This window comes from Saimiri boliviensis, chromosome 4 (genome assembly GCF_048565385.1).
Source record: "Saimiri boliviensis isolate mSaiBol1 chromosome 4, mSaiBol1.pri, whole genome shotgun sequence".
In the NCBI taxonomy this organism is placed as follows: Eukaryota; Metazoa; Chordata; class Mammalia; order Primates; family Cebidae; genus Saimiri; species Saimiri boliviensis.
In genome coordinates, this window is record NC_133452.1 from 3704290 (window position 1) to 3775315 (window position 71026).

Sequence of the window (71026 nt, forward strand, 5' to 3'; positions counted from 1 at the left end):
AATAAAATATCTAGGAATACATCTAACCAAGGAGGTGAACAATCTCTATAAGACAAACTATAAAACCCTGCTGAAAGAAATCATAGATGACACAAAGAGAAAAGGATTTAATGTTCATGGTTTGGAAGAATGAATATTGTTAAAATGGCCATACTGCCTGACGTAATCTATAGCTTTAATACTATTCTTATCAAATTATCAACATCATTTTTCACAGAATTAGAAAAAAAACTAACCAAAAATTCATATGAAACCAAAAGAAGCCTGAGTAGCTAAAGCAATCCTAAGCAAAAAGAACAAAGCTAGAGATATCATTCTATCCAACTTCAAACTATACTATAAGCCTACAGTAAAGAAAACAGCATGGTACTGGTACAAAAATAGACACAGAGACCAATGGAATAGAGAACCCAGATATAAAGCCACATACCACATACTTACAGTCATCTGATCTTCCACAAATTTGACGAAAATAAGCAATGGGGAAAGGACTCCCTATTCAAAAAATAGTGCTGGGATAGCTGGCTAACCATATGCAGAAAAATGCAACTCCTATCTTTCACCAAAAGTTAGCATAAGACGGTTTAAAGATCTAAAAGACCTTGTACTTTAAGAATCCTGGAAGAAAACCTAGGAGTCACCATTCTGGACATCGACCTTTGGAAAGAATTTATGACCAAGCCCTCAAAAGCAATTGAAACAAAAATGAAATTGACAAGTGAGACCTAATTAAACTAAATAGCTTCTGCACATCAAATGAAACTATCAACAGAGTGAACAATCTATGGGATGGGAGGAAATATTTCCAAACTATGCCTCTGTCAAAAGTCTAATATCTGGAATCTACAAGAAAATTAAACAATTTAACAAGCAAAAAACCACCTCATTAAAAAGCGGGCAAAAGACATGGATAGACACTTCTCAAAAGAAGAGATACAAGCAGCCAACAAATATGTGAAAAAGTGCTGAACATCAGTGAATATTAGGGAAATGCAAATCAGAACTACAATACCAACCAGAATGGCTATTACTAAAAAGTCAAAAACCCCAGCCTTGGCAACATGGTGAGGCGTCCATTTCTACAAAAAATTTTTAAACGTTAGCCAGGTGCTGTGGTGTGTACCTGTGGTTCCAGCTACACGGGAGGCTGAATTACTTGGGTACAGGAGATTAAGGCTACAGGGAGCCATGTTGATGCCATTGTGCTCCAGCCTGGGCGACAGAGTGAGATAGGAAAAAGTCAAAAAATAACAGATGTTGGCAAGACTGTGGCGAACAGGAAACATTTCTACACTGTTGGTGGGAATGTAAATTAATTCAGCTACCATGGAAAGCAGTTTGGAGATTTCTCAACAAATTTAAAAAAGAACTGCCATTCCCACCCAGAAATCCCATTACTGGCTATCTATCCAAAAGAAAATAAATCATTCTACCAAAAAGGTAGATATCCTCTCACGTCCATCACAGCACTATTCACACTAGCAAAGACACGGGATCAACTTAGGTGCCCCTCCATGGTAGACCAGATAAAGAAAATGTGGGCCGGGCGCAGTGGCTCAAGCCTGTAATCCCAGCACTTTGGGAGGCCGAGGCGGGTGGATCACGAGGTCGAGAGATCAAGACCATCCTGGTCAACATGGTGAAACCCCGTCTCTACTAAAAATACAAAAAACTAGCTGGGCGTGGTGGTGCGTGCCTGTAATCCCAGCTACTCAGGAGGCTGAGGCAGGAGAATTGCCTGAACCCAGGAGGCGGAGGTTGCGGCGAGCCAAGATCGCACCATTGCACTCCAGCCTGGGTAACAAGAGCGAAACTCCGTCTCAAAAAAAAAAAAAAAAAAAAAAATAGAAAATGTGGTGTGTATATACCATGGAATACTATATGGCCATTAAAAAAGAATGAAGTCATGTCCTTTGCAGCAACATGGATGCAGCTGGATGCCATTATTCTAAGCAAATTAACGCAAAAACAGAAAACCAAATACATACCACTTGTTCTCACTTAAAAGTGGGAGCTAGCCTGGGTGTCGTGGCTCACACCTGTAATCCCAGCACTTTGGGAGGCCGAGGCAGGTGGATCACTTGAGGTCAGGAGGTTGAGACCAGCCTGACCAATATGGTGAAACCCAGTCTCCACTAAAAATACAAAAATTAGCCAGGCATGGTGGCCCATGCCTATAATCCCAGCTACTCAGAAAGACGAGATAGGAGAATTGCTTGAACCTGGGACGCGGAGGTTGCAGTGAGCCAAGATTGGACCACTGCACTCAACCTGGCAACGGAGCCAGACTCCATGCCAAAAAAAGAAAAAAAGTGGGAGTTAATATTGGGTAACCATGGACGACAAGATGGCAACAGTAGGCACTGGGGGCTATTACAGAAGTGAGGCAGGGAGTGGAGCAAGAGTCGAAAAACTATAGGGTACTGTGCTCACTACCCAGGTGACAGGATCAAGAAGCCTTAAACCTTGGCGTTGTGCAATATACCCGTGGAAGAACCCTGCACTTGTACCCCCAAATCGGAAATAAAAGTTGGAATTATTTTTATTTTTTATTTTTTGAGACTGAGTTTTGCTCTTCTTGCCCAGGCTGGAGTGCAATGGCACAATCTTGGCTAACTGCAAGCTCTGTCTCCCAGGTACAAGCAATTCTCTTGCCTCAGCCTCCTGACTAACTAAAATGACAGGTGCCTGCCACCATGCCCGGCTAATTTTTGTGCGTTTTTAGTACAGATGTGGGGCTTTCACCATGTTGGCCAGGCTGGTCTCCAACTCCTGACCTCAGGTGATCCACCCGCCTCAGCCTCCCAAAGTGCTGGGATCACAGGCATGAGCCACCATGACCGGCCTTGAAATTATTTTTTTAAAAAATACGTATTAAATATCTATTAAATCAACTGTTTTTTGTTGTTGTTGTTGTTGTTGTTGTTGTTTTGTTGTTGTTGTTGTTGTTTTAAGACAGAGTCTTGCTGTGTTGCCCAGGCTAGAGTGCAGTGGCACCATTTCAGCTTATTGCAACCTCTGCCTCCTGGGTTCTGCCTCAGCCTCCCGAGTAGCACCTGCCACCATGGCCGGCTAATTTTTTTTTTTTTTTGTATTTTTAGTAGAGAAGGGTTTCACCATTTTGGTCAGGCTGGTCTTGATCTCCTGACCTCAGATGCTCTGCCCTCGTCGGCCTCCCAAAGTGCTGGGATTATAGGCATAAGCCACCGATCCCAGCCAAAATTAACTGTTAATATAATATTAAACTATTATTTGTAATGCAGAAGAGCTTATCTAAGGGAAAAGAGCTCAGTTATGTAGTAAAATCTCAGAGGCCCTCAGTGCCTTGCTTATCTTTTTAAGATAAATAATTTTAAAACAGCCCAAGTAAACAGCCTAATATCTACATATATATGAGCATGTTTGTGTGTAAGCTCATGGGTTTTTTTTTTTTTCCTTTTCAGAGTAAATATGCTTTGAAAATTTGACATCCGAGGCCAGGCGTGGTGGGTCATGCCTGGAATCCCAGCACTTTGGGAGGCCAAGGTGGGCAGATCATGAGATCAGGAGTTCAAGACCAACCTGACCAACATGGTGAAACCCCATCTCTCCAACAAAAAAAAAAAAAGAAAGAAAGAAAGAAAGAAGAAAAGAAAATTGAACATCAATGATTAAATGTAATACATTGCTTTGCTTGATATTTCATAATAGCATGCTGTTTGATCTGATTTATTCTCATTGTCAGTTCCAAAGTTTCTTCCCTGTGGTTCCAGTGGGTTAAGTCACAAATGAAGAACAAATTATATTGTGAGAAACACATGACTGGTCTTTTTCTCTTTCTTTCCTGTCCTATTTTTATCATAGCTACAGCTCAGAATAAAAGAGTTCTACAAAATGTGTACCTCTGTGGCCAGGCTGGCATGGCAAGGCAAGAGTGCTGGGATACCCTGGCCAACATGGTGAAATCCTGTCTCTACCAAAAATATAAAAATTAGCCGGTGTGGTGGCACACGCCTGTAATCCCAGCTGTACAGGAGGCTGAGGCAGAATTGCTTGAGCCTGGGAGATGGAGGTTGCAGTGAGCTGAGATTGTGCCACTGCACTCCAGCCTGATCCACAATGCGAGACTCTGTCTCAAAAAAAAAAAAAAAAAAAAAAGAGGAAGAAGAGAAAGGACAGGGAAATACCCAGCACCTGGCCTCACTTTCTCAGCACATAAGTAATTCAAAATGCAAAGGAGTTTTTAAGGTGAGATTCTTCCAAGTGTGACAAAGCTCTTTCCAGTTTGAGAATCCTAAACTGCGTAGTTCTGCCATCGCTCTGCCATTGCAATAGTCAGCCCGGATATAGGCTGTTCCTATAGCCTGGGTTCCAGAGTGAAAGAGATCCTGGACCACAGTGGCATCTGACCCACAGCCAGCATGGAACTCGAGCAAATGAATGATAAACGATCAATCAAGAAGTGAGCCACTGAGACTTGGGGGCGGTGTATTATTGCAGCATAACCCAGCAAAAGCTCACGTGGAAACAATAAACCAGGAGCTAAAGCCAAGAAGAGATTGTGTAGTGAGAGTATCTTGGTCTCTCCAGTGTTAACAAGGATTTCAGGGTGTCCGTTCATAGACATTGCTCGGGGTTCCGTTTAGGATCCTGCTAGAGGGGACAAGCAGTGAACAAGGCAGATGATGTGTCTCGGGTTCACATCCAAGTTCTGGGGGGTTGATGTAGGGCTGTTGGCCCCACAGGGTTGTGGGGTGTCCCTTATGCTGTGCTGAGGTGCAGGATCCAAGAGGTAAAGAGACAGGACACTGAAGAACTGGTGAAGAGCAGCTGGACTCGGGGACCATGCCACAGGAGTGGAGACAGGCGAGGCCGTGAATGCCCAGAAGTGTCTGTATTTATTAGGTACAAGCAGGGGGAAGGGTTGTGAGGTCATCATCTACAGGCTTAGTGATAGGGCATACATAATCACGTGAGTCACAAGCACGGGGGCCACCCCATTATGTCTCCTGGGCAGAGAGGTGGGCCCTGCGCAGTAGGGGACCGTGCTGTACACAGCAGTAAGGGGTTATGTACAGAAAAGGGGTCCACCCCCATTAGGTCACTGAGGCAAGGAGGTGGGCTGTGTGCAACAGGTGTCATGTGTAACACTTCTTATCTGGGGGCTGGAGACTTCAAAGGATTTCTAATAGAAGGCTACTGTAAGCCAATGCAGTGGGAGCTGACAGACTTGTGCTCTTCTCTTAAGATATTTATGGGAGGCTGATTTGAGCTAGCACAGAAGTGAGGAAAGACTGACAGGGTGTCCAGCCGCCGTGACTGGTCACACCAGAGGGGTTCTTCTCCCTCGGTTACTTCCAGGATCTCAGGCCTGAGGCCTATTTTCCACAGGAGCTGGGTGCAAGATACAACAACTCCTTCATCAGGAGGGGACGGTCCTGCTCCAAGCCTGCCATACAGCGTGTGCCCTTTCAGGCAGGGACGCCACCGCCTGGGTCTTTGGTTCTTGTCCTGGTCTGGCTGTTTTCCCATGTACTTGCTTCTCCTGTGTGACTGCTCTAGGCATTCCTCCTGCTACAAACTACTATATGGTTATAGGGAAGGATTATATAAACCAGCACTAAATGTGTCAGTACAGCTCCGACTACATCCGTTATCTGATTATAGAGAAAGATTATATGAAACTAAGTATTATATACATAAGCCAGATATAGTAAGCAGTGAGTTATACTTCAGGCACTGATTGTGCCTGGGGTCTGTGCAGTTCTCCTTCCTTGGTGCCCATGGGGAGTGTTACCCGCAGGTTGAGAGCTTTTCAATTTGGATGTCCTTTAAGAACAAGAAGGAAAAACTGTGAATACGGAATGGGATATGGAGTCTTGGACGCCATCGAGGGGCCTGAAGTTCCTCATTAGCTTCCGGTGCAGAGGGTGGAGCAGAAGGAGTGGGTAATATAGGAGGAGGTGACAGGTACTCTCAGGGGCGGGGAGAGCTATGTTGAAAATTAACAAGGAAATGAAACAGGAAATGATTGTGTGGCTTCTTCAGGCTGGGTAGGATGCTGCTGAATTTATCTGAGCACTGTGATCCAACTAAAACTCCCCTGTGAGTTCTGGAAAATGGCTGCCTGCAAGAGAACCCCTCTTCCCCACATAACTTAGATGCGCGATAAGAGTGATGGCTGCTCCCCTCACTCCCACCCCTGCACCCAGTACCTAGGACAAAGCCAGACATAGACCCTCCAATTCCCATTCTTCTCTCATCAATGAGGAGCCCATCAATAGGAATAAAACACTGGTTAAGCAAACTTGGTGAGGTTTCTCTCTGCCCCCAAGGCTGAGGACCTTTGGTCTCACCTTAGCCTGAGTCAGTCCCTCCTGAGAACAGGCCGGCCAAGGGGTCAACTTTCTCTGATCTATTGTTCTACAAAGGCAGATTCTCATCCCATCTCCCATGCTCCCTCTTCTCTCTCTCTCTCTGACAGAGTCTCACTCTGTCACCCAGGCTGGAGTGCAGTGGCATGATCTTGGCTCACTGCAACCTCCACCTCCCAGGTTCAAGCAGTTCTCCTGCTTCAGCCTCCTGAGTAGCTGGGATTACAGGTGCTTGCCACCATGCCTGGCTAACTTTTTTGTATTTTTAGTAGAGATGTGGTTTCACCATATTGGCCAGGGTGGTCTCGAACTCCTGGCCTCAGGTGATCTGCCGGCATCTGGCCACTCCCTGTTCTTTCTAGCCCTGTTTACTCCTCTCTATAAAGAAAACTCTTTTTGCTGAACCTGAAGACTCTTACAGATCTATGGGCAGAGGCTCTCACGGTTGTCCTCCCCCTCCCACTATTGTGACACCCACCCCCAGGTCGCTGCAATAATGCTCCTCAAAACGCCGCTCCTCCCCCGAGTCCAGATTCGCTTTATATTTGGCAGTGATCACAACGGCCCTCCTTGACAAGATGTTTAAACAGACCGGACTGTGATTTGAGGAAAAATGAGGATTCTCGGAAGTACTTTTAAGAAAATGGATATTTCTAGTTTAAAAGAAAAGAGAAAAAAACCTGTCATGTGCCTATGTTCTTGAGAGGACGGAATGAAAGGAGCCAGAAAGAAACTAAGTAGCTAGGGAAAAGGAGAGAGAGAGTAACACCATGACCTGAGGGAGCTCCTGGGAGAGCGAAGGAGGTGTCCGCCGCGCCCCATCTGTTCCACAGGCAGCATGTCATTGAGCACCGACTGTCCCCCGTCCACTGCGCTCCGTGGCGGGACTCAAGGTGGGCAAAATGAACACGGGCCTGGCCTTGCCGTCTAGAGGGAAAGACAGATATTAACAGAATAATCATTTAAATATGTCGTTTCAAAGAATGGTAATGCATTAGACAGTTACGGGTGCCGGAGGATCCCGAGGAAGCCACAGTTTACGCGACATAAATAGTAATGGCGTTCACCAGCTGTGGGTGTGCGGGCGGAAGGGAAAGAGGAGGAGCATCTGCAGAGACATTGCCCGTGTACAGCCGGCGGGCGGGGGTGTGGGGGAGGGGGCGAGGGGGGAGCCCGCACCTTTGAGGGGCGGGGAAGGCCAGGGTGTTGGGTGGGGAGGCGCCCGGGCCTCTGGGACTGGGCCTGGCTGCGCCAAGCTGGGGCTGCCATGAAGTCCCCTTCATTCCTGGCGAGTGGCCTGTGCCTCCGGCAGGGATCCCTCCTAAGATGACTTCCCACGTTGCGGCCCGAGGCAGCTCTTTGCGGACCCCTCAGAGATGGCTTCTGAGCTCCTGGGGCCCGCGGGGAGGGGCTGGTGAGGGCCGGGCTGCGGAGGGCCTGGCCCTTCTAGGAATGTCGGTGGTCCCGGCACCTAGCTCGGGGAGACCCGAGAGGTTTCCAGGGAGGGGCCCGCGTAGGTCTCCGCCTAATTCCGGGGCTGTCCCTCGGGCTGCGCAGTGGAGCGCTGGGTGGCCGCAGGCTGCGGGGAGCCGGGGAGGCCAAGCTCGTCTGCAGTCAGGAGGTCCCGGGCCGCGTGCAGGGCGCAGCTTCCGAGCGCGGGTGCGGGGTGCGCGGGCTGTCTGGGGGCTGTCCCTGGGGCCCGCGCGCCCACTTGCAGGCGGGGGGTGGTGCAGACACGGGCGGTTCCCCGAGGGCAGTCCGCACGGGTGGTCCAGGCTAGCTCGGACCCGGAGTGAGAGAGTGGCGCAGAGCTGCGTGGAAAGGCGCGGGGCGCCTGCGTGGCGAAGGAACTCCGGCGCGGGACACGCCCGCCAGGCCCGCGGGGCTGCTCCCGCCTCCGCCTCTCCCGGTCTTCCGCGGGGCGGGGGGCGTGTCCGCCGGACGGGGGCGTGGCGGCCTGTGGGGGCGTGCCCATCGGGCGGGGCGTGCTCTCCAGGGGGCGTGGCGTCCGGCGGGGGAGCCTGCCGGCGGGGGCGTGGCGTCCTGGGGTGGGGGAGTGTCCGCTGGGCGGGGTGTGCTCTCCAGGGGGCGTGGCTTTCTGCTCGCGTCCTTGCCCGCTGGGCGCCCTGGGCTGGGAAACGCGGCTGAGCCTGGCCGCGGGCGGACGGTGGCTGCAGCGCGTAGGAGCAGGGGTCGTGCCGGGGTCGCGGCGCCAAGCGCGGGGCGTGCACGCTTGGCGCACGAGCCTGAAGGCGAGCTCCGAGGGGCCCGGGTCGCGGGGCCTGCTGCGGCTGTTCCCGGAGCTCGGCGCGGGGCCCGCGAGGCTCAGGCCGTCCCAGGGCCCCGGGCACCCCGTGGCCGCAGCTGCAGCGGGAGGAGCGCGGCGGCGCGGGGTCCTTGCAGTCGGCGCTTCTCCCGGAAGCCTTCCTCGGGCGGCGGGTGGGAAGCGGGGGCCCGGGCGGCAGCGAGCGGCGTCCTCTCTCCGCAGGTCGGCACCATGAGCCCTGCAGCCCTGCGCGGGGCCCTGCTGAGCTGCCTCGGCCTCGCGTTGCTCTGTCTGGGCGGTGCAGACAAGCGCCCGCGGTGAGTTACCTTGCGAGGTAACGTGGGGCGCCTGGGAGCCCGGCCTTCGAGCTTTCCACGGGGCGCGGGCTGCTGCCCTCTGGGTCCGCGCTCTCTGAGCCTCGGTCCGCGACTGGGAAGGATGGCGGGTAGCCAAGCACGCTCCGGGGTGACCCCTGGGAAGGAGTAAGGGGCGAGAGGGAGTCCTGGACGCACCCAGCAGAGCCCCCCGGGAATGACTGGGTTGTGGGGAGCCCTGAGCACGCCCCGGGGTGACCCCTGAAGGACTGGGGGGTGGGGTGGAGGGTGGGGTCCTGGGTTGGAGCTGAATTGGAAATCCGCAGAGGGCTCCCAGCCTAGGACGCGGCAGGCTTGGTTCCTGCCCTAGAAGTTCTCCCAGAGAAGTCTCGGAGGGGACACTTAATTTTAGCTTCCACTGCATGGAGCGGCGAAACAGCAGTTCTTCCTCTTTTTGAGTATCCTGTTCTGACTCCCTTACCCTGGCTTGCCCTCCCTGTTTTTTTTGTCTGTGAGGCAGCCACCCAAATTAATTAGGGATAAACGGGTGGTGCTGCAAAAATTTCCAACTTTAATTCTGTGGAAGATACGAATATTTGAATTCCATATTTTTTCCTTCTATTTGGGTGATGATCGGGTTAATAGGATTTCATACTTACATAGCAGGTGTGGGAAAGGTGAGTTTTACTTTTTATTTTTACTTATTTTTGTATTTTCGAGACAGGGTCTCACTCTGTCACCCAGGCTGGAGTGCAGTGGCCTGATCTCAGCTCACTGCAACCTCTGCCTCCCGGGTTCAACCAATTCTCCTGCCTCAGCCTCCCGAGTAGCTGGGATTACATGAGCACACCGCCACACCTGGCTAATTTTTGTATTTTTAGTAGCTGTGCAGATCTTGAACTCCTGACCTCAGGTGATCTGCCTACCTCAGCCTCCCAAAGTGCTGAGGTTACAGGCATGAGCCACCATGCCCTGCCAGAGTTTTACTTTTTAAACACCTTTGCTTTTTTTTTTTTTTTTTTATCCTATACATTAAAAGGTAGCATTATATTCTGAAAAAGAGCTACATTTATGTCCTTGTATATTGGCCATGAGGTTCAGAGTCTCACTAGGGAAGTCTGTGGTGTGCTGGCCAGTGCTGGCTGAGTGTCGACTGCTAGTTCACACCCAGGTGTGGGACCTTTGAGCTCTCTGCACTGCAGTTTCCTCTTCTGTAAAGTGGAAATAGTGACAGTCTGCCTCATAGAGTTGGCTGCAGGAGAAATCAGTTAAGGTACAGAATGTACTGGGAATTATGTCTGGCTGGAAGTAAACGTTCACCAAAAACAGGCCGTTATATGTGGATCCCCCACTCCTCCCATAATTCATGCAGCTGATATAATTAGATGGTCTCGAGCAGGCAAGATTTTCGAGAACAGCTGATTCAGAGCACGAGGGCTTCGTAGATCAGTGGGCATTTCCCCAAGTTCTAACTGGGTTTGAGACCTTGGTGATTTTTCGTTTTTCCTCTTAGTCTTTCTTTAGCTTCTCCATTACTTTCTCTGTGAGTAGGGGAGGGTGTGTGTGTAGGGGAGGAGGGGGTCTCCTACACTTACACCACTCTGCCTGGCTGTAGATGGAGAGTTTGTTACAAATGCTCTGAGTCTTGGTATTTTATTGTCAGCGTATTGATAGTCTCATCTTCCTGGGTATTGCTTAGCTTTCCAACTACGCATGTAAAATAAAGTTTTTGCACCGAAAGATAAAGTTTTAATGCTTTTCTCAGCTCTAATTCTCACCCTGCAGCTCATCTTTTTTTTTTTTTTTTTTTTTTTTTGAGACAAGCTCTGGCTCTGTCACCCAGGGTGTAGTGTAGTGATGTAACCTGGGCTCACTGCAACTGCCATCTCCTGGGCTCAGGCTGTCCTCTTGCCTCAGTGCCTTTCAAGTAGCTGGTACTGCGGGTGCATGCCACCACACCTGGCTAATTTTTGTAGAGACAGGGTTTCACCATGTTGCCCAGGCTGGCCTTGAACTCCTGAGCTCAAGCAAACCTCCTGCTTCCGCCTGGTGTGAGCCACCATGCCCGATCGCTTTTTTTTCTTTTATACCGAGAGCTTGCGTAATTAGTTCCAATGTACAACTACGTTTTCACACCGTCTTAATTATGAATTCTATACAAATTTAATGGGACTCAATTATTTGCAAAAGCTAATGTGTAACAACTTGATTTTTTTACTTTGAATCTTCTCTTCTAAAATGTGATTTATCCTGAAGTGTCTGCTTGACTTATATTCCTGTGTGCTGCTGGCTTTTCCCATGTGTGTTTTTTGCAAGCTGCATTTTTTTCTTCAGTCTCTGTTAAGCTTTGCAAATCTGGTTAGAGGCCTCCTTCAGTGAATAAGCTGGGGCTCCGCAGTGGCTTCTCTGAGGTCTTCGAGTCAGGCGAGTTTTGCAGTGCTCAGGTTTGTGATGGAGTGTGGACCCATGTTCTGGGTATCACATGTGATACAGTGCTGTGTACTAGCATGCTCTAGTTAACATTCATGAAGCAGTGCACATACTGTGTTCAAGTTAACAGTCCTGGTGGCACGCCTGAGGTAGCCCCCTAAAATCAAATGACAAATTCTGCAGAGAAGCAAGTGAAATCTAAAAACTGAGTCAGGGTAGTGATGATAAATAGCCTTATGCTAATTCAGGTTATGTTTTGCTGCTGAATGAATTACAGAGAGCTTCCAGGTTTCAGGCCTCTGCGTTTCACAAATGCAGGGGAGGGATCGTGGGCCTGTGTTTCTCTTGAGCATCCTGAGGAGAAAGTTGTTCAGTGGCTTCCCTCCAGTGAGGCCCTCCTGGCTGCACTCCCGGCGTGCCCCGCCCTTCCTCCTCTCCCTCCTCCTCCGCTCAGCACTGCTTGTGCCCCCACATGTGCCTTCTTAGTGTAGGGGTTTATTGCCTTCCTCTCAGGAGTGTGCGCAGCAGCGGGGCCGGCAGTGTTCCTTGTCCCACAGGCCCAATGCTGAATGAATGACTGAAGGGATGGATGGGTGGATGCATTTTTTTCTGTAACTTTAAAAAAGTTCTTGAAAAATACATTTCTTGTGTTTTAACAGTGACAGACATGAGTGGAAAAAACTGATTTTGGTTCAGCATTGGCCTGAGACAGTATGCGAGGTGAGTGTTTCTCTCTTGACCGGCCCTGGGACCCGGGAGCGCTGTGAAGAGGGGTCTGTGTGCCCGTCCAGGGCACCTACGCTGCTGGTGCAGGAGGTGGGCACTGCTGCCCCAGGGGGTGCAGGCTTTGCTCTCTGCGTTTCCCACAGGAAAGGATCCCAGCTTCTGGCTTTGAACTGGGTTCCCTGAGGGATAGAGTTGGGCGTGGCGGAGGTGAAGTTACAGGTTTCATGGTTACCATTTGGTTCATTCATCTACAGAAAATTGCATTCCTTCTAGTGTATTATATTGAACAAACATTCCAATTACTGAACTATACATAATGTTACATACTTTACATTTTATGATAACAAAGCCAATTGCATTTATATGTTGCAATACATTTCAGAAGGAGCATTCGCTCTGCAGGGAATAAGGTACCTCTCCTTTAGCACCTTAGTGCAATTCATTGTGGTGCTATTTGGTTTTACCTGAATGTTTGTTACTAATCTTCCTTTCATAGAACCTCTATTTTTTTATTCTAAACTTGAGTTTGAGTCCTTGTTATGTTCATCGTAAGGTAATGAATGGTTGGCATGTTTAAAGATATTCCTCTTCCAAATCTCAGCACTTTAAAAAAAATTCCAAATTTTTAAACTTGCTTCCTAATAAGTGCGCATCAGTCTGATTATTTTGTTTGTCTTTAATAGAATGCGGATGCATTGGAGTCAGTTTTAAAAAAACAATACACGTATTTTGGACAACCCTACATATTTAATGCTTTCAAAATAAGATAAAAACATTTTATATGCTAACAGAATATACTTGTTACAAGTTAAAGTCCAGATGTATACACAGGATTGATGACTCCTATTGTTTATTTTTTTTTAAATCACAGGAAAATATTTATTGATTTAATTATCTCCAAATGATAAAAGCATGTATTACTCATTTTACATTTAAAAGTTTTCTTATTTATTCCAAGATGGTTTGAAGGTGCAAATGTGAAACTAAATTAGGGGGAATGATGTATAACAGTTATAAAGTATCACGTTGTATTAAAGAGCTTACTGAGAAAAAAAAGAAGTTACAGGTTTTGCCCTCTGGCCTCTTCCTGTAGCACTGAGCAGTAGTGACTTTCTCTTCTACTTCTTCTGTTGACAAATGAAAATGAAGTTTTGCTTATCTGGACCAACTTACGCCCTTGATCCTTTCTCTCTCTCTCTTTCTTTTTTTTTTTTTTTTTTTTTTTTTTTTTTTTGAGATGGAGTTTCGCTCTTGTTACCCAGGCTGGAGTGCAATGGCACGATCTCGGCTCACCGTAACCTCCGCCTCCTGGGTTCAGGCAATTCTCCTGTCTCAGCCTCCTGAGTAGCTGGGATTACAGGCATAAGCCACCATGCCCAGCTAATTTTTTGTATTTTTAGTAGAGACGGGGTTTCACCTTGTTGACCAAGATGGTCTCGATCTCTTGACCTCGTGATCCACCCGCCTCAGCCTCCCAAAGTGCTGGGATTACAGGCTTGAGCCACCGCGCCCGGCTCTTTCTCTTTCTTTCTTTTTTTTCTTTCTTTTGAGATGGAGTCTCTGTCCCCCAGGCTGGAGTGCAGTGGGGAGATCTTGGCTCACTGCAACCTCTGCCTCCCGGGTTCAAGCCATTCTCCTGCCTAAGCCTCCCAGGTAGCTGGGACTACAGGTACCTGCCACCACGCCAGGCTAATTTTTGTATTTTTAGTAGAGATGGGGTTTCACCACGTTGGCCAGGCTGGTCTGGAGCTCCTGACCTTGAGTGATCCACCCACCTTAGCCTTTCGAAGTGTCAGGATTACAGGCATGAGCCACTGTGCCTGGCCCACTCCTGCCCATTTCTAATACTCGAGGTTGCTCCGTTTTCAGGCGTTTTGCAGCTCAGGCATTCAGTGGTTGATACCTCTCAGCTGAATCAGACTCTCCTTTCGAGATCAAACGTGAAATGACGCTGCCTCCTACAAAAGGCAATTTGAGGGAAAACACTGAGCAGGGTGGACCCTGGTGCCCGCGAGGTTCCTCCGGCTCAGACTTGTGCTGTCACTTGCTGTCCCTGCTGTGTGTGGCCAGGCATGGGCTGTACTTCATCCACTCCCATAGCCCATGTATATTTCTGGATGACTATTTTGGATAAACTCAATTTTAGCTAAAAAATTTGAAGCTCTTTGAAAAATGCTGAGACTTTTTTTCTCTATGAATTTTTTATGATGGTGATTAGGGATGCACTCCTATTCTTATCTTTTTATTTTTCTGGCTCCAGATTTTTGATACTTATTATTTCACTAATCTATTTAGACTTGGTACCTGAACAAGCTTCAGTCTAGCAGGGAACTCTCAGCCTTTTGTTCTTAAACATGTATTTTTGGGTGTATGTTAAGCAAATTATCTCTGGGCAAATGAGAGTGTTTCCATCAGACTGGCTTAACAAAAATGGCTTGCTTTTTTCTTGAGAGGAGTTCTTGTCACCCAGGCTGGAGCGCAGTGGTGCAATCTCAGCTCACTGCAACTTCCATCTCCTGGGTTCAAGCAATTCTCCTAACTCAGCCTCTGGAGTAGCTGGGACTACAAGCGCCTGCCACCATGCCCAGTTAATTTTTTTATTTTTAGTAGAGATAGGGATTTACCACGTGGATTCACCACATTGGCCATGCTGGTCTGGAACTCCTGACTTCAGGTGATCCACCTGTCTTGACCTCACAAAGTACTGGGATTATAGACATGAGCCACTGCGCCCAGCGCATAAAAGCACCTGTTTCTGTTAAGTGAAATGTTTGAGGATAGGTTTACATCCAGCCCTTGTGTAGACTCCTCATGGGTGTATTGTGGCAAGCAATTTATTTTGAACTAACACTGGTTTTAGCCTGTGTTATTAGCATGGTACCTGTATTTTGTTGGCGTGTGTTGCAAGAAGTAGGATTGCTAAATGTCTTTTAATAAACAAGGAGCCAATCATTTTCTTGTTATATTTTCTCCCTAGGAAGTTCAAAAGGACTGTAAAAACCCTCCGGATTACTGGACGATACACGGACTGTGGCAAGTGTCTCACACAATTAACACAGGCAGAAGCTGCTCACTGGGAAGGCTAGCTTGAATGTAGTCTTAATGTTAATTCTTGTTATTTTCGTTAGGAGTTCATCCAATAGGCCAGATTCTTATTTAAAAGTATCTTCCGTCTTTCTAGTAGAAACCTGATTTTCTTGTTCTTTAATTCTGCCTTCATAGAGCAATAACACTTTTTTTTTTTTTTTGGGGGGGGATGAAGTCTTGCTCTGTCACCCAGGCTGGAGTCCAGTGGTATAATGTCACCTCACTGCAACCTCTACCTCCCAAGTTAAGTGATTCTCCTGCCCCAGCCTCCCAAGTAGCTGGGGCTTCAGGCATGTGCCACCACACCTGGCTAATTTTTGTATTTTTTGTAGAGATAGGGTTTCACCATGTTGGCCAGGCTGGTCTCAAACCCCTTACCTCAGGTGATCCACCCACCTTGGCCTCCCAGAGTGCTGGGATGACAGGTGTGAGCCACCACACTCAGCCAATAATACTTTTTAAAATATGTGTTTACAGAATGTGGACACCTGTTTGGGTCAGTACATTTTAATTTTCTCATTTTGTTCTCTTGTGGTGCATTATAAATAACTATGAAAATACATAAATGTGTGTAACTATTGTACACACTTCAGAGACACTCAAATTTATTTTTCTGGTTTTGTCTGCCTTTCGTTTAGTAAATTCTTTCCTTTTTTTTCTAAAGGAAACTTTTACTACAACCTGTTCCCCAATAGTAAATTCTTTTCAACATGGACATACTTGTGACGTTGGACTGTGTACATTAATCACCCCATCCAGAGGATCAGTTTTGACCTGATGTCTTGATGCCAGGATTGAAAAGGGCCCTTTTAGCTGAATTGGTGCCTCCTGGCTCCTTAGGAAGAGGGATTGGTGGAAATCAAGTTAAACTGGGAGACGTGGGTACTTGGCTTTGGGTTTCACTTTCTCCTTAGGCTAGTCAGATGACGTTGACCTCCTGTCTCTGGGGCTTCTGGCTTTCCTGGACTTTGTACGGTGTCCTCTCCCCTGCTGTTGTCAAATGCTCTGATTGTGCCTCTGCTCCTTGTAGCTATTTCATTTCTGAGCCTGGAATGAAGCTTTGCAACGCTGTCCGGTCCATTGGGTGAAATCAGGCAAGTTTGAGAAGCTGGTCTAGCTGTTGACCCTGAAGACACTCTCCTCCCTGGCCTCTTTGGGGTTCTGAGGGTTCAGGGTCTTAGGGAGCAGATTGGTGACCCTGTGGACTAGGCAGCACTCACAAATGAGAGTTGATATGTCCAGAATTGGACGTGTGAGGATGGAGTTAAAGTTCTAAAGCAGATGGTGTGAGTGCGTTTGCTACTAAACATGAAATAAATATCCTGCAAGCCGATCTTCTGCATACGTCAGACACTTTCTGACATGGTCTATCTGTCATCTCCTGGAGTCCTCCTCCCCACTGAAAGGACAGACTGTCGCTGTGCTCATGCTTCGGCTGTGGGGTGGAGATTGGCCAGGGGTCAGGTCACTTAGGTCCCAGTGCTAGGGAGCAGCAGAGGCTGCTGTCCACCCAGCCAGGGTGATCCCCAGAGCCCCGGCTCCTAGGTGCTACTAGGTGGTCCACGGTGCTTCCTTTACTAAGCAGCGGTCTGTTTTCATTACTCCTGGATGCTTTTCACAGTTTCTTTTCTAAGAAATTCAAACTCACTGCTTTTATCTGCACCTTCTTTCTTAAGCATCCTCCATGGGATAAGGAATTCCCAATTAGAATTTCTCTTTCTGCTGATCCTGGTGGCTCACACCTGTAATCCCAGCACTTTGGGAGGTGGAGGCAGACAGATCACCTCAGATCGGGAGTTCAAGACCGTCCTGGCCAACGTGAAGAAACCCCGTCTCTACTAAAAATACAAAATTAGCTGGGCATGATGACGCATGCCTGTAATCCTAGCTACTTGGGAGGCCGAGGCAGGAGAATTGCTTGAACCCAGGAGGCGGAGATTTCGGTGAGCCGAGATTGCGCCGTAGGACTCCAGCCTGGGCAACAGGAGGAAAACTCCATCTCAACAAACAAACAAATAAATAAATAAAAATAATTTCTCTTTTTATTTTTTTCAGACTTTAATGAAAGTGTTTTCTAAGGTCACGTAGAAGCTGCCTAACCAAGACTAATATGTGTTATTTTCTCTTTTAAATTTGAATTTCAAGGCCCGACAACAGTGAAAACTGTAATGGATCGTGGAAGTTTAATTTAAAGGAGATTCAGGTATTGACTTCTAATTATATTTCTACTGCAGAATGTTGACCTAGATTCTTCACAAGTGTGCCTTCAAAGTCATGTTTACAATTGTGGGGTCATGAATGTGTTCACCAGGATTGAGCCCGTAGTGCTGTTTTAGTAAATATTGCTATCTCTACCCCATACGTTGTGCACATTGGCCTCTCTCCTCCACCCCCTGCCCTGTGCCCAAGCCACTGTATGAGGGACCTGAGTGAGGGGCTCCCGCCGGAGCAAGCTCTGACACTCCCCCGTGCAGACCCGGTGCAGACCCTGAGGCTTGCCCACCAGTCCCACCTCGTCCCGGGGCCCAGGACTCCTGGGTCAGGTGACTGACGGGAGAATCTGGTTGGTGTGCTGTATTTCGATTCTCAGAGAGCACAGGCCTAGGGCTGTCCTCTCTGACCGTGGGCGGCTGGGTTTCTGAGCCGGGAGGGCCTGCTGGGCCTTTGCAGTATAAGGGCTTGATTAAAGAGAACTCACAGGGCAAGAATTTGTTAGCAGTACTAGCAGAGGCATTCCTTTCAGATACCCGCACCTCATATGGCATACGGAGTCTATGCACTTCACTCTCGTGCACACGCCCTCATCTTTCCTTAGGGGTGCCAGTGCATGTCAGGGTAATGTCCTGGACCCCAGGGAGGGGGGTAACCGGGGCTGTCTTTAAAATGTGGGGTAGAATTGAAGGATTTTTAGGAATTGTGGCTCCTTCCAAGGGATGGTATGTCTCCCAAGGTCATTAGTTCCAAATCCATCACAAATTCGAATCCCTTTGAAATTGTTTTTGTTTTCCTTCCCATGAAGACCGTCTGTGGGATGAGCCAGGAGGCTGGAGAGGTCAGAGGCCACCGTGAGACTTAGAAGGGCGCCCCAGAGCCGGCTGCTGTCTCTGGCTCCTCACGCAGACTCCTCCTCTGAGACTTACTTGGGGAGTGGGCTCTGGGGAGGCAGGATGAAGAGCACGCTTCAGGATACGTTGAGTTCAGAGGGCCCTTGAGACCTCCAGGTGGTGACACTGAGAGACTTCAGGGTCGGAGGAAACGTGGCTTTAGGCATAATTAGCATGAGGATGGAAAATCAAAATGACAGGTGTGGGCATGGACATGGGCATGTGGACATGGTGGGTGAGGGGACAGGGCTGACAGGTGTGGGCGTGAGTGGGTGAGGGGACAGGGCTGACAGGTGTGGGCATGAATGGGTGAGGGGACAGGGCTGACAGGTGTGGGTGTGAGTGGGTGAGGGGACAGGGCTGACAGGTGTGGGTGTGAGTGGGTGAGGGGACAGGGCTGATGGATGTGGGTTGGCTAAGGGGACAAGGCTGACAGGTGTGGGCCTGGTGGGCAGAGGGGACAGTGCTGTTGGAGCCCAGTCTTAACAGCCAGGTGAAGAGGGGCGTGTGACCGTGCAGCTGGAAAGACGAAAGCCCAGGAGAGGAGAGAGTCGTGGAGAGGCACCCCTGGGGCTGCATATCCCCGGGATGTCTGGGACAGGAAGGCTGAAATGCCTTTTGGGTGGGGGTGTGGCAGGTTGTGGCTTGTCGTGGGTCTGTGGTGGCCTGAGTCGCCACTCCTCAGAGCAGCCCGGGCTTCCTTGTTGCTAGTGGTAGCTCCAACTTTGCATTGTCCCAAACAGAAGTAGCCCAGTTTGTGCACTCAATCATATTGTGCCCTAGACCATCCCAGAAGGCTGGTGGGCTGAAGCCAGTGTGGTGAAGCCAGGAAAGGTGGAGTTGGGGGCTGGAGGGGAGGAGCATGGGGACAGCTGCACCCACATGGGCAGGGGCGGCGTTACGAACGGGCAGAGGAAAGGACCCCTTGTGTAGGGCGCTAGAAAACAGGAGAAAGGGAAGGCAAGTGGTTATCTGAAGTTTGTTTAACACCTTTTTACAGACTTTTTTTGGGGTGTTTTGGTATAGAGGGTGTGTAGAAATTGCAAAGTAAACTCCAGCCCTGTCAGATTTAGCATGACCAGTGCAGTGCAGAGCCCGGGGTGCCCAGCTCACACAAGCTCTTCACTGGGAAACAGCTTGTCCTTTGTTTGTTTTAATTGACGTTGTTTTTTAGAGCAGTTTTAGGTTTACAGAAAAATCGAATGGAGATTACGGACAGTTCACTTCCTTCCCCGGCAAGTTTCCCAGTCACTAAGGTCTTCCCTAGTGTGCTGTATTTGTTACAATTAGTGAACTGATACTGACACTTTATTATTAATTAAAGTATAGCATTAACATTAGGTTTACTCCTGTGTTATACAGTGTTGTGGGTTTGGACAAGTGCAGGAGCAGGAGTCACACACACAGCGCAGTATAGACAGACCCGGGCTTGAGTCACACACAGCGTGGTGTAGGCAGACCCGGGCGTAAGTCACACATAGCGTGGTGTAGACAGACCCGGGCGTGAGTCACACACAGCGCTGTGTAGACAGACCCGGGCGTAAGTCACCCAGCGCGGTGTGGAGAGACCTGGGCGCGAGTCACAGCGCGGTGTGGAGAGACCCGGGTGTGAATCACACACAGCGCGGTGTAGACAGACCCGGGCGTGAGTCACACACAGCGCGGTGTGGACAGACCCGGGCGCGAGTCACACACAGCGCGGTGTGGACAGACCCGGGCGCGAGTCACACAGCGCGGTGTGGACAGACCCGGGCGTGAGTCACACAGCGCGGTGTGGAGCAGACCCGGGCGCGAGTCACACACAGCACGATGTAGACAGACCCTGTTCCAGCCCCCTGAGCCACACTTTCCCTTCTTTCCTCCCGCTGAACCCAAGGCAACTGCACATCTCATTCCTGTCTCTTCAGACTTCGTTTTCCAAATTGTCACCTCATTGGAATCACCCGGTGTGTGGCCTCGGCAGGCTGGCTTCTTGCACTTAGCAGTATACATTTTCACTTCTCCAGTGTCTTCTCATGACCTGACAGCTCACTGGCTTTTGTTACTGAAAGTATTCCACTGTCTGGATGTACCACGCTTTACCTCTTCACCTGTAAGAGCTTGTATTTTCATGTGCAGTTTTATGATTCCTCATATTGCACTTGTAGATGTGTCTTAACAATTCATACAAAATAAGTGTTGGATTATTTTATTCACCAAAGTATTGTTAATTAGCAGAGCTCAATTTTTCGAATGTATCAGTTTACCAAATTTAGCTTCTGCGTTTGAGTTTATTAAGATCCCGTGTAGACCTTTTTTGGTTTTTAATTTTTTTTTTTTTTTTTTTTAATGCATAGGATCTTTTGCCGGAAATGAAGGAATATTGGCCTGATCTCATTCACCTTTTCCCCAATCGCAGCAGCTTCTGGTAAGTCCCAGCCTCGGAGTGCTGTCTGAGCGGGTGTGGGGAGTGTAATGAATCGCTCTCAGTGGGAACTGTGGGAAGCAACGTAACAGAATCTGTCTTTCGGGGCTGAGCAGGTTGAACAACCTTTCAGGAGCTATGATTCTGTTATGGCATCTTTGGTGCCTTTCTCCAATGTGTAATCAAATGAAAGCAAGTGGAATTCACCTTATAAGCCTGTTTTTTAAGCTATGTGATATTTATTACTTTGCTTTGAAACTTTTCTCAGCCAGTCACAATGGCTCATATCTTTAATCCTAGCACTTCGGGAGGCTGGGATGGTGGATTGCTTGAGCCCAGGAGTTTGAGACTTGACAAAACCTTGTCTCTACCAAAAATTTTCAAAGTCAGCCGGACATGGTGTTGCACACTATGGTCTCAGGAGATGAAGGTTGCAATGAGCTGTGATCATGCTGCTGCACTCCAGCCTGGGTGCCAGGGTGTTATATGTAAATTTTTGGTGCCACAAAAGAAGTAGCACTTGAATATAAATTTAATTTTCTCAGCAAGGCAACTTTACTTTCTGCAGAAACAGTGCTCCTGTTAGCCGTCTTGCCCCCAGAGGACCCTGAACAAAGGAGGCAGGGACATTTATAGCTAACATGTCTGCCCTGCCTCTGTGTCCTGATTCCATTGGCTGAAACTGGACTTCACAGTCTAGGCTGCACCCAGTTGGCTAACAGTTTAAACCTTTTCTAAAGAGATAAAGGCAGAGGAGAACAAAGAAAAAGAGGAAGTCACTTGAGGAGTGCTTAGAGAAGCAATGACATTTCCAAATAACGAAGGGGAATAAGCTGTGACCTAAGACTCACCTGGGCTTGTCCAGGCATGTCAGGGCAAATATCTAGGTTAAAGTGTACGAACTAAGAACACGGATTCACTTATTTCTTTATCATGACTAACAGCAACTTTATTAGCAAAAGCCTTAAAGTAAATTAACTATTATTTATTCGTAATGAACTAAGAGGAAAACTTTGAAGAGAAACCTTTTATTTATTCTTATTTCCTACACAGGGTGAGATCCTGTCTCAAAAGAAAAAAAAAAAAGAAAAATAGAAATGTTTTCCTCTGAGGCTCACCAAAGTCAAATGCTTGTGTGTCTAACAATTAGTCCATATCAGACAGAAGAGAAAATTTCTTAAGGAAATTGTGCTCCTGTCTTGAAATATATTAAGAACATGCCTTTAGTCACAGCTACTGAGGAGGCTGAGGCAGGAGAATCGCTTGAACTCAGGAGATGGAGGATGCAGTGAGCCGAGATTGCATCACTGTACTCCAGCCTGGGCGACAGAGCGAGACTCCGCCTGGAAGAACAAAACAAAACAAAAGATGTCTTCTAAGATGTTAATCTCATGCCTCTGACCTAGGGAGGAGACAGAGTGAGACTCGGCATGTGAGGCTGAGACCTCAGTCACAGCGAAACACCTTCAAGCTCAGCAGAAGCTCCCCAGGATATAAGTGCCAGGTTGAATTCAAGATAGCTTTTAAAGTCATTGCTTTTTCAAGAAAATAAAGTTGAATTCCTTATATTAACATTATATTAACTGAAGGTAATTATTTTCTATATCCCACTTCAATATTGCAATTTATAATTCAGATTATAACCCATCAAATTCTGGGCAAGAAGATTAATTTAACCTAGAAATATGTTTGTGTATAATTTTCAGGAAAATTAAAAGTTAAGTTTAGAAAAACTTTTAAAAATAAAACTAAATGGAAGTGATGTCCCTCTTCGTCTCTTCTTTGGTTCATCGGTGTGGCAGTGAAGTGGTCTCAGGGTCCAAGGACCCTCAATGTGTGCACTGAATCCCCCTTAAGTACGGAGAACCACTCTTAATGAAAATATGGGTGGTGCGTGGTTCAGGCTCAGTCACTTGTCCTGCACAAACCTGTGTTCTAGAAAATTACTTCAAAATCATGGCCGTAATGAGTTGAAATGGAATAAGTTAGGGAAAAAAAATATCAGTTCACAGTGTACTTCAGAAGATGAGTCTATAGTGAGTGAGTACATGAAAGAGTATTTTTCCAGTTGTTACAATGTTCCGTGATAGAGTCTGTCAGATTTTAGCCAAATGGCTTAAAATAAATCAGCAAGCACACAAAGGCCTCCAGTGAGCTGGGTCTTCAGCATTTAATCAGAACAGTGTGGGCAAAGTATGCGCTTACGTTGTGCTCCAGTAAAGGCAAAATCGCTTACTTTAGGGAGGAGCTCCTTCCTGTCTGGGCTGTGTCACGCAGTCGTGTGCCTTTCGCTCAGGTCACGTGACTTGCTCCACGGGGTGGCCTCTGGATTCTCCACTTCTGCCCCTTTGGCAGAGGAAAGGGAGGCTCTGTCAAAAAACGTTTTTCTTTTTCATCTCAAGTAGAATCAATGTGCAAAATAGGGTGTCTTGTATGCCTTGGTGCTCAGGATAATTCCTTAAGGTTAGCCATATTGAAAACTATTACGTATGCATCCCTCTACAAAGTAGGTATTTTTGTTTTTTATTCTTGTAAGAAAAAACCAGATTTGGGTCATGTGGACTTGGTGCTGCAGCACTGCTGTGGAATGTGTCTTTGGGCATAACCGGCCGGGGGACTGGCTGCCTCTTGTGGCTGAGGTGGGCCAGGCGACACTGGGCGGCTGACCCCAGGACATCTGCTCCTGGCCGCATCTGCGCTTGGTGGATGAGTCAGGGCATTTCTCAGCAGGGAGGGCAATATGCTGAGTCACTTTGCGTTGGTGACTGACCCTTTTGATGGTTAAAAAAAGGTCCAGTTCCAAGTGAAGTGTGAGTGAATGTGGTGAGCTTTGTGAATATCAGTCTTATCTCCAACATCTCTTGAGTTAAGCTTGTTCCAAGAATAATGGTGGCTGACATTTATTGTTTATTGTGAGCAAGGAACTGTTTTCATTCATGTGGAAGGGCTCGGGGCATCTCATCTCACCTGCAGAATTATCCCTGTTTTATAGAAACTAAGTCACCTGGAATTCAGGTTACATTTCAATTAGTTTAAAATAATTTCCTTTTTCTACCCCACAGAATATAGGAAGCTATCAGGTAATTCACTCTGGAATGTATTTGAGATGAAGATAGTTACTCATCCACTTTTATCCTTCCTGTTTTCAAATTTTCATTGTTTTCTGAGATCAAATCCGTAGCAGTCATCTAAAACTATTATTTTGGATGAATTTTGCCAATGAATTAATGCACTTTTAGATTGCATTTTTAAGACTGCATATAAGTGCTTTATAAGTGGTTGCATGAATGTTATTTATTAAAACGTCATGGATTCATCGCTGATAAAGCTGAGGAAAATGGGGATTTTGTCTTTTCATGCTAACAGGGGTAAACATCTGAATGACACACCCGTCATTCTGAAGGCGGCTGTACATTCTCGTCAGCAGCTGACTGGGTGGCAGCCCAGTGCAGTGGGAAGGGTGCTGACCTTGGACTTGAGAGTGGCCTTCAAGGGCAGGCTCTGAGTGACCTTCAGCAAGTCCCCTGGTCCTTCGAGGCTTCTGTTCCCTGTCTCTAACCTAGCAATGATATTTTCACCTTGCAGAGTTTTGAGAACAAGTGAAGAACGTGAAAGATTTTTGTAAACCTTTAATCTGCACGAAAATGTAAGGAATTATCAATAACCATGTTTTTCTGGAATACAAATTGCGGTTCAGTTGCAGCCTTTTGGGTAGGCTGTTATAGTTGTTCTTATTGTCCTCCATGTAGAATGGACATAGAAACTAGAATTTGTAGAAGCTGAAATAGAAAATGGGCCTGAGGCGTTTCCTGGTAATTAGCTCTCCTGCCTTTTTGTGGCTAGCTGCTTAGAAATGACACTTAGTGCCAGTCTGGGAAATTCCCTGGTTGGGAGGAACCAGGAACTCACTGCCAGAGACTGCACGCTGCTTTGTGAGCCGGTGGGGGCTGGAGCGGTATCACGTTCTTTTTCCTCAGCTTTGATTTGCTGTTAATTGAGCAAGCTGTAATTGTAGAGGTGAACTGAAACTGATTGTTTAATCGTGGGGGATTTAAGTAATTGCCAATGTTGTAAATAAGGAATTTTATCCTTCCTACTTTGTAAAAGAAATGACATGCCTACTGCATGGGAGTATTCTGTGCTGAGAGAAAACATGCTTGAGCATTTTAATTGAGAATCAGTTTCACGACCTTTTTTTTTTTTGAGATGGAGTTTCTCTTTTGCCCAAGCTTTAGTGCAATGGCGTGATCTTGGCTCACTGTAGCCTCTACCTCCTGGGTTCAAGCAATTTTCCTGCCTCAGCCTCCAGAGTAGCTGAGATTACAGTTGCTCACCACCACACGCAGCTAATTTTTTTGTAGTTTTAGCAGAGACGAGTTTCACCATGTTGGTCAGGCTGGTTTGGAACCCCTGACTTCAGGTGATCCACCCCCCATCAGCCTCCCAAAGTGCTGAGATTACAGGCATGAGCCACTGCACCTAGTCTGTTTCATTACTTGTAAGTGGAGATGTTTTTCTCATCCTCTCAGGAATCATGAGTGGCGTAAGCATGGGACCTGTGCCGCCCAGGTGGATGCCCTCAACTCCCAGAGGAAGTACTTCGGCAGAACCCTGGAACTGTACAGGGAGCTGGACCTCAACAGGTGGGTGCGCCCTTCCTTCCCCTGGCTGCACTTCCCAGTGGGGACCTCTGCTGTCTCCCAAGCCTGACGGCCTGATCCAGGGGAATGAGTGTAGACTATGCTGCCCTCTTCAGCGGCTTCTGCATGTGCGCTGTTCGGCTAGTGGGATCATTCCTGAGGAACGTTCTGGGCCTACCAAGCCTTTCTGGATCATTCTACGTCATGATCACACAGAGGGGGTGCAGAGTATTGGGCCTCCTGTGAGGGCATCATCTTATCATCAGAGTCAGCCCTAGGGAAAACAAGGACTCAGACCAGCGCATGCGTTTCTCAGCCGTGATTCCCGGTAAAGGATAGAGCATTAACAGGTCATTTCCTTAGAAGGACGCACACTTGGGAAGTCTGTGGGTCTTTGCTGCAGAGCTCCTGGAACAAGCAGGCAGGAAAGAGATGTGGGCCAGCGAGCGTTCTTTAGGCTCCAGAAATGACCCAAGCCTGCCCGAATTGTCCCTGCCTGCCCTCACTTCATTTCTGGAGAAGGGGAATATGTTGTCACTACTCAAGCCAGTAAACATGTAAAACAAAGTGCTTGCTGAGGGCGACGGCCCAGCGCACTCACTGTCCGAATCTGGCTGCTGGGAAGCCGGGACATGCCCTTACCTCTCCATCTGGGTGTTTTGGGGTACCAGTGTCTTAACTGCTCTCACTGGCCTTCATCATGAGAGATCACAATAAAACCAGTGAAGGCGTTGCAAAAAACATGACAGGTGATTACACAGCCTCTCTGTTGCTGTTTGCAATTTACACCGCGTGTTTTAGAGCAGTTCTCTCCTTCAAATCAGAACAATACCAGGAGCCTTTGCTAATCAGCTGTATTTAAGGTTTCTGAATCAAATCTGTTTAAAAGATGAATAAACCTCCATTGCTTCTCTAGACATGTGCTTTGCCTCCTCGGCACACAAAAGCATCTCACACAGATGGTCTCCTGTGTCATCTGATGGAGTGCGGTCTAACAGCTGCGCCTTGGGTGGGATACAGCTCAGGTGCTGGTAGAAGAGGGGCTTGGCATGGTTAGCAGGGACCACGATGACATCAGAATACCCTGTGAATAAGGTTTAAAATCACCTGCTCCCAGAGCTCGTGGCTTTAGGTGTGCCTTTTGATCCTGGTTCTGACACTAACTAGTTGTGTGATTTGTGTGTCTAACCTCTAGATCTTATTTTCATGCTGTAAAATAATTAGATAGGCTGCCCTCAATCCTGAAGTCTCTTCTAGCTCTTAAAATCTGCACTACCAAGTACATACACTAAGACAGTTACACAAACAGGACATGTTACAGACCCTGTGCACTGGGATATGCATATAGTTTGTGTATAGAATTTGGTGGGTAATACCCTCCATGGGCACCGAGGAAGGAGAACTGTCCAGACCCCCGGCACAATTAGTGCCTGAGGAATATCTTAGTTTATAGTGTTATTACTCAGCTATTTCCTTTATATAATCCTTTATATATAATCATATATTCATTTATAGAATTAGTGCTTAAAGTATAACTTACTGCTTACGTATATCTAGCTTATATAATCATACTTAATACTTATACCTAACCTACTTAGTTCTATATAATTTTTCTATATAATCATATAGGTATTGTAGTCGGAGCTGCACCAACACATTTAGTGGTGATTTATAGAATCCTTCTGTATAACCATATTGTAGTTTGTAGTAGAGAATTACCTAGAGCAGTCACAGCACAGAAGCAGTACATGGGAAAACAGCCAGACCAGGACAAGAACCAAAGACCCAGGCGGTGGCGTCCCTGCCTGAAAGGGCATACGCTGTATGGCAGGCTTGGAGCAGGACCGTCCCCTCCTGATAGAGGAGTTGTAGTATCTTGCACCCAGCTCCTGTGGAAAGTCGGCCTCAGGCCTGAGATCCTGGAAGTAACCGAGGGAGAAGAACCTCTCTGGTGTGACCAGTCACGGCGGCTGGACACCCTGTCAGTCTTTCCTCACTTCTGTGCTAGCTCAAATCAGCCTCCCATAAATATCTTAAGAGAAGAGCACAAGTCTGTCAGCTCCCACTGCACTGGCTTAGAGTAGCCTTCTATTAGAAATCCTTTGAAGTCTCCAGCCCCCAGATAAGAAGTGTTACACATGACACCTGTTGCACGCAGCCCACCTCCTTGCCTCAGTGACCTAATGGGGGTGGACCCCTTTTCTGTGCACGGCAGGACCCCCTACTGCGCATGGCCCACCTCTCTGCCCAGCTGACATAATGGGGTGGCTCCCTCACTTGTGACTCACATGATTATTTATGCCCTATCACTAAGCCTGTAGATGATGACCTTACTCACGACCCTTCCCCTTGCTCGTACCTAATAAATACAGACGCTTACTGCGTATTCGGGGCCTCACTGATCTCCGCTCACAGGTGGCATGGTCCCCGAGTCCAGCTGCTCTTCACCAGTTCTTCAGTGTCCTGTCTCTTTACTTCTCGGATCCTGCACCTCAGCACAGCATAAGGGACACCCCACGACCCTGTGGGGCCAACATAATTTCATCTGTATAATTGAATCTTAGGTTTTTCATGGAAGAAGCATTGCTTTCTTGCAGTAAGAGCAATATTTTAGGAAACATTTTCTCACCCCAAAAATGTAGCTGATTAGCAGTTCAAAAGTCATTATGGGCTGGGCGCAGTGGCTCACACCTGTAAATCCAGCACTTTGGGAGGCCAAGCAAAAATAAACAGGTATAATTAATTCAAAATATTGCATTAAACTCAGCATATCAAAAATATCACTGAAACTTAGGATAAATATTTTGAAAAATTGAGATAGTTTACCTTCTTTTTTGCTGCAGAGTCTGAAACCTGTTATTCATACCACACTGACAGCTAGGGCAGGTGAGGGCCCGTGGGTTTGGGCCGTGTCTGGGGCTGAGTGGACCCGGCCTGACATCTTGGTCTTTGTTCCAGGAACTCTGTGGCCAAGACAGTCTGATGACAAGTTGGTGCCAACAGAGGCTGCCTAAGCCTTTGTGTCCACTCTGTGTGATCATGATCTAGAATTTTCTACAAAGGCTTGATGGGGAATTAGAATATTCTTCTGGAATAATTCCGAATTTGTATCATGTACCTTCATAATTTAGTGAGTAAATTCTGTATATGGTAGGTTGGTAGGATTCTCTCTAGCAGTGCTTTAGGTCATGAAAGCTATAGGGACTTAACATACATTATGTATTGCTTAGCGTTGGGGTGTAAAACTGTCGTTAGTGAACACCTTGGAGTGTATGTACTTAGTGGACACACCTATGCTTTGTGGTATAGCCATACAGGTATGGTGTGTAACTGTACTGAATGCTGTAGGCACCCGTAACACGATGGTAAGGATTTGTGCATCTAAACGTATCTCCACATAGAAAAGGCGCAGTAGAGATGTGGTCATGTGGGACCGTCCTCGTACGCGCACGCCCTCACTGACGGAATGTCATAATGTGGCACACGACTGTGTTTAATATTTGACCAAATGCAGTTTTCCAGGATAAGCCTGGAATCCAATTTCAATGGCTAACTATATTTCAAGGGCGGTGGCAAACAGGTGGCTCTGTGCGTGCCTGTTCTGCTTGGTGTGGCCCCTGCACTTGCACGCTTAGAAGGGTTCAGGAACTGGAAAGGGCGCCTGGAGCAGTTAGTGTGTGTGCTGAGGGGAGGGGAAGGCAGGGGGCCAGGAACCATTCATTTGCTGTCCATGTTAACACATTTGTTGCATAAAGTAATAGATAAAAAAGCACTTCCCTTTAAGAGTGTCTTAATTTTTACTGTGAAATGTGATATCTGAGAGAAACAAGAAAGGAAAATTGACCTTCATTGTACAGCTAACTTTTTTAAATTTAAATTTTAGTGTGCTCCTAAAATTGGGGATAAAACCATCCATCAATTACTACCAAGTAAGTGTTGCTTTTCTTCTTGTGTGTCTCCCAGGGACCGCCAGCAGGGCCATTTCAGCCCGTGAGCCAGCTGGGCGGCAAAGTGACCCAGTGCAAACCCCACTCCTATTTCACTTTTATCATTAAACGGATTTTATTTGCATTTTATTTTCTGTGCATGTTGAGTAGGAGCTGAAGGCTTCCTAGACCAGTGATTTTGAAGCACAGATTCGCGGCCTCTTTTGTGAGAAGCATGTGCTCCAGGGTCTGTCTGGCAGGGCGGTTGAAATCTGCAGTTTGAAGAGTCACATTCACTTTTATAACAGTCTTATGCTTGTTCGTGGTTTGTTTTCATGATAAAATTGTGATTTGTTTTATGATAAAACTAGAGACATTTAAGCACGACAAGATATTATAAGCTGGTAAGCATATACAAAAGGTTGTTTTTGGCCAGGCGTGGTGACTCTCGCCTGTAAATCCCAGGGTCCTGAGAGGCTGAGGCTGGAGGATTGCTTGAGGCTGGAAGTTTGAGAACAGCCTGGGCAACAGAGTGAAAGCTCTACCAAGAAGTAAAAGTAGCTGAGCCTGAGAGTATGTGTCTGTGGTCTCAGTTATTCAGGAGGCTGAGGTCAGAGGATTGCTTGAGCCCAGCAACGTGAGGCTGCAGTGAGCCAGGGTTGCCCCACTGCACTCCAGCCTGGGCAACAGCCAGATTGCCAGATTACATCTCTTAAAAAAAAAAAAAAGGAGTTGTTTTCAAGTCATGGTTGCCTGTTTTGGAAACAAGGGTATACTCCTTTCTTACCCGGGGATGCTCGTGCCACCACGGTGTAGCTGCAGCAGAGGCTGATGCGACAGCCACAAAGCCCGGGCCGTTTACTATCTGGGACTTTGCAGAAAATGTTTGCAGACCCTCGCCTTACAGAAATGTATCAGAGTCTTCGAGATAGTTTTCATATTTATCTCAGGTTGTGGATTTAGAAAAAGGTCGCAAGTCACTAACTCCAGCAGTTCTGGGTGATGGCTGGATGCTGAACAATTATTTTGGTTATCTTGACAGTCTGTGAAATAAATGGGCGGCAGTGTCGTTGCTCTCAGTGGCGTCTGCTCACTTGTGCAGCCGTTTTGCCGGGGTGGGGGAGCAGTGGACTCAAGGAAGGAGTCTGTCAGCCCTTTCCAGAACCATCCCCCTCACAACCCCAGGAAGCCGTGAGATGAGCGCAGCAGGGCCCTCACCGTCCTCACCTGGACTCCTGTGCGGATAGATAGGGGGATGTGCTTGCCGAGTTTGCCCTGATCTTGGTGCTCGGGAACTGATTGCAGTGGCGGTCAGAGCCACAGCGACCGCCTGTTTGCCAGGCTGCTTCCGTGTGCTAATGGTGCTTGGTGTCCCTTGAATACTCAGACTGGTGTCCCTTGAAAGGAGTTTGATTTATCGTCAGGAGAGATTTTCTGCTTTTGCATGCAGCATCCAGACACTTGTCTACTCACCTGTTTTATGGGAAAATCGGGGCTGCGGGAGTGCCCAGGAGAGCTGCCGACCCAGACATCTCCTGGGAAATACGTTGCTGAGATGGAGACCTGCAGCCTGTCCAGGCCCTAGTGGGGTTGTCTTAGTAGAGCGGAGCTGGGGCTGGGAGATGGGGGAGCAGTTGACTCTTGAGGGGGCTCAGAGGCAGAGCAGGAGGGCTGGGAAAGGGCTGGGTGCGAGCCGTAAGCATGAGGACCTCATCCTCCAGCAGCGCTGAGCTCTGAGCAGGCTGGGGTCTTTGCCTGTTGCTGTGGTTGCCTGGTGCTGGGGAGAGAGAGGGACAGAGCCCCTCCAAGCAGGCCACATGGTGGAGAAATCTGGGCCTATGGCCATGCAGCTGGAGAGGAAGGGACAGTGTGGGGAGCTTGGACTTGGCCGTTTGGGACAAGGGGATGGGAGAGACAGGTCCTGCCTGGAGCCTCCATAGGAGTGACATTTGCTGGGGTCAGCAACTTGGCAAGAGGAGGGTGATTCAGACCCTGTCGGGACAGCTCTCTGCGAAGTCCAGGAAGAGAGGTATGGATGGGAGGGAAGCCATGGGTGGAAAAGAAGGCTTCCAATAGAAGGCAGTGAAAACTTACCGTGCGAAAGAGGAGGCGGCGGCCGCGGAACTGGGGCAGGAATGGCAGCCAGCAGCAGGGCATCAGGGGAGCGGGCACTCAGGTGGCCCACGGGAGAGCTTCCCGGAAGCAGTGAATGATCTGGGCAGGCAGGCAAGGGTTCTGAAAGGCTCCTGCTGGAGCAACCCCAGCTCAGTGCCCCCCAAAGCCAGAGCAAGAGGCTGAGAGGATGCAAGTGCCCTCCTAGGTTTGACTCAGAGGCTGGAGGCAGAAGCAGCAGGGGAGCACTCCCTCAGTAGAGTGGGGAGGAGCCCTCATCCGTGAGGAGGTTGCAGCACAGAGGTCTAGGTTGGCAGTTCAGGACCACTAGGTGAGGGGTCCCAGGGTCTCTCTTCTGTGAAGGAGAACGTGTTCACCACGGGGAGGAGGCCAGGGGAGAGAGAGGCTTGAGAGTGAGGGCGAGAAAGCTTTGCGGGCCGTGAAAGGCAGAGTAGGAGTCTGTGGTTGAGGGTGGCTGTGGCAGGTGGCGTTTCAGGTGAGACAGCCCGGGAAGGAGTGGATGGGGCCCAGAGAGACCCTGGGAGGAGGCGAGCTCTGCCCTCCAGAGAAACAGGAGCAGAGAGGAAACAGCCTCGCAAACAGCCTGTGGTCTGGGAAGACTCCCAGGCTGCCAGCATCCCCTGCTTCGCTGGTGGGGGGTGGGGAGCTTCATTCTCACACCCGCGATGGCTCTGTCCGTGCCAGCCAGGGGAGAGCAGGACACTGCGACGGCTGCACTCGGGTTAGCTCAGAACTCTCAGGTCTTTCTGTTGAAGTTTAATTTCTAATGCACTTTTATTTAATATCAGGTTGCAGATTTTAAAGATGCCCTTGCCAGAGTATATAGAGTGATACCCAAAATCCACTGCCTTCCGCCAAGCCAGGTAGACAGTTACGTTTTCTCTTCCTTTTCTCAAGAAGACAAGTTCTCCTTTCCTGACTGCCTTGTCTTCACCATGCAGTTCCCAGGGGCAGATTTGTATTTGTACATCTGTGTCTGTATATGTGTGCATGTGCTGTGTGGGGATGTGTGTATGTACATGGCCTGCGCATCTGTGTTCATGTGCAGTGTGTGTGGGTGTGTGAATGTGTACAGGGCCTATGCATCTGTGTGCATGTGCAGTGTGTGTGGGCATCTGTATGTACATGGGCTTGTACATCTGTGTGCATGTGCAGTGTGTGTGGACGTGTGTGTGTGCATGGCCTGTGCATCCGTGTGCATGTGCAGTGTATGTGGACATGGGTCTGTGCATCTCTGTGCATGTGCAGTGTGTAGAAGTGTGTGTGTGTACATAGCCTGTGCATCTGTGTGCATATGCAGTGTGTGTGGACATATGTGTGTACACGGCCTGTGCAGCTGTGTGCATGTGCAGTGTGTGGGTATGTGGGTGTGTACATGGGCCTGTACATCTGTGTGCATATACAGTGCGTGTGGGCGTCTGTGTACACGGCCTGTGCATCTGTGTGCATGTGCAGTATGTGTGGGCGTGTGTGTATGTGTACATGGACCTGTGCAGCTGTGTGCATGTGCAGTGTGTGTGGGCGTGTGTGTGTGTGTGTGTGTGTGTGTGTACACATGGGCCTGTGCATCTGTGTGCATGTGCTTTGTGTGTGTACATGGCCTGTGCATCTGTGTGCATGTGCAGTGTGTGTGGGCGTGTGTGTGTATGTGGTCTGTGCATCTGTGTTCATGTGCAGTGTGTGTGGGCATGTGTGTGTACATGGGCCTTTGCATCTGTGTGCATGTGCAGCATATGCAGGCATGTGTGTGTGTGTGTACATGGCCTGTGCATCTGTGTGCATTTGCAGTGTGGGTGGGCATGTGTGAGTGTGTACATGGGGCTATGCATCTGAGTGCATGTGCAGTGTGGGTGGGGGTGTGTGTGTGTACATGGGGCTATGCATCTCTGTGCATGTGCATGTGAACATGTACACGTGGGTATGTGCTATATGTGTGATGTGTGGTTGTATGGGCCTGTTCTGTATTTACACAGGCCTGTGTCTGTGCATATGGGCTGTGGGCACACATGTGTGTCTATGTGAGCAGGCATGGTTCCTTGACACCATGCTAGGACAGGGTTTGTCTTCTTGCTCATCTTTATCAAGAGTGTGCCTGTTCTTTTAGCAACAGGGTACTGTTGCCTTTTTGGCCTATAAAACCCATTTCTTCTCCTAATATCTTGATAGGTATATTGTGTGCTGTTGTATCTCTGTGTGTCTTTGTAGATATGAAAATTGCTTATTAATTTTTCTCTAAGATAAAAGCAGAGGCTTTTTAACAGGGCTGCCAGGCTGGCCTCTGGTGGTGACCAGGAGCCCCAAGCCCCAAGCCCAGCTCCACTGCCACAAGCAAGTCACCTGGGGCTGCCTGCTCCAATTTAGCGTGCACCGGCCTCCTGCTAAATGGAGAGGTCTGTTCTTCGAACCTGGAGCCTGAGCTGTGGAGCCTCTGCTTTTGTTATCTTCAAGTTCTGAAAGTTCGTGATCATAAGACCTTGATGATAACCCAAGATCTGAATTCTAAAGTGTCTTTCATTGTTTATTTTTAGGATGAGGAAGTACAGACAATTGGTCAGATAGAACTGTGCCTCACTAAGCAAGACCAGAAACTGGAGAACTGCACTGAGCCGGGGCAGGAGCCGCCCCCCAGGAAGGAAGTCTGGCTGGCGGGTGGGGGCACCGAGAGCCGGGGTCTGCGGGTCTGTGAAGATGGCCCAGTCTTTTATCCCCCACCTAAAAAGGCCAAGCATTGATGCCCATGTTTGGGAACTTTTCTGTGTTTTAAAAAGCAAGAAAAATTCACAAACTGCAGCTTTCTATAAAACAACTCCAGAGTGAAGTCTCGCGTTTGCTTTTGAACAGCAAGCCTTTGTGTTTGCTCTGCTGTTTTCCTTCGATGCCTGCGAACTGGATTTTGTAGTCCATGTAGAGACGGCGTGTGTGTGAAGTTCATGGGAGAAAGGAGCTCTCCCACGCCTGAGTGGCTGCTTTGTGCTTGGGATAATAAAGCTCACAGATCGTTTTTTTCTTCTCCATTAAGCTCTTCAGTGCCCTGGTAGATCAGGCAGGCATGCTTGGAGTTTGGGCAGATGGCACCGATTCAGGGGACTCTCTTGCCCAGTTTTCCCCTCGGAGTTTGTTGCCTTCTTGGTGTGGGGACCCTGTCGGGACAAAGAGCGCTGCACATGGCAGGAGCCAGTGCCTGGTGGGCCTTGGGGGTGTCCCTAGTGCAAAGTGTGCCTGTATCAGGTGGCCAGAGCCCCGGGACATCATTCCCTAGCCAGCCGCTCCCTTGTCGGAGGCCTGGTGGGGTCATAGGCGTGTCCTGGAATGGTGACTTGCCGCTCCTGCCCAAGGAGATTTGGGTGTGTTCACAGAGCAGCCAGCCCCCGTCTCCATCAGTCTCTTCTGGGTTACTGGAAGGTTAGTTTCTGTCAGGCCCACTTCCTTCTTATCGGAGGGCAGCCAGATCCATGCACTGGTAAGTATTTAGAAATGTAAATGGAGTCCCCAGTGATATGTGCCAGGCTTTCATCGTGTGTTCCAGAAATGGGAGGCGCCCTTTACTTCTAGATCCGTGATGACGTGGCTATCGTGGCTATTGAGTCAAGCAGACTGCTGCCCCCACGGTCTCGGCCTGCCGTGCAGGGATTCCGCTCGCGTGCTGAGGCATCGGGGCTGTGCAGGGCGGTGCTTTCCATGCGTTGAGACCATCTGTTGGCGTTGTCTCCAGGTCGCCTGGCCTCTGCTCTCTTTAAATTCTTTTCTCTGTTTGTCTTAATCATGTTAACATCCTATTTATTTAATATTCTATTTATGTTTCATTCAACATACATTTAAAATCGAACTTACTCTGTGGCAGGCATTGTGTTCAACACATGGCATATTTAATCCCCAGAATAACCGTGTTGTCAACGTAATTTACAAAAAAGAAATTTAAAAAACAGCTGTATCAATGCCTGTGAAGGGCTTTACTCGCCCTTTTAAAGAAGAGATTTTCAAATTGGCTCAAACCAAAACCTCACTTCATAGTGTCTACCAGACGATCTGAAATGCAGAATGTTCAGAGAGAGACAAAGGTTCACCAAGCAGATAGGACAGTGAGAAAGCAGGTGTCGCAGCCCTGATCCCAGACTGGGTGGCCTCTGCCTCCCCCGCCAGCATTAAAGGAGACGCAGGAGGTCCTTGGCCCCTGGGAACGAGCTCAGGGAGCACCTGGCCAGGCCCGACAGCTCCTTCAGACAGACAGATGAGACCATCAGGGATTTGATGGAAGCTGTTCCTTTATTTTGTCTCTTCTGTAGTAGAGGGAGGCGCTCAGCCCTCTTCTGCAGCTGTGGGGAAGGCCAGTGGAGCCCGAGCATCCAGGGTCCCCATGCTGTCATTGTCCCTCCGCCCTCCTCTGAGCTCCTTTCTGTCCCCAGTGTTTTTCCATCAGCTTGGCAAGGCAGGACTGGTGGTTTGTGTCTGGATGCCTGGGAAAGGGTTTGATTTCCTGCATTTGCTTCGTGCGCTCAGGCAGTGGGTGTACTCCAGGGTGTGGGCCCTTAAGCCTCGGTGTCCTTTAAAAGATGGCATTTTTTTTTTTTTTTTTTTTGAGTCACTTTGCAAACACAGGGCTCAAGGCTAGGGTTTTATCTTCATTATTCCCAGATGAGCTGGTGGATTTGAACAGACTTCCTATTCAAATGGCATTGATTCTGTAGCCTTGGGGGATCCAGGAAAGCAGCCTCTCAGAGGCTGTCTTCGGTTGGCTGCCTTTGTGGTTTTTAAACAAGCCCTTCTTGTTTTTTAAGTAGCATGTATTTATTATGTGAATCTGAGCATTCGAGAGTGGACTGGGTCGCTAGCAGGGGCACATCCTGGTGGGAGGAGTGGGCTGTGGAGTCAACATGGAACATGTCACCTCTGCTAAGTGGAAGAAAGCACTGGAGAGGGGCTAGCACAGGCAGATGCTTGGATCCCTCAATATTTCTATTTTGACCTAGAGTTCATGAGCATAAGCGTTTGATAACCTGCATCAGGTCACGTAGTACAAGGCACTCATGAGCCTCAGGAGACAGGAGAAGGGGAAGAGTCAGCATTCAGGGTTCAGGGACGGAGATCAGGTCCAAGCACGTGTTTTCACATCATTGAACAAGGTGGTCATGTGCGTTTTCCAGATTCAACTCGGGAAGATGCAACTCTGCCACGTGGTTCTCACTGTAACACTTGGCAGAGGCGGTAGAGAAAGGCCTCCCACGTGAGTGGGGTCTGAGGCTTGTATGTGTGGAAGGAGGAGCAGGCCGGGCTCTGGGATCAGAGCTGGGGGTACGAGTGTCTCCCTCGGGGACAGAGGAGCAGGCACATCTCAGGATGCAGAACAGCCAGGAGGGGCAGCTGGCCCGGGTCTCGGCCAGGACAGGCCTCTGCCGGGAGCGTCTCTGCAGCACCGTGGAAAAGAGCACCCTGGAACGAGGCCACAGGGATGAGAGGAACAGCGAGACCAGAAGACGAAGTGCCCGTGAAACTCCTCCAGGTCAGCCGCTTATCGGCGCTGCTGCTGTGCCTGAGAGCATTTCTCCTGCCCAGGAGGGGGCAGTGCGTTGTCACTGGAAAGCAGTGCCTCCCTCTAAGCTAGTAGTGCAGGGTTATTCTGTGTTTGAATTACTCACCTAGCAATTGTATCATATTCAGAACTAGGAATCTAGTTCTAAGTACTAAGTACTTTTTTTTTTTTTTTTTTTTTTTTTTGAGACAGAGTCTCACTCTGTTGCCCAAGGTGGAGTGCAGTGGTGTGACCTCGGCTCACTGCAACCTCTGCCTCCTGGGTTCAAGTGATTCTGTTGCCTAAGCCTCCTGAGTAGCTGAAACCACAGGCACATACCACCACACATGGCTAATTTTTGTATTTTGAGGAGAGATGGCATTTCACTGTGTTGGTCAGGCTGGTCTAGAACCCCTGACCTCAGGTGCTCTGCCTGCCTCAGCCTCCCAGAATACTAGGATTACAGGTGTGAGCCACCATGCCCGGCCTAGGTATCTTATCTTTCCATTGAAACTTTCGCCTCTATCTCAGCAAATGACATCACCATCCACTTCTTCCAGGTAGAAACCTCAAAGTGAACTCCAAAACCTTTTTTTTCAGTTTTGCCTAAATTATGAAAGTATTCTTCATTATATTCCGTCTCTCCTTCTCCTTATTGACTTAGTTCAGAGCCTCAGTTTCCTGTCTGGGCCATGACTGACGGCCACCCCACCTGACTCAGTGCTGGATGCTGGCACTGTGTTTGTACCACTCTCCTTAACCCTAGCTCTCTGCTCCCCAATCACGCCTCCAGCCCAGCATGGTGGCTCATGGATCTTCCCTCAACTCCACCCGGCCTGTTGGCAGTGACTTCACCCACTCCCCTGTGGCCATGAGGGCTCTGCTGAGCACTTCTCCGGGCCTGGATTCTCCTCCGCACAGTTCGGGTGGCCTGGACTGCTCTGCTCATCTAGTTGAGCAAGTTCCATTGGATGTCAACACCCAGCTCCACGGCTGGCCCTTAAGGGTTCTCTGCAGTCTTAGGCGGCTCTGGGCCTCCATGCCTGGGGACCAGGGCCTCCACTCTTCCAGACCTTGCTGCGTTACGATGAAGGTGCCAGCTGGACGGCACAGGGGAGGGCTGTACAGGGTAGACACGGGTGTTGTGGCAGAGGTGAGGACAGGACAGCAGAGGCGGTGGGTGGGTGGTGGAGGTGAGGGCTGGGCAGTGTAGGTGAGGACTGGTTGGAGGAGGTGAGTGCTGGGCAGTGTGAGTGAGGGCTAGATGGCATGGGTGAGGGCTAGGTGGCATGGGTGAGGGCTAGGTGGCATGGGTGAGGGCTAGGTGGCATGGGTGAGGGCTAGGTGGCTTAGATGAGGCCTGAGCAGCGGAGGTGTGAACTGCACATTGTAGGTGTGGGCTGGGCGGCGGAGGTGAGGGCTGGGCGGCGGAGGTGAGGGCTGGATGGCGGAGGTGAGGGCTGGGTGGTGGAGGTGAGGGCTGGGTGGTGGAGGTGAGGGCTGGGTGGTAGAGGTGAGGGCGGGGCAGTGTAGGTGTGGGCTAGAAGGCAGGGAAAATGCCTGGATGACCGGGTAGAGGCCTGGTGGGAGAAGTGAGGTCTGGACAGTGGGGTGAGGCCTGGCTGGTATAGATGAGGCCTACACAGTGGGGTGAGGCCTGCATGTCTCCTACCGTTAAACCAAGAGCTGTCCATTGATTCATTCCACACTTTTTCAACACTTCCCATGAGCTGCCTCTCTCCTAGGCACTGGGCCATGGCCATGAGGGATCTCTTTCCTCTGGGAGCTCACTCTGGCGCCGGGCGACGGACAGTAAGGGAAAAGATAGCGTAGCTGCTGCATTTGATGGTGGTGGGTTCGAGGGAGGGAGAGAGGAGGTCAGGGTTATGAAGGCAGCCAGGGAAACCTTCCTCAGAACCTGAAGAAAGGGAGACAGCAGCCACGGGGAAGGACCTGAGGATTGCCCAGCTTCCTTCTGCCCCACGAGTGCACCCCGTGTCTCAGGCACGTAGGCTCGAAGCCGGCGTTCCCCAGTGATGGAGTGAATAAATGAATAAAATAGAAAAGAGAGGCCAGGCATGGTGGCTCACACCTGTAATCCCAGCACTTTGGGAGGCCAAGGCGGGTGGATTCCAAGCTCAGGAATTCAAGACCAGCCTGGCCAACACAGTGAAACCCCTGTCTCTACTAAAAATACAAAAATTAGCTGGGCATGGTGGCAGGCGCCTGTAGTCCCAACTACTTGGGAGGCTGAGGCAGGAGAATAGCTTGAACCCAGGAGGTGGAGGCGCAGTGAGCTGAGATCACACCACTGCATTCCAGCCTCAGCCACAACACAAGCGAGCATGTGACGCGGTGGTCCTGGTGGAAGATGCCTGCTGTTGGCTTCTCACTACGCCCAGATGAAGAAAACACAATGGCCTGGTTTTACTTTTTGTGTCTGTGAACTTTGGATCAGGAATAAAAATAATTTAATCCAGGTCCTAAGACAACTAAGAATTGTAAAATATTTTCAAAATTCAACTATATTGGCTAGATGTATCACTGCAGAAGGCTGGAAAAGACTCAGAAGTTAAAATGCTGGTTTTCCTCACAAGCTCTAGCTCATGAATTTACCAGGACAGAATCACAGATACTAGGTCAATTATCTGTGCGTCTATAGAACATAAGTTGTTCATTAGATGAGCTACGTTTCCCATGGAAGGGGTGGTAGTGAGGGCTTTCTTATCTGAAGCAAAATCTCTGACACATGATGAGAAATGCTGCAGTTTTATGTAATTTTTCTTGATAATTCTATTTTTTTCTGAGTGACTGTAATGAGCTTTCCATTTATTTTAGACCAAAAAGGACAGAATTAGCATTTCAGGCTCAGATGATAGTAAGTTATTACAAAGTTTGAGATGGATAAAGTTAAGATCCATTAAATGCTGTATTGACTTTATGCTGATGTACTTTTCACATTTCAGACCTGTGCATTCTTAGGCATTTACATTCCCTTTGTTTGAGGGAGCAAGGATTACGCAGTAACTTTTTCCTACCCGCTTTTAAGACTGAAAAAGTCTGCAGAGTGGCAGTGGTCCATTTTTACCAGCAAAGACATCGGACCTGGTGTGTACCGCTTTGGTGGGTGGTGCCTGTCAGCACTGTCTTGACGACTGTGTCTCGGGCTGCACCCTGAGGCGTGGGCTTCCATGCTGCCCTGCACTCGGCACAGCTACCTGGGCATGGCAGGTGTTTTGAAAATGTTTAACCTGAATTGAGGAAAGACGGTCCGCAATGGCCCAAAGACAACAATATACATCAAAAGCCATGCACTGGTTAAATTTAGAAGATTCAGCCAGTCACCAAGATGCTCCCAGTATTCAGGGGCTTGGTACCTTATTAATCAAAACTGGAATGTCGCCCGGTTGGTTTTTCTCTGAGTGTTTTAGATCAGAACAGACCCAGCTGTGGGAAGAGCTATTGGAGTGGCCTCTGCTCGGGGTGACTGGAGTCACCCCCAAGTTAATCATTCTCCTTAAGTCAGTGAGTAACATTTGGTTACAACGGAGAATCTAACCTGTGACAACGACAGGAAATCAAGTGGTTTTTATGATGTGGGGTCAGTGGGATGCAACTTGCTAATGATGAGAGATGAGGTGGAAGATAGCAGGCCAACACTAACAAAACAGGATCACTATAACTCGGAGCACTGCGCCTTTCAAGCGTGTGAGTAAGTAATTCATAATCCCATTTATAGAAACTTTTCACATTTATAATGTCCCCAACATAAACATGTAAACATGATCAAATATACAATTAGCAGTTAGGATACTTCTAGTTATAAATAAAAAAATGGAAGCTGCCTTTAAAAATAGAAGGAATTACGACTGGTGCTCACACCTGTAATCCCACCACTTTGGGAGGCCGAGGTGGGTGGATCATGAGGTCAGGAGTTTAAGACCAGCCTGGCCAAGATGGTGAAACCCCATCTCTACTAAAAATACAAAAATTAGCTGGCTATGGTGGCAGGTGCCTGTAATCCCAGCTACTCAGGAAGCTGAGGCAGAGAATTGCTTCAACCCAGGAGGCAGAGGTTGCAGTGAGCTGAGATTGCACCACTGCACTCCAGCTTGGGTGACAGAGTGAGACTCCATCTCAAAAAAAAAAAGAGGGCGTTAATTGACTGAAGTAATTGAAAATTTCAGCTTGTCCACCTAAATGTCAGACAGGCTCTATAAAAGAAAATGGTATTTTTTGGGCACAGGGCATTGCAATGGATATGTGTGCCATAGTAAACTCTGCATATTTGGGAGGGGGGTAAAGGAAGACAAAGGCCTGTAAGGGGACTATACAAGAGGATTACTTCACTGTTTGAGATGATTGTCTTTGGTTACAGGATGAATAACGAGGGTGAGGCCAGGCCAGGGTGGGACGGGCAGTGGCTGGTCAAATGCACTTGCAGAAGCATGTTTTTGTGTCACATTGTGATGCCTTTGTGTAAAGTTGTGTTTTTGTAGTCTTTTTTGTTACCAGGCATCTAGGTGTGAGAACCCACTCTCCGTGGCCTCCCTGGTGCCTTGTGAAGGTTCTTTGTTTAGCGACAGTTAACAAAGGACAGTTATGTACACACCACACACACACACACATACACACACATACACACACGGATGATGATTTTTCTAAGGTGATCTCTAGGAGGCAGATGGCAGCTTGTTTTCACTGAGGTGATAGGACTTTTTCAATAAAAAATTAGGAGCTCTTTCCTCCTCTTCTAAATGCTGTCGCTGGCAATGCTGTCACTTCTCTTTGTCCCTAGTGTGGGTGTGGTGATCAAAATCAGATGTGCAGAGGAGTCGAAAGTGTGGATAGCGGAACCGAGGTGTGTTACAAAGTTTGCCTTGCCTTCTTTTTTTTTTTTTTTTTGAGACGGAGTCTCACTCTGTCGCCCAGGCTGGAGTGCAGTGGCACAATCTCAACTTATTGCAACCTCCGCCTACCAGGTTCAAGCGATTCTCCTGCCTCAGCCTCCTGAGTAGCTGGGATTACAGGTGCGCACCATCACCCCTGGCTAATTTTTATATTTTTAGTAGAAACGGGATTTCATCATATTGGCCAGGCTGGTCTCCAAGTTCTGACCTGTGATCTGCCCGCCTCGGCCTCCCAAAGTGCTGGGATTACAGGCGTGAGCCACGGTGCCTGGCCTGGCCTTGCTCTTTCATGAAAATATTTGCTCTTTTCCTGTCTGATGGGATGCCGTTTCCTTTTATAAGTGATTTTTCTGTAGTTAGCAATCTCCCTACGAAAGGGTTGGTCCATTGCTTTAGAATGTGGTATGTCTTCTAGTACTCATTTTAATTCCAACAGACTGGTAGCTAATTTTTACACTGGGCCAGGCGAGTTGCTTCTTTTGTGTTATCTTTTCTGCTGCTGTGAGTCACTGGACCATTTCTGACACATGGTAATACAGGGAAGCAGGGGCATGGATGCTGGGAACATCTCACTGCATTTACACTTGGCCATAACTGTGAAGTTCAGGCAGTTTGTTAACACATTTGTATTAAAATAATGGAATGATAACATAAAAATATAGCCCAGAAAAATTGTGCTTTCCTTTTAGATTTTCTGTTCAACATGGTGTCTAATTTTCTGCATCAACTTGGCTGGGTTTGGAATGCCCAGATATTTGGTTGAACATTATTCTGGAAGGTTCTGTGAGGGTGCTCTTGAATGAGATGAGCACTCGAGTAAGTGGATCTGAGTGGAGCAGAGAGCCCACCCTCACGTGGATGGGCCTAATCCTGTCAGTGGAGACCTGAATAAAACAAGACTCAGCCCCCCCTGAGCAAGAGAGAATTCTCCAGCACGCGGCCTTTGGGCTTAACTACAGATTTTGGACTTGCCAGCCTTCGTAATCACATGAGCCAATTCCTTAAAATAGATTGATGTCCCTGTACACACACGTCCTATCGGTTCTGTTTCCCTGGAGAACCTGACTAACACATCCACTGTGAGTCAACGTCGCCTGCTCGGTGCACACAGGCTCCCCCGCACCTGACCTCCCTGGGCGCTCGCTGAGCTGCTCCTGGTGTTCTCCTTTTTGGGGGCAGATGAAGGGATCACATATGGTTTCATGCAGGGCTTCCTGGACGGCTTCCATTCCCAAGAAAAAACAAGTATGCACAGACACCGATTTTACTACCAACATGAACAGAATACGTGGAAATAGCCAAAATCTGGAACCAAAGAGTGTGGCGACAAGCCCCCTACCAGCCCCATCCCTTAGTTAGGTGAGGCCTCTCCCTGGATGCCTGGACACCTGATTCCGTGTTTCTTTTTCTTTTAAAAAGATTTAAGTTTCCAGGAAATTTGCAAGAATGGTGCAAAGAATCGTTTTCCCCTAAAACATTTGAGTCTAAGTTGCTGCCACAACGCACATCACCTTAGATACTTAGGACACGTTTTCTGCGACGGATATTCTCTTACACCTCACGGCATAACCACCTGGATCAAGAAATGGGCCTGGTGCATCCCTGTCACCCATCCACAGACCTCATTTCACTGTCACTCGTTGTCTCAACAATTTCTTCTGATGCAAAAGCCTCCACCCAGGACCCGCAGGGTATTTGGTTCTTGTGCCCCACGGTCTCCTGCTGTCCGGAACGCTGCTCGGGACTTCTTGGCTTTTGTGGCCCTGGCACTTGTGAAGATTGCAGGCGGTTGTTCTGTAGACTGTCCCTCAGCTTCGCTTCGCCTGGCATTTCCTCGGGGCACACTTCTAGGGTAAGCCCTGGGGGTTCTCCCTGTGACACCTTGTTAGATGGCGTGCAGTCCTCACCGGGTCCAGGTCTGTCAGCGCCAGCGTTAGGTTTTCATTTCTTCTTTGTGATTAATAGGACTCGGAAGTTGTGTAAATATTCCATTCCTCATTTAGGAATTTAAGTCAATATGGAGCTGTTTCCTATTCCGTTCTGTGAGTTAAAATCCGTTGCTTTCATTATGGCTTAAATAGCCCCCCTTTGGCCAGTGAGCCCCCCAGCCTGGTGTCTGGTTTGTCTTATCGCCTCTGGGCCAGTGTTTGAGCCCTTCTTACTCTTGGGCATTATAGTGCGTTCTAGCTCGTGGCTTCCCAAAGCTGGAGCCGGCCAGACCTTCCCGGAGAGAAGTGCCGCCCTGCACACACATGGACGTCTGCATGCACTTCCCCAGTGACCCACATATACTGCAAGCTGCGGGTTCACACCAATGCTTTTAATTCTCATCTAATACTGCAGAGCCTGTTCTAGTTTTCTTTCTGTCCATATTTATAACTTTCCCTAATATTGATAAACCTGACTCCCACTGTCTTTACTTATTTTATCAATCTATGTGTACGCTACTGGGCTGTGCTGCTGTCTACCCAGCAGATGGGGGTGCCACCTCCCCGAGGACTGACGTGCCCTGCCAGGCCTCTGCCATCCTCCACTGTCACAGTTCTTCATTGCACTGGGGCCTGCAGTGAAGTAGGGAGGGAGGGGACAGGGAAGGAAATCTTACCATGCTTCCCAGCATTACAACGTTTTCACTTTTAGAATTTGTCATGTCCGTTCATGTGCACACTTACGTATTCACACGGAAGCAGTAAAACACAGGCACAAGACGAAAGCGAGGAGGATGTGTGTTTGTTGTGTTCAACAGCCAATGCACAGGCATGTGCTGTGTGAGTCCCTGCGGGGGACTGGAACGAGCCTCTGTCCGCAGAGTTAGGAAAGGAGGCTGCCCTGGCTGTCCCGCCGAAGGCCAGCCTCTGAGGCTGTAGAGTTCATCCGGAGAAGCTTCATTGCCCGCATGCGGGGGGACTGACGGGTTCCCTCCTCCGCTGAGTTACAGTGGTGTTTCTAGTTCCCTATAGCATGTATTTTTGTAATGCTGTGATAACATGTTTTCACAACAATTTGTTTTCTTCTCTCTCCTGCTTCCCAGGCTGGCGGTGGCAGGGAGAACAGGGGCGCTTCTGTGGACCATGTCTGCCTGGCAGGAGGGAAGCTGTCTTCTGGGAGCCTCCAGAAGGTGCACTTGCAGGCTGCTGAGCTGAGCTGAGCTGAGCAGAGCTGAGCAGAGCAGAGCAGAGCTTGTCACCCAGAGGGAGGTTCAAGGGAAAGGCTAAGTGAGCAGGCTGTGTTCCGTCTTGAACAGCCAAGGATGAGAGCATGTCCTTGAGCGTGGGAGAGACAAGTCACATTGCTGCACTATTGTTTATGCTTCAGAGAGCTCATGGGATGCTGCACAAATCTACAGCTGTTTGCCTAGGTCCTAATAAGGTTCTGTGCCCATGAATGAGGGCAGAACCTTGTATTCGGCATCCTGCCTGCCCGGTGTGGTCTGACGGAGCAGTCTCCTCTCAGAGTTTCCATGGCGGATGCAATGTAGCAGGGAGTGTTTGCTTTTCTCCCGCCAGGCTTACCACAGAAAGCCCCTCAAATAGGAGACCAGGAAGCAGAACTGTGACATAATGGATGTTTAATACACGGCTCTGCCGCTGTGTGTGTGCCACCTTATGTTGGTTTCGCCCCAAATGAGATGCCAGTGGAGACACTGATTCCTTTGTGAGTCACTGGAGAATCTGCCACGTGCCATGGTCCTGCATGTCCGTGGCCAGGCAGACACTGAGACGCAGGCCCCCCGGCCCTAGCCAGCTCTCCCTGAGTGTCGTGTCCTCCATAAACTGCGTGGTGCACCAAGGACAGACACAAAAGGCAGGCACCAACACTGCCCAGTGCTCACTCTCTTGGCTACATTATCTTACAAGACTTTCTCGTGTGCTTTGCGTGGGGGATTTGCTGGGCAGTGGGCCAAAATGAAACAGGAAATCCCAGACAAGTACAATGCAACTGAGCTTTGAGTTTCATAGAAAAACCACACGAATCAATAATATTATGCAAGGGCTATTTTAAAATTAATAATAGCCCATTACTGATGAGCAGTTGAGAAAGCTGCTTATGTCGCATCCCACAGCTAGGAAAGCTGTGAAGACGGTGGGGGGGCAGGACCTGCATCTTGCCCTGGAGTGTGGGTTCTGGGACAGAGTGGGGGTCCTCAGCGGAGAGGAACATTCAGAAACCTCCTGAATCAAAGTGGCTTTTATTCCACATGTTCTAGCTTAATGAAGATATCTACCTTGATTTGGAGGTTGACCGGGAGAAAACACTGGCAAAACGCCAGCTGGACGAAAGTAAGATACACTCAGAACGCCAATGCATCAGGACTCACTAGCCGGTAATAAAGACGTTCGGGCAGATTCTCACCCAATCCAGGTAGAGCAAGAGAAGCACCAACAGGCCCCCGTTCATGAACTCACACTGCCAGGAAGTCAGCCATGCGTCCGCTGGAGCCTGCTGCTCGGGTAGGTGAGCTGGCATCGAGGAGTTGGTGGGGAGAGCAGGACCGGGCAGGGAGGTGAGCTGGCATCAGGAGCCGGTGGGGAGAGGGGAGCCGGGCAGGGAGGTGAGCTGGCATTGAGGACTTGGTGGGGAGAGCGGGGCTGGGCAGGGAGGTGAGCTGGCATCAGGAGTTGATGGGGAGAGAGAGTTGGGCCTTCAGGTGGGGTGGATGGTGACAGTGACATCAGCAGGTAATGACCTGGGCATGCAGCAGCGGTGGGTGGAGACAGTGGGGCAGCATGCAGCTTGTGAACAGGAGTGGGCAGCGTGAGAAAGGGGTTCAAGGCCTCAAGGACCATACCGAGGTGCTGGAGGTGGAGAAAGAAGAAGCATTGGCAAAACCTGCAGCAATTGCACCGGGGAGGGCACTGGCGGTCAGAGGGGACCAGGCTGCCGGGGAGGGCACTGGCGGTCAGAGGGGACCAAGCGACCAACCGCAGAGGAGAGAGTGGGGAGAGAAGCCAGAGGACTCAGTTTGAAAGCATGCACGGCACAGGAAAGGCGGGAACAAAGGCCCGCCACAGAAATTTAGGATTTGTCGGGCTCGCTGCTGAAGGGGAGGACAGCGTGACTGCAGGCTGCGGGGCTGCGGGGCCGCGGGTGCTCTGTGGGGGATGATGGAAAGGCAGAGGCAGACCCTGGGAGTCCTAGCTGGTTCCTGGATGGAAATGCTTTGACCAGTGTCCTGTACGTCCTAAAGGGAAAAGTACAGGCGCTCTGGAGGGGTGCGTGCTCCACACCCAGAGGTGTGCTCCAGAGGGACGTGTGCTCCACACTGGGAGTTGTGCTGTGCTTCCACCGTGCAGGCGGCACGCATGTGGGCATCACGGTGTGGGAGACCTCCCGGCAGGAGTGTGGTCACCCTGCTGTTCCTGGCAACTCTTGCACTTCCCAGTGGGTCTCACCTTGATTTATTTCATTCATTGGTTCACTTGTTTATTCAGCAACTATGTGCGGAGTTCCTGCTCTGGGGGAGGAACAGTGAGCCGGCGGTTGGGAGTACCTGGGTAATGGGAGGAACGTGGTTCCTGCTGCTTCCTGCTTCTCAGAGAGGACAGACGCCTCCCATGGCTCTCAAAGGGGATGCACACAGTGCTGTGAGCACCGGGGCTGTGGAGCACAGGTAGACTGGGCATCACTCAGCCCCCACCCCTCTTCAGGTAGACCCGGTACCACCCAGCCCCTCATCTGTCTTCAGATAGACCCGGTACCACCCAGCTTCCCCATTCTTCTTCAGGTAGACCTGGCACCACACAGCTTCCCCATCCTCTTCAAGTAGACCCAGTGCCACCCAGCCCCCAGCCCTCTTCAGTAGACCTGGTACCACTGAGCTTCCCCATCCTTTCCAGGTAGACCCAGTGCCACCCAACTTCCCCATTCCTCTTCTCTCGGCCTCTCTATTTCATTTCCTGAACAGAGAATCTCCCCCTCCCACTGCCTCTGTGGTTTCCAGAATGGAAAAAACTCAAATATCTCTACACAACCCTCACCAGAGAATCTCAGGAGGTCAAGACCCCCAGATCTCCTAGCACGTCTGCTGTGGATTCCACACAAGGCTGCGTACACATGCTTCTATGTGCCTGTCCGGCAGCAGAAGCCATGTGAGTGGCAGGAGGATGGGGCCCTTTCGCGCCTCCATGGAAACTCAGCTCACTTGGGCTGTGCTGGAGGCAGTGCCTGTCTCTGCTGGCTGCAGTCAAGGCTGAGCAGAAGGAGGGAGACCGCAGGCTGGTAAAACAGTGGTGTCTGCAGCGTTTGAAAGCCACCTGCCACACTTGCTACTCAGTGCTGGGAATCACAGCATACACCCAGGTAGGCTGGAATTGGGGTGTTTGGCTCCCCAGATTTTAACTCACATTTCTTCAATGGGGTCACAGTCCTGCACTCGCTGTCACTGTTTGCCAGCTGCATGGTCCCCTCTGAGCTGCAGAATCAGGCAGAGCAGAAGGCTCAGGTGATGCTGGTGTTCACCTTCCTGCTGGGAATTAGTTGGCAGCGGCTGCATGGCTCTGACATTCATTTAAAATATAACCTGCAAGGGGCAAGGAACAGCCTGCAAGCAGCACACCTTTTTCACCCTCAGATCGATTTCCTCAGCGTCCTTCCTGCCCCTCAGTGGACACGCTGAGCTGTTCTGAGCCAGTTTCACCTGTGCCGGGAGCCGCAGGTCCGGTGGAGCGGCGTCTTGCCCTTGCTTGCCTCTCAGCGGCCCCTGCTGCCTCTTCCCTCGTGGCCAGCGGCCAGTCAGCCCCTGCTGTCAGCGCTTTTGAGCTACGATCTCTCTGGCTCCACAGGAACTGGCAGTGGGAATCCAGAAGTCCCCATGGTGACGAATCACTTAGGAGTGTGCTATGCTTCCTGTGCTTCGCTTGGTCCTGCAGCAGCCGTGGGCGCAGGAGTGCTCCCACCCACTTTAAAGGTCACCCAAAGCTGCCCACTGGCCAGCATTCTGCCAGCATGGGCCTCGGGCCTGCAGCACTGGCGACCCTGGGAGCTGTTTAGAAATGCAGATGGCGGGCCCTGTGCAGTCCTGCTGCTCAGTCCTGCTGCTCAGTCTGCACTTTCACGGGGCCCAGGTGACTGCTGCATGCTGGGAAGTGTGAAGAGCCAGGTCGGGGTGGCCTACCCCGTGCACAGAGCCAGGAGGTGCCATGGCCGGCACTGCCCAACCCGACCTTCCGACAGAAAGTCCAGGCTTTCCCTGCTCTACGCCGACTCCCACCACAGTCTTATCGAGATCTGATATGAGGAACCAACTCCATTCACAGCTGAGGGGCTGGATCAAAGCAGCAGGGGCAACAGTGGGGGTGGGGGAGACCCTTTCTGGAAAATGGGACAGCGTTAGGGGGAGCGAGTCCACGCAACAGCGTTAGGAGGAGTTAGTCCACGCAACAGCGTTAGGGGGAGCGAGTCCAAGCAAGGACACCTTAGAAACGCACCTGCACATGTTGGGTGTCGGGGTCTCAAAGGCTCAGCAGTTGTCACTCCCTGAGAAGCCCCAGCCAGGTGAGAGGTGCCAGGGTGGAGGTCAGGAAGCTGCTCACCCCCCGCCTGCTAGCCAAGCTCCAGCCTTCACCCGCTGTGCCTTGGTTACACCCTCCTAGCCGACTCCACTGGAGTTCGCATTCCTGAGAAGTGGCGGAGTTGCAGGATCTGGCTGCACCAGGAGAGAACTGCCGAACAGCATGCAGAACACCTCTGCACGAGGGCGCTGCTGCACTGCCGCAGTGAGGCCTGCACAGCAGGAGGAGACAAGTGGCAGGGTGAGAATGCCCCTCGGAGGGTAAGCTGTGGGTGGACCCAGGAAGGGGCCAGGGCAGAGCTTGAGGAACTGCTGGAGGAACGGCCTATTCAGGCGGACTCAGGTCCTGGCCCAGAACTCCCTTCACCACCCCAGGTGCCGTAGGATATTGAGGAGGGAAACGAGAGAGCAGCTTGGCAGCCTGCAAGGGTCTCCTCACCAGCCTCGTGCAATTTGCAGATCTAGGCTCCTGTTCAGAGCCCTGTGTGTGTCCATGCTGATTAGGATGATGCTACCCCTGTGATAAACACCTCCCATCACTGCAGTAGCTTAACGCACAGGAAGTCTGTCTTACTCATGTCACTGTGCAGTGCTGTCGCTGCTGGTATTGGGCAGCACTCCACACAGTGACTCAGGATCCGAGGCTCAGCAGTGCTCCATGGGGTGACTCAGGGTGTAAGTCTCCTTGTGTTCAGTGGCTCTGTCGTCTCCCTTTCACCTTATTGCTGGGCTTCATCTTTTTTGTGCCATGAACCCTTCCAGTGGCCTGATGAATGCCCGTCTCAGAATGAGATTTTTTTTTAACACATAAAAGAAAGAACATAGGATGACAAGAAATAGGATATGACAATGTGCCTTGTGCTGCCAGCAAAACAGTCCTGCTGAAGCTACTGTACTTTTTTGCCTACACTCATAATTGAATGAAATAATACGAGGTTGAGGTTAGTAAAAATAAAGATGTAATTTTTCTCCCATTGGAGATCACAGACATCTAACCCTGGGTTTAGAGTTCCAGCCAGGAGTCAAGGAGAAGAGGGTGGAGAAGGCACAGCTTCTTCCTAGTGCCTGTGCTGGGAAGAGCACTGGTCCCTCCACGCCCCTCTGGCCAGCACCAGTGACAGAGCCACATCTAGCAGGTGGGCTGTGAGAAAAGAAAAACTTCAGCTGAATTAAATTTAAAAGTGTGTAATTGAACAACGAACAATGTGTGAATCAGCCTTCTGAGCCAGAGTAGGCTCAGAGACTCCAGCGTGGCCACATGGTGGAAGATTTATGGACAGAAAAAAATGAAAGTGACACACAGGAAACAGAAGTGAAGTACAGAAACAGCAGGATTGCCTACCGCTCGGCATTTGCTTTATTTGAACATGGTTTGAACAGTTGGCTACATTTGATTGGCCAAAACTTGGTAATTGGCACAACTGTAGACTGCAGTCTGTTTATGCCTCCTTGTTATAGTTCACGAAGTACAGAAACGACTTTAGGCCAGACTTAAAATATGTAAGGCGGCAGCTTTAGGCTACACCTGATGTAACAGCTGAGAAGTGTTCCCTACCTGACAGTGCATGTCCGTATGTCAAGTCTGTTGTGTCCTGAAGCACTAACTTTTTTCTCCCTTCCACCCGTGCGTTCGCCAGGCATTCTCCCGTGGCGCGTTGGCTGGCTTTCTCCGTCTGTGCATTCCTGCGGCATTCTCTCCTCTGTGCGTTCACCCGGGGTTCTCCCCCGTGTGTGTTCACCTGGCGTTCACTTTTCTGTGTGTTCATGTGAGTTCATCCCCTTGTGTGTGTTCACTCTGCGTTCTCCCCACTGTGTTCACAGGCCATTATTTCCCGTATGTGTTTCGGGGCGTTCTCCACCCTGTGCGGTTGAAGCGACGTTCTCCCCTCTGTGAGTCTGCGCAGCGTGATTTCCCATGTGTTAGCGGGGTGTTCTCTCTTCCGTGCGTTCGCCAGGCGTCCACCCTCCAGCGCGTTCACCAGGCGTTCTCCCGCATGTGTTCACGTGGTGTTCATTCTCCTGTGAGTTCACACCGAGTTCTCTTAACTGCGTGCGATCTCCTCCCCACCGCCATATGTGCCTTCGGGCGGTTTTCTCCTTTGTTTGTGCGTCCGCCAGGCGTTCGCCCCTCTGTGTGTTCCCGCGGCGTCCATCGCCCTGTGCGCTCACCCGGCGTTCTCCCATCGGTGTGTTGACACGGCGTTCCTCCCGGGGCCTTCACACAACGTTCTCACCACCTGCGTTCACGCGGTGCTTCCCCCTCCGTGCGTTCACGCCGCGTTCTCTGTACTGTGTGCGTTGCCCCGGCGTTCTCCTTCCTTTGTGTGTTCACGTGGCCTTCTCACCACTATGCGACCTCGTGGCGTGTGTCCTCTTCCCTCGTGGGCTCACTTGGTGTTTCCTGCCGTCACCCAGCGTTCTCCCCTCTGCGTTCGCGCGGCGCTCTCCCGTCGGTGCGTTCGCGCGGCGTTATTTCCCTGTGTGTTCATGTGGCAGTGTGCCCTCTGTGTATTCTTCTGGCATCCTCCATCCCCGTGAGTTCCTGTGGCGCTCGCTGTCCTGTGCGTTCCCGCAGGGTTCTCTTTACTGTGGCCGTTCTCCGCCCTGTACGCGTTCACGCTGCGCTCTTCTTTCTTCCTGCGTTCACAGGGCCTTCTTCCCCCGGGGGCTCGTGGGACGTTCTCCTCTCTGGGTGTCCACTAGGCGTCCTCCCCCCGCGTTCTCCTTTCCTTGTGCGGTCACGGGGCATTCCCCCCACCCCGTGCTGTCACTGGCATTCTCCCCTCGGTGTGCTGACCTGGCCTTATGCTCCTGCTGGTTCCCGCGGCGTTCTCCCCACTGTGTGTTCTTTCGCTGCCCTCCCCACCCCCACCCCACCCCACCCCACCCCACCCCCACCCCACCCCACCCCACCCCACCCCACCCCACCCCACCCCCACCCCCACCCCCGTGAGTTCCCGCGGCGTTCTCTTCCCTGCGTGCGTTCCCTGGCTTTCTCGGCCCTGTGTGCGTTCACGCGGCGGTCTCTTTTCTTTGTGCGTTCACACGTCCTTCTCCCTCCTGAGCAGCGATGTCCCTTCTGTGCCTTCACTTGGGTTCTCTGCCCTGTGCGTTCACCCAGCGTTTCGTTGTGCGTTCACTTAGCGTTCTGTGTGTTTTCTTGGCGTTCCCCAGCCCGCGTGTTCACGTGACCATCTTTCTCCTGTGCCTTCACCTGGGTTCTCTTTACTCTGGGCGCCCTTCCGGCATTCTCCCCCGCGCGCCGTGGGTTCAGGCGGAGTTCCTCCCTCTGTGTGCACGCTTTGGGGTCTCTCCGCTGTGCGTTCCCGCGGCGTTCCCCCGCTTTCCTGCGCCTTCGGGCGCGTTCTCCTTCCCCCGAGTGCCCTCGCGTGCACTTCTCCCCCCGTGTGTCCACGCGGCGTTCTCCCCTCCCCTCCCCTCCGTGTGTGTGACGTGTGGCTCTCCTGTGTGTGTTCACATAACGTGCCCTCTTTGTTCACATGGCGTTCTCACCTCTGTGTTGACATGGTGTTTTCTTCGCTGTGTGTGTTCACGTGGCATTCTCCTTCCGGTGTGTGTTCACACAGCGTTCTCCCTCATGTGTGTTCAACTGTTGTCATTAGGACACCTATCATTGGCTTAGGCCCACCCATTCCAGCATCACTTGATCTTGCAACATCTGAAAGACCCTGTTTCCAGTCAGGGTAACATGTCAGGTTCTGCACGGGGCTGAGTTAAGGTGTGAGACCACTTACTCAACGCCAGTGTCCGGTGGTTTCTGTGGGGGGGGGCATCTGAGTGCTCACACCACGTTTTATCTCCTTCCAGTGAGTCTCACAGGCCCGAGACTTAAAAAAGACAGAGGCATATTGCCCCAGTGATGCTTCAACTCTGCTTCAGTTGCCAGTTTTCCCTCCAAGCAGAGACCATCCTTTTAGAAGTAAATAAGCAATAATGATGCAAATGGAAGAAGATTGTCGATACTGTGTTTTCTTCTCCTTATATGGCAGATATGCCTTCAGCTGACACTTTTATTTGTTTATTTATTTATTTTGACTAATTCTTATCCTGGAGGGTGTTTGTTGGCAAGTAGAACACAGGGATCTCAGTTAATTTCATCCTTATTTTCTTTCTTCAGAAAAAGAGCAGAGGATTTGTTTCTTTTCTTCTTCTTCTTCTTTTTTTTTTTTTTTTTTTTTTTTTTTTTTTTTTTTTTTTGACACTCCTGGTCAAGTTATTTAACAATTTGAATCTGAAAGTTAACATTTGTGAAGCAGGGCTCTGCCTTGGTCAGTTGGGGCTGCTATAACAAATTTACCTCAGGCTGGGTGGCTTCTAAACAGCAGACATTTACTTCCCGCAGTTCCAAAGGCTGAAAGTCTGAGGTCCAGGCGTGGCGGGGCTGGGCTTTGGGGAGGGCTGTTTTCTGGGCTTCCAGAGGGAGGCTTCTGTTTGCATCTTCATGTGGCAGAGAGAAAAGGAGAGGCAGCAGCACAATCCTGGTCCTTCCTATAAATAGGATGCTAATCCCATTCATAAGGGCTCCACCCTCATGACCTATGCACCTCCCAAGACCCACCTCCTAAAACCAGCACCTTGGGGTTAGAATTTCAGCATGGGAATTGAGGAGTGAGGGACAAAATGTTCATTCCTTATCAGGGTACAGCCCTGACTGGGAGCGTAGGTCATGGTCACTGTGGGACTCAATGCTGGATGTGTTTTATAAGGTCCGGAGTGTGAAGTATAGCTTCAGATGGCCAGGCTGGTTGAGGTGGTTGAGGCAGGTGCCCTCAGCCCTCTGTTCAATGTGTGAGAACCTACTAGGTGTCCTCCCTAGGCCCTGGGGGTACCGAAATGAGGAGTCACAGTTTCCACCCTCTCTGATAATAAAATCCCTGTACTCGTTTTATTGTATATCTACTCACTTAGCCATTCCTCTGTCCATCATTTCAGAATAAGTTGTAGATATCAGTACAGTTTCTCATAAATTTACCATATATATCATGAACTAGATTAATATTTCTTTTTTTTTTTTTTTTTTTTTTTTTTTGAGGCGGAGTTTCACTCTTGTTACCCAGGCTGGAGTGCAATGGCGCTATCTCAGCTCACCGCAACCTCCGCCTCCTGGGTTCAGGCAATTCTCCTGCCTCAGCCTCCTGAGTAGCTGGGATTACAGGCACGCGCCATCATGCCCAGCTAATTTTTTGTATTTTTAGTAGAGACGGGGTTTCACCATGTTGACCAGGATGATCTCGATCTCTTGACCTCGTGATCCACCCGCCTCAGCCTCCCAAAGTGCTGGGATTACAGGCTTGAGCCACCGCGCCCGGCCCGATTAATATTTCTTTACAGTTTTTTGCATTGGATGTAATGTTTACATTCAGTGAAATGCACAAATCTGAACTGTACATTAACTGAGCGTTGACCAATTCAGATACTTTTGTAACCCTGACCTATCAATACATGGAACATTATCACCAACCTGGAAGTTCCGTCATGCCATTTCAGTTAATTCCCACTCCCATTCCCAGACTAAATCACCGTTCGCACATTTTTCCCATCGTGGATGACATTGGCTTATTCTCAGACTTTATAAAATTGGAATCATGCAGTGTTTGCAATTTCATGTCACAATTCTTTTACTTAGCTGTATTCGATTTTCATGGCTGCCGTGACAAATTACCATAAATTTAGCAGCCTACACAACATAAATTTATCTTTTAACAGTTCCCTAAGATTGAAATCTGAAGTGAGTCTCACTGTATTAAAATCAAGATGTCTGCAGGGCTGTGCTCCTCTCAGGAGACTCTAGGGGAGAAGCAGTTCCCCTGCGTCTTCCAGCTTCTGGAGACCCTGGTAATTCCCGGTTCTTGGTCTCCCTCCATCTTCAAAGCCAATGCAAAGTGGCAATTGTGCACTTGAATCCTGTCACTCTGATCTTTTCCTGCTTTCCTCTTCGACTACAACTTTTTTTTTTTTATATTTGAGTTGGAATTTTACTCTTGTCCAGGCTGGAGTGCAATGGTGTGATCTTGGCTCACTGCAACCTCCGTCTCCCAGGTTCAAGCGATTCTCCTGCCTCAGCCTCCCGAGTAGCTGGAATTACAGACATGAGCCACCACTCCCAGCCAATTTTGTATTTTTAGTAGAGACGGGGTTTCTTCATGTTAGCCAGGCAGGTCTCAAACTCCTGACCTCAGGTGATCCGCCCGCCTCAGCCTCCCAAAGTGCTGGGATTACAGGCATGAGTCACCGCAGCCGGCCCCCTCTTCAACTACTAAGGAGTCTCATGATTATGCCAGGTACCCCTGTTAATTCAGGATACTCCCCCTATTGTACGAACAGATGACCCACAGCTTTAATTCCACCTGCAATTGTATTCTCCTTTGCCAGGTGCTCCACCATATTCCAGTTTCCAGGGTTCAGTGTGTGGTCATCTTTGAAGGCCTTTTCTTTTTTTTTTTTTTTTTTTTTTTTGAGACAGAGTTTCGCTCCTGTTACCCAGGCTGGAGTGCAATGGCGCGATCTCGGCTCACCGCAACCTCCGCCTCCTGGGTTCAGGCAATTCTCCTGCCTCAGCCTCCCGAGTAGCTGGGATTACAGGCACGTGCCACCATGCCCAGCTAATTTTTTGTATTTTTAGCAGAGACGGGGTTTCACTATGTTGACCGGGATGGTCTCGATCTCTCGACCTCGTGATCCACCCACCTCGGCCTCCCAAAGTGCTGGGATTACAGGCTTGAGCCACCGCGCCCGGCCTTTTCTGTCTCCTCATAGCAGCAAGATTCTCTTGGAGTTCATCCATGGTGTGCATGTGTTTGTATTTCATTCCTTTCCAATGCCATATAGTATTTCATTGTGTGAAATTATCAGTTTGTTCATCCTTCTCCTTTTGATGGACAGCTAGGAATTTTTCCAGTTTGGCACTATTATGAATAAAGCTGCTTTGATCACTGTTGTTCAAATCTTTTTACAGGAGTAAAAAGATTTCTCTGTTATTTCTGTTGGGTAAATAGCTAGGATTGGAACTGCTGGTCATAGACTAAGTGGATATATGTATATATGTATATATATATATACATATTGCACTTTAGGTTCTAGGGTGCATGTGCAAAACATGCAGGATTGTTGCATAGGTGCAGTTGTTGCATAGGTACATATGTGGCCATGTGGTTTCCTCCCCATCACCTATATCTGGCGTTCCTCCCCACGTTATCCCTCCCCAACTTCCCACCCCCCTGCTGTCCCTCCCCAATCCCTTGCAACAGACCCCAGTGTGTAGTGCTCCCCTCCCTGTGTCCATGTCATTGTTCAACACCTGCCTATGAGCGAGAACATGTGTTGTTTGTTTCTCTGCTCTTGTGTCCATTTGCTGAGAATGATGGTTTCCAGATGCATCCATGTCCCTACAAAGGACACGAACTCATTGTTTTTTATGGCTGTATAGTATTCCATGGTGTATATGTGCCACATTTTCCTTGTCCAGTGTATCATTGATGGGCATTTGAGTTGGTTCCAGGTCTTTGGTATTGTAAACAGTGCCGCAGTGAACATACATGTGCATGTGTCTTTATAACAGAATGATTTATAATCCTTCGGCTATATACCCAGTAATGATTGCTGGGTCAGATAGAATTTCTATTTTTAGGTCCTTGAGGAATTGCCACACTGTCTTCCACAATGGTTGATGTAGGGCCGTAGGGGCCCCACAGGGTCGTGGGGTGTCCCTTATGCTGTGTTGAGGTGCAGGATCTGAGAAGTAGAGAGACAGGACACTGAAGAACTGGTGAAGAGCATGTGGACTCAGGGGGGCCACACCACCTGTGAGTGGAGAACAGTGGCGGCCCCAAATGCCCCAGAGCATCTGTATTTATTAGGTACAAGCAGGGGGAAGGGTTGAGAGTGAGGTCATCATCTACAGGCTTAGTGATAGGGCACATATAATCATGTGAGTCACAAGTGAGGGGACCACCCCATTATGTCACCTGGGCAGAGAGGTGGGCCATGTGCAGCAGGGGGCCGTGCCATACACAGCAGTAGAGGGTCGTGTACAGAAAAGGGATCCACCCCCATTAGGTCACCAAGGCAAGGAGGTGGGCTGTGTGCAGCAGGTGTCGTATGCGACACTTCTTACCTGGGGGCTGGAGACTTCAAAGGATTTCTAATAGAAGGATACTGTAAGCCAGTGCAGTGGGAGCTGACAGACTTGTGCTCTTAAGATATTTATGGGAGGCTGATTTGAGCTAGCGCAGAAGTGAGAAAAGACTGACAGGGTGTCCAGCCGCCATGACTGGTCACACCAGAGGGGTTCTTCTCCCTTGGTTACTTCCAGGATCTCAGGCCTGAGGCTGACTTTCCACAGGAGCTGGGTGCAAGATACTACAACTCCTTCATCAGGAGGAGAGGCACTTGCTCCAAGCCTGTCATACAGCGTATGCCCTTTCAGGCAGGGACGCCATCGCCTGGGTATTTGGTTCTCGTCCTGGTCTGGCTGTTTCCCCGTGTGCTGCTTCTATTCTGTGACTGCTTTAGGCATTCCTCTTACTGCAAACTACTATATGGTTATATAGAAGGATTCTATAAATCAGCACTAAATGTGTCAGTACAGCTCTGACTACAATATCTATATGATTATATAGAAAGATTATATAGAACTAAGGAGATATAAGTATTAAGTATGATTATATAAACTAGATATATGTAAGCAGTAAGTCATACTTTAAGCACTAATTCTATAAACTAATATATGATTATATATGCAGGATTATATAAAGGAAACAGCTGAGCAATAACACTATAAACTAAGATATTCTTCAGGCACTGGTTGTGCCTGGGGTCTGGACAGTTCTCCTTCCTCGGTGCCCGTGGCGGGGGTGTTACCCACAGTTGAACTAATTTACACTCCCACCAACAGTGTAAAAGTGTTCCGATTTCTCCACATCCTCTCCAGCATCTGTTGTCTCCAGGTTTTTTAATGCTTGCCGTTCTAGATGGCATGAGATTGTATCTCAATATGGTTTTGATTTGCATTTCTCTAATGACCAGTGATGATGAGCATTTTTTCATATGTTTGTTGGCCTCATAAATGTCTTCTTTTGAAAAGTGTCTGTTCATGTCCTTTGTCCGCTTTTGAATGGATTTTTTTTTTCTTGTAAATCTGTTTTAGTTCTTTGTAAATTCTGGATATCAGTCCTTTGTCAGATGGGTAGATTGCAAAAAATTTTTTCCCATTCTCTTGGTTGCCAGTTCACTCTAATAATTGTTTCTTTAGCTGTACAGAAGCTCTGGAGTTTAATTAGATCCCTTTGTCTATTTTGGCTTTTGTTGCCAATGCTTTTGGTGTTTTAGTCATGAAGTCCTTGCCTACGCCTATGTCCTGAATGGTTTTGCCTGGGTTTTCTTCTAGGGTTTTTATGGTGTCAGGTTTTATATTTAAGTTTTTAATCCATGTGGAGTTAATTTTAGTGTAAGGTGTCAGGAAGGGGTCCAGTTTCTGCTTTCTGCACATGGCTAGCCTGTTTTCCCAACACCATTTATTTAACAGGGAGTCCTTTCCCCATTGCTTGTTTTTGTCAGGTTTGTCAAAGATCAGATGGTTGTAGGTGTGTGACGTTGCCTCTGAGGCCTCTATTCTGTTCCATTGGTCTATATCTTTGTTTTGGTACCAGTACCATGCTGTCTTGATTACTGCAGCCTTGTAGCATAGTTTGAAGTCAGGTACTGTGCTGCCTCCAGCTTTGTTCTTTTTGCTTAGAATTGTCTTTGCTGTGCAGGCTCTGTTCTATATGAAGTTTAAGGTGTTTTTTTCCAGTTCTGTGAAGACGGTTATAGGTGACTTGATGGGGATAGCGTTGTATCTATAAATTACTTTGGGCAGTATAGCTATTTTCATAATATTGATTCTTTCTAACCATGAGCATGGAATGTTTTTCTATCTGTTTGTGTTCCTCTCTTATTTCCTTGAGCAGTGGTTTGTTGTTCTGCTTGAAGAGGTCCTTTACATCCATTGTTAGTTGTATTCCTAGGTATTTTATTCTTTGTAGCAATTGTGAATGGCAGTTTGTTCTTGATTTGGCGCTCTTTAGGTCTGTTACTGGTGTGTAAGAATGCTGGTGATTTCTGCACATTGATTTTGTATCCTGAGACTTTGCTGAAGCTGCTTATCAGTTTCAGGAGATTTTGGGCTGAGATGATGGGGTCTTCTAAATATACAATCATGTCATCTGCAAACAGAGTCAATTTGACTTCCTTCTTTCCTATTTGAATATGAGAAAGGTGGAGCCTTTAAGATGTGATTAGGTTATAAGAGGGCCACTCTAATAAATGGAATTAGTGCCCTGATGCAAGAGGCATGAGAAATTGTCTGCTATGTAAAGATACAGCAAGGAGGTGCCATATGTGAAGCAGTGTGAGATCTCCCCAGACACCAAATCTCCTGGCACCTTGACCTTAGACTTCTCAGCCTCCAGAACTGCAAGTGATACATTTCTGTTGTTTTAAGTTACCCTGTCTTTGAATGAACTAAGGAATACCATTGAAATTTAATGTTATCATTGTCAGCACTGGGTTTAAATCTAATTTTTCTATTATTTCCTATTTGTTCTTTGTTCCTTTCATCCCTCTTTTCCTTCCTTATTTTTTCAGAATAGTTATTTTATAACTCAGTTTTAATTTCACTGTTGGCTTAGTAGTTGTACACCCTATTTTTATAATCATTGCTCTAGGAATATTACATTATACCTTCTAAGATTATAATAACATTACATATTTATTGAAATGTTTGGTCCTTTCATATTTATTGAAATGTAAGATTCTTACAACAAATACTTTCCTTTCTTCCTTCCCATCCTGTTTGATATTATTGTCTATATTTGCTTCTATGTGTTATAGATGACACAATACATTGTTACTTGTTTTTCCTTTAATTAGCCAATTATTTAAGATATTTTAAAAATTAAACAATCTTTTTTATTAATTTACATATTTATTTGAAATTCTCTTCATTTCTTTTCTAGGTTCAAGTTACTGTCTGATATCTTATTTTTTCTTTTTGAAGAACTTTCTTTAGATTCTTTTTTTTTCTTTTTTTTTGGGGGAGGAGATACTTATTTACTAACTTTTATTTTAGTATCAGGGTACATGTGAAGGTTTCTTATATAGGTGAATTACATATCATGAGTGTTTGGTGTACAGATTATTCAGTCCAGGTAATAAGCATAGTACCCATTAGGTGGTTTTTTGATCCTCTCACTCCTCCCACCCCCCACTCTCCAGTAGGGCCCAGTGTCTGTTGTTCCCTTCTTTGATTCCATATGTACTCAGTGTTTACCTCCCACTTATGAGTGAGAACATGCAGTATTTGGTTTTCTATTCCTGCTTTAGTTCACTTAGGATTATGGCCTCCAGCTTTATCCTTGTTGCTGCAAAGGACATGATCTCAATTTTTTTTTATAGCTATGTAGTATTCCATGGTGTATGTGTGCCAAATTTTCTTTATCCAGTCTATCATTGGTGAGCGTTAGGTTGATTCCACATGTTTGCTATTACATGCACATGTCTTTATGGTAGAATGATGTGTATTTCTTTGGGTACATACCCAGTAATGAGGTTGCTGGGTAGAATGGTACTTCTGTTTTAAGTTCTTTGAGAAGCTGCCACACTGCTTTCCACAATGGCTGAACTAATTTACATACCGACCAGCAATGTATGTGTTCCTTTTTCTCTGCAGCTTTGCCATGTATAGTATGTGTGCTATATGCTATAAATGGTTTCTTCAAGGTATATGTGCTTTGGCAAGTTTTGTTTGTCTGGAAACAGTCATTTTACCTTCATTTTTTGAAAAATATTTTTCTGCATATAGGATTCTAGGCTGATGTTTTCCCAGTATTTTAATAATGCCATACCACTGTCTTTGGGCTTACATAATTTCAGGCAAAAAGTCTGCTGTAATTATCTTTGCTTCTATATATACTTTTTTTTTCTTCTGATTGTTTTTAACATTTTTTTTTTCATGATAGTTTATGGAGATTTGGCTGTGATGTGCTAATTTTTTTTTTTTTTTAATTTCTGGTACTTTGGACTTCTTAGATCTGTGAATTTACAACTTTTTATCAACTTGAAAAACATTTAACCATATTTTATTATTTTCTTGTACCACCTCCCCTTTACTCCTTCTGAGTCTCCAGTTATTCCTGCTTTATACCACTTGATATTGTCCCAGAGATCATTGTTGCTTTGTTCTTTTTCTTTTTCAGTCTTTTCCTCTCCTTCTTTTATTTTGAATAGTTTCTATTGTTATGTCTTCACACTTTATATTTTCTTCTTCAGTGTCTTATCAGCTCTTAGTCTCATTCAGTGTGTTTGTCTTTTCAAATATTTTATTTTCGTATATACACATTTCTTTTTTTTATATTTTTGGTTTTTCTGCTTATCATGTTTAAGCTTTTTAAACTTGATTGATAAATATATATTTATATTTATAATAGCTATTTTAATGTATTTCCTATTACTTCTGTTATCTCTGTCATTTCTGAGTCTGTTTCTTTGAGTAATTTTTCTCCTGGTTACAGATCATATCTTCTTGTTTCTTTCGATGTCTAGTAATTTTTGACTGGATGCTGAACATTTTAGGTTGAACATTTTTGGGTGCTTAATTTTGTTGTATTATTGTATTATTGTAAATATTGCTGAACTTTGGGATGCAGTTTAGTTACTTGTAATTATTTTAACCTCTTCAAAGCTTGCTGTAAAGCTCTGTAGCATGGGTTCATGGTATCTTAGTCTAGGGCGAATTTATTTTTATTACTAAGGCAATGTTGTTTTGAAGATTCTACTGATGCCTTATGTATTAGGCGGCTTTTAACTCTAGCTGGTTAAAACAGAAACTGTTGTCATCCCTTTATAAGCTCCAGGAATTGTACCACCTATTCCTTTACAATGAGTCTTTCTCTTGCCTTTGTACTTTCTTCATATACATGCTCTGATCATTATTAGTCACATTTTCAAGGGCACCTCTCTTCATATTTCTGGAGCTCTACCCTCCTTTGTTTTTATCCTACAGATTCTAGCTGTCTTGGACTTTTCAAACCCCAAACTCTGTCACCTCAATTCAGGGGGACCACCAGGCTCTGTTTGGGCTCTGCTTCTTGCTCTGTCACCTAGAAATTCTATCCAGACATTGATATGAGAGAAGTTGCCACACTGCTTTCTACAATGGCTGTACTAATTTACACATCTACTAGCAATGTATGTATTCCCTTTTCTCTGCAGCTTTGCCATTTATAGACCATTAGGGCTTACATTGTCTGTTCTCTTTTTCTCAGATGCAATTTCTGTCCAGTGTTGAAATTTTAAATGTCTAGCATTCAATAAAAAATTATCAACTATGCAAAGAAACAGAAAAATATGACTCATACCAATTGTTTTATATATTTTGGAAAATATATTTGTTTTATATGTCTTTTTGTTTAAGGCAGGAGGGTAATCTAGCACTCTTCCTTCATCATGGCCAGAGTCTCTGAGTATGGGTTTTCAACTTGTGTTTTAGTTGTGCCACACTGTGACTATGACTAAAAATTACATAATGAAAAACTCACAATGTGATATTCCTTTCTTTTAAATTTTATCTCCCTTACAAATCTGTCTGCTTTAGTATACTCTCACAGCTTTCAGGTAGTTGTTTTGTATTTTGTACTTAGTCAATGAGTATTACTTTCAGGAGGTTTGGTCTGTTAGGGATGAAACCAAACCTTATTATTGTTTTTGTATGTAGTTTAATCTTTAACATAATCCCTACTTGTTATTTTCAACCAATTTAAAAATATCTTCTCATCTCTCTTGTTAATGTCTGGTTCTTTCTAGGCTGGTCTCCAGGCTGGGTCAATCCTGAAAGTTCTCCTAGTTATCCATCTTACCATCTTCCCCACCATTTGGTCCAGTTACATATCCGTTGCCTGACCTATTCTATCCAGCCCTGTTGTCAAAGGTGTTTGAGTCAGGGCAACTCCACCTTGAAGAGGGGCTGGGAAAAATTAGATTACTAAGACCTATTGGGGTGCTTTCCTAGGAGGTTAGGCATTCTTACTCATAAGATGTTTATGGTTAAGGGAACAGACATTGCGACCACTTGGCATACAATCCCACCTTAAAGGGCATTTGATCTGTAAACCAAAAATAAAATTCTAAGCCCCTGAACCAACTGATGCCCCCCCCCCACCCCCCGTTAGCCAAGGGCATTCCAAAGTTAACCTGAAAAACTAGTTCAGGTCATGAGGGTAAGTACAGGTTAGATATGCCTCATTATATACACCTTCTATTGGAATTCAGGCACAGATGACCAGCATTAACATTAAAACAGAGACCTTAAGACTGTTAGAACAGGCTTCTTACGTCTTATAAGAAACATTCTCTTCTATTGATTCTGTTTGCATAATGTGGATCGTGGTCTCTACAACCACTTATCTTAATCCAGACATTCCCTTCTATTGATTCTAGGTCTTTAGACAGTAACTTAACTCTTTCAATCAATTGCCAATTAGAAAATTCTTGAATCCACCTATGACCTAGAGGCCCCTGCTTCAAGTTGTCCCGCCTTTCCAGACTAAACCAATGTGCATGTATTGATTGATGTCTTATGTCTCCATAAAATGTATAAAACCAAGCTGTATCCTCACCACCTTGTGCACATGTTCTCAGTATCTCCTGGGGCTGTGTCACAGAACACTGATGAGTCATATTTGGCCCAGAATAAATCTCTCCAAATGTTTTACAGAGTTTCACTCTTTGTTGACAATTATTCTGTAATAAAAGCAGCCCTCAAGTTATAATGTAATAATAATTCGTATTAATTCATTAAGCAAATTTCCAGGTACTCTGCAAATGCTAGAGATACACATTTTAAAAACCTAAGTCTCTATTCTCAAACCCTGTAATTTTAGGCCAGAAGAGTGAACAGGTGGGAGTAAAGCATCAGAGAACAAATGTGACATTAACTGTATGTAGGCAATTGTTACAGAGGCCCTCATAAAGTGCAGTGTGGATTTAAGAGAAGTGTTGCATAAATCTCTGCCTGGGGGTCAGGGCTCTGCATACAACTGTGTAGTCTGTGTACAGGGCAGTGCTGGGTGTTGCTGACATTGTAGCCCTCTAGAGTTGTGCACTGTAATACCTGCACAGCTGTACATGGTGGCCCTGTAAAAATACTGGAAAGCCTCCAGAAGAAGCAAATCTTGAGATAAGACTTGAGGGCTGAGTAATCGTTTGCCAACAATGATAGAACAATAACAATAATAGAATTATTAGTATTTGTACAGTCAATTGTGATATTCAGAAACCCCACACTCTCACAAGCATATTTGATCCCTGCAACAACATGGTGAGATTGACAGAGGTGAAGGACTTCTGCCACTCCAAATCCACCTAGTGTTCTCACTTATGACGTGGCAGCAAGCCATGAAGACCAGCAACTGGGAACAATGCTCTTTCGATCCAGTAGAGCCCACTCCTCCCCACTCACACCAGGTGTTCCATGCACTTAGCTCCCTGCCCTTTGGAGCCACGGAGCAGCTTTCAGGAGGCATTTGGCATGCCCTTCCTTTCTGGGTTCTGGGTCATTTCTCAATTTCTGTACTGCTTGTAGCTTAAGAGGGAAACACTCCTGCCAGCCCTGGTGGTAGGGAAATTCATTGATCATGCTGGGGCTATGGTATTAGACAGATGTGGTTGATGTTGTTGTTGATTATAATGCTAATATTCTTATTTTTGTGGAGAAAATAGCAGCTCATAGAAAGGAAGCCACCCACCCAGATCACATGATAATGAAATAATGGAGCCAGGGTGTGGAGTTTTCAGTCATTTTACTCCAAGCCCTCTGTTCTTCCCCATACCTGGACTTAACACCTTCCCTTTATTCTTGTGGTTACATTTGTCTGCCAACTCATCTGCTCAAATGCTGGTCACTGGTTTCTCCACCCTTCTGGCTCTCTATTTTGTGGGTATCTTGTTCTAGTCTGCTCTTGTTTTGATCTGGCTCAGTTGAATCTAGTTCTCTGTGTGTGTGTGTTCTATACTTTTGAAAATTTCCTCCAAGGCTACAAAATAATGCACACTTCTGGCTTCTCAAAAGCACCATGGATTTCAGGATTGCTCATACATTTCACCTGATTGTCTTGAGCTGCTTGTTGGGAACACAATTTGCTAGCCTGCAATTGTCTCATTTCTCACAGCCCTTAGCTCAGATGGCAGCAGTTAAATCACAACCAATAATGCAATTAAAAAATGAGTCTATAATTCACCTAATTACTGATTTCTCGATTTTGAAAATAAATTTTGGACAGATGGTTCATTAAAAAGTAGTAGAAAACATCAAAAGGATACAGACACATAATGAAATATATGGATAATGCTTAGATTTTATGCTTTTTAAAAAGTCTACCTCCTCCTAAATCAATAGAAAGGTAAGTTTTTGTTTCTAAGCAAAAGGGAAAGGGAGGCTTTCATGAATGTGTTCACATTGATAAAGATGTTCATTTGTTCACTTAATTCAAATCTTATATTACATAAGTTATCAAAAAGTGATTATTGCAAACCTTTATGTTACTTTGGAATATTAATTACACTCTATATTTTATGTAGGCATATCAATTAGTCAGTTTTTTGAAATTTATTTCATTTTTTATGCTTAACATGTTATTTTCCAACCAAGTCAGATAAATATTCACCTTTTTTACTTCTTGCTATGATTTCACATTTTTTACAATATAGAGTTTAATTATCCCTAATTTTCTGTATTTGGGAAGTGAGGTTTTAAACTATTTCTTTTTTTCCCCAAATGGCCACTTTCCCCTATAACACTCAAAAAATCGATCACTTTGTAATTGGTGTACAGTATTTTTCTATCATATTTTAAGTCCATATGTATTTACTTTAGTTATGAGTTGAACTGTTCTCTCCCAGTACAGACAAATACACTTCATTTATGTGTATTTGTTCTAATACAACTCTACTTTCATCAGTAGAGTTGTATCTGTAAATATTACATCTGATCCAGCAGGTATTGTTCCTGCTATTCTTATTCTTTTCATTCTTTTCTTGTTTAGTTTTAAACTTTTGCTTATTTTGTTAAGTCGTAAATCACAGTTTTATTTGATTATAGCCACAACAAAATTAAGACTAATTTTAGTAGAATATACATGTTCAAACTTTTCAGCTTTCCTAGCCAGAAACCTGGCATATCTTAATTTATTTAGGTCAGTAAGTCAGTCCTTTAATACTCCCAAACATGCTTTCATAATAAAAAATCAAAATAGAAAATAGGTTTATGTTGGGAAGCTCTTTCAGGTCACTTTTTAACAATCACCCACAGAAGCAAAGCTCATTTTTCCTATTGGTAAGAGAATCTTACATTAAAATGTACTTTATTGTATTTTAGGGTTTATTTTTTTGTATTTTATGAGGCATAAACATGCTCATCATTATTTACCAAGGAAGGTTGCATTTAGGGGCTTGCCCTAAGCATAGGGCAAAAGCTTTATGCACAGAGATGTTAACGAGAACAAATATATCCCCTTAGGAGGAATGATTCAATGCATTAAGATATGTCAATGGAATGGAATCTTACACAGAAATGGAAAGTAGTTTTGAGGACTGTAATATGTTGGAAAATATTTTCAGTATGCTATGTTTTAAAAGATGGGATTTTTTTTTTTTCTCTCCTCCAACTAAAGCGGAACCTGGGGTGGGATTTCTGTTTTGTCCAGACCATGTGCAAAGAAACCTGGGCATATGAACAGGCTATGGATTGAAAATGTACAAAAGTCATAAATACTAGAGGACCATGGACATTATTATATTAATTTTATTTTAGCTAGATTAGCTTGTCAATCATTAAGAACTATCTTGCTAGAAGCAACCCTACCCACTTGCCCTTATTTTCTTTACCTCTAGGGTATCTACAGATAAAGAAAACCTGGCTGGCGGGATAGGGGTTGCCTGAAAGAGGCTGTAGTTCTGACCGTTTCTTGGGCAGTCTCAGAAGCAACCGGGCCGGACCTGCTTCCCTTGGCTGAGATTTAGGCGGTGGCTGAGTCTTGCCATGTGGGCAGTGAGGAGAGCCCTCCATGGCCACGTCTCTCGGCCCTCACCCCACTCGTGCTGGAGGAATCTCTGGTTTCAGGTGAGTCGGCTTCCTCTCTGGCGCCATGCTGGTCTAGTGCACGTTTGTATTCATGCCTCCCAAGGTCTGGGGACTTTGTGCCCAAGAGGGGAGGGGAAAGACTGACACAGAAGAGGGGAGGTCAGGGTTCCCCAGTCCTGGTGCTCATGTGTGTCACATGGGCCTCGGTAGAAATGGTCCTGGCCAGACTCATGCTGACCATCAACCACCTTGTGCCCCACTCCCAAGAGAAGGGGTGACTGACGTGCCGTGTCTCCCATCTCCAGCCATGTCCCCAAATCTGCTCTATCAGACAAGTAATGCACACGATCCAGAGACCAAAAACATTATATATATATTCCTGGATATTTATAGCACTTCCTATTCTTCCAGTTTTTCAAAAGTTAATTAGGAAATGTTTCTTAAGAAGAGCAAAGATTTGTATTGACAGGGGATCAGCATCGGACAATGCAGAAAAACTTCCAGAAGGTGCAATCAGAATTCATCTATTTTTACTGAAGCAGAAGAAAAAAGTATCTCAGCTGACAGCAGTGCCTTCTAAATGGCTGCGGTAGTCAGCTGTGCGGCTGAAAAACATCCACATCATGAGACAAGACTGTTTTTAAAGAAAATCAAGCCAGATTTTTTTTTAAAGCTGGATGAAATAAACAAATCAGAAGGCTATTTAGCTTGTTTTAAATAGCCAAGACGTCAGCATTTTTCTAGGAAAGGAATCCAGGTCTCTGAGAACACGTGATGCCATGCAATGCCGCAGAACGAGTGACCGTGGCTGCCCATCGCCCGGCTCCAGGTGGGCCCGCTTACAGGAGCAGGCCCCGGAGAAGGCGAGAGGCTGGTCTGAAGAACCACACCCATTCATTTTAGCTCCATGGTGGATACTGCAAGCTGAGGATCAGATATAACAGCTGCAAAGAACTGCCAAAAAGAACTTTCCCTCTTTATCAAGGGTGTTCAGGCTTGCCCGGTTCACATGTATTTTTATTATCCAAGGAAGTCATGAGGCTTGACCGCTGCCTCATCATGTTCAAGGCAAGGCCACCCCCCGCCACTGTCGACTGTGTCTCCTTTCACTTCCTCGCAGGGAGGAAACTCAGCCCATAAATGAAGGTACACAGAAACTGTTCGTTTCTTTAAGTCACATCTCTCGGTTGTCTCAGCCTCCTGGAGCTCCTTAGGAGGTTTCCCACCCAAGATTGTGCACTGGCCACACAGCACAGGGTCCCCACTGGTCACTCATTGCTCCTGCCAGCCCAGCTGCCCATGCCCTGCTCCCGGGCGAAGCCTGGAGTGGGCTGGGAGTGAATGTGGTGTATGGAAGGTGAGGGGGAGCCCTGCTGCAGTGGGTCCTGCCACAGCCCTCTGCTGAGGCGTGAGCGTTCCTGTAGAGCAGCCACCGGCTCCAGCCGGGGCCAGGAGCCTGCATGGGTCACTCCTCAGGCCGCATGCCCCCCACCAAGGTGTGGAGAGGGGACCCCTGGGAACTTGGTAGGAAACCAGGAAGGGCTTTTCCCAAGACTTCCTCAGCAAGAGAAATGCAATCCACTTAATTAAATTCTGCAGGGCGTAAGGGGGTGGGTAGCAGAAGTATTAGAGAAAAACACAGGGTTCTTTTTAATCCTTACAAGAAACACATCTTACTTTATTCCCTGACTTAGTATGAGAATTCAAGGTGAGGTTGAACTATTGTCAAGAAATCGCATCTCTGGTGCCACGCTGGCCTAGCGCACATTTGTATTCATGCCTCCCACGCTCTGGGGACTTTGTGCTCCTGAGGGGAGGGTAAAAGGCCAGCACAGAAGAGGGAGGTCAGGGTTCCCCAAATCGTGGTGCTCACCTGTGTCGCGTGGGCCTCCTGCCATGAAATTTCTTTACAAGCGTTCTTGTTAATATAATCAATGTTCATCTTGCAGAATTTTCATTTAAAACTAGAAAAAACCCTCACTCTTCTGCCCCCATAACAGTTTGACAAAACAAATTCTCACTGTATCTGTATGGGGAAGTCGATTCGTTTGGGTCCTATCTGCTGTGTTTATGGCTTATCTCTACCCAGGGTGTAGAGGGCTTCCAACCCTTCAAAGCCTCCAGTATTCCTTTGTTTGGCAGAGACTTGTCCAAGGACTGAATGTGGACCAAGCCTCTGCTTGGCCCTGTTGAGACCTCAGGAATGCACAGGAGCCCTCCCCATCCCAAGATGCCCCCACGCGGGGCGTGGTCACTGCAGCACTTTTTTTGCTTCCATGACTGATGGACTCAGTCAAAAGGGCTAGTGAGGACTGGAAAATTCTGTAACTTTTTTTTTTTTTCAGGAAATCTGGCTTCTCTTTACACACATGTACAAAGACACACAGATAAACATATAATTTTGCTGATTTCTTAAAAATTTTCTAATGAGTTGTCATTTATCAAGCACCTAATGTTCAGCCATGCACGGCATGGTCAGCGCAGCAAAGCTGGTTCTCTAGGGTTTCCCAGTGCTCCGCTTTGTGGTAATAAACGTCAGCTTCCAGCACACCACAGGGCACCTTCTGCCCTCTAACTGGGCACAGTCGGTGTTTGGTTCACAGCTAGTGCCACTCTGCCCAGGCTGGACGTTCAGATGGTCCTTCTTCATTGCCGTACCGACGCCTGGCGTCCAGCCCCAAAAGGACCTCTCTCCGGCTCTGTCTGCGTCTGGTGACCTGACCTTCCATGCCAGTGCTTTCTGACTCACCTCTTCATAAAAGGGATTTTAATACCCTCTTTGAGATCAAACAGGACAGGTGAAGATAAAATATTGGCTTCGTTGTTAGCAACAGTCTTTTAGTTTTGCTGGTTTATTATCCTAAGGATTTCCTTCTATGACTTTGCTTTTATAATTCTTTCCACATCTCAAAAACTGAGGCAGAAACAGTTATTCAGGTAATTCTGACTGTTTAGTCATTCCTTAAGCTAAATACTACATGAAAAAAATGAGTTATCTTGCACATCTGTGTGCCAAGCTTGGCTAGTCCATTCTGTTCCTACATTTTCCTGACAAGGTAAGCAAACATTCATTTTAAAAAACCATTGACGAACAGATGTAGAAATTGAAGCTGAAAGCATGAAAGAAGCTAGCCTGTGCCAGCAGACGGACCAGCGCAGGGCTTTTGGGGCCTGTAGTTTGGACATCTTCTTGCAATTGGAAACTTAACATCTCACCTTGGACATTCTCCTATCTTCTTTCTCCCCAGAAGACTCGCTCAGTTGTGGCATCAGGTAATGCACCACATCTCAAACTGTGCCTTTTCTTTTGCTAAAGAGAATTTTATGCCACTACAGTTATTATGATTATTTTGAGCCAGAGTTTTGCTCTTCTTTCCCAGGCTGGAGTGCAATGGCATGGTCTGGGCTTACTGCAACCTCCGCCTCCCAGGTTCAAGTGATTCTCCAGCCTCAGCGGCCTGAGTAACTGGGATTACAGGTGCCTGCCACCATGCCCAGCTAATTTTTATATTTTTAGTAGAGATGGGGTTCCATGTTGGCCAGGCTGGTCTTGAACTCCTGACCTCAGGTGATTCTCCTGTCTC

The 71026-nt window shown here is 47.6% G+C and overlaps 1 protein-coding gene across 2 annotated transcripts; it reads left to right on the forward strand.

Moving 5' to 3' along the window:
- The first annotated feature begins 7933 nt into the window (after window positions 1-7933).
- Window positions 7934-34384, forward strand: RNASET2 (ribonuclease T2). 2 transcript variants are annotated; one of them, XM_003933790.4, is made up of 10 exons: window positions 7934-8012; window positions 8842-8936; window positions 12023-12083; window positions 15067-15122; window positions 17322-17379; window positions 20617-20687; window positions 25214-25327; window positions 29208-29253; window positions 32172-32246; window positions 33912-34384. In XM_003933790.4, the coding sequence occupies exons 2-10, from the start codon at window positions 8851-8853 to the stop codon at window positions 34113-34115; spliced, it is 771 nt and encodes a 256-aa protein (XP_003933839.1). In that variant the 5' UTR covers window positions 7934-8012; window positions 8842-8850; the 3' UTR covers window positions 34116-34384. The 2 variants fall into 2 exon arrangements, with proteins under 2 accessions (XP_003933839.1, XP_039323720.1); XM_039467786.2 differs by lacking the exon at window positions 7934-8012 and adding an exon at window positions 8455-8605.
- The last annotated feature ends 36642 nt before the right edge of the window (window positions 34385-71026 follow it).

Coding starts and splice junctions, on each gene's coding strand:
- RNASET2 (XM_003933790.4), top strand. CDS start 8,851: ATGAGCCCTGCAGCCCTGCGCGGGGCCCTGCTGAGCTGCCTCGGCCTC. Junction 15,123..17,321: donor TGGACGATACACGGACTGTG/GCAAGTGTCTCA, acceptor TTGAATTTCAAG/GCCCGACAACAGTGAAAACT. Junction 20,688..25,213: donor CCCAATCGCAGCAGCTTCTG/GTAAGTCCCAGC, acceptor TCATCCTCTCAG/GAATCATGAGTGGCGTAAGC.